The sequence below is a fragment of the Coregonus clupeaformis genome, chromosome 7 (genome assembly GCF_020615455.1).
Source record: "Coregonus clupeaformis isolate EN_2021a chromosome 7, ASM2061545v1, whole genome shotgun sequence".
Taxonomy (NCBI): Eukaryota; Metazoa; Chordata; class Actinopteri; order Salmoniformes; family Salmonidae; genus Coregonus; species Coregonus clupeaformis.
Window position 1 is genome coordinate 34516294 of NC_059198.1, and position 63697 is coordinate 34579990.

Genomic DNA, 63697 nt, shown 5'->3' on the forward strand with positions numbered 1-63697 from the left:
ATAGGTTAAATATACAAATAAAATAAAATCAATTAAAAACAATAGCACATCAACATAAAAACACATCAAGTTATTCAGGTGCTCTGTAACATCCACCATAAATGCAAGGTCCTGCATCCATTCTGCGGAATGAAATTCTAACACTGGTTTGCCCTTTTCTTCCATGAACTGTTCAATTTCTTCTCGTAAATCAAAGAAACGCCTCAGCACAGCACCTCGGCTTAACCATCTTACCTCAGTGTGGTATGGCAGGCCATAGATGTGGTCTTTCTCTCTGAGAAGGCTGTCAAACTGACGGTGATTCAGGCTTCTGGATCGGATGAAATTAACAGTTTGGATGACCACCTTCATGACGTTATCCATCTTTAATGACTTGCAACACAAAGCCTCCTGGTGCAAAATACAGTGAAAAGTCAAAAAATCACGTCCTCCATTTGCAGATTGCACTTTCTCTCTGAACTTTGTCACAACGCCTGCTTTTTTTCCCGATCATTGAGGGCGCACCATCTGTAGCCAGGCTGACAGCGCGGGACCAGTCCACTCCGACCCTGTCCAGCGCGCCGACGAGTGCGGTAAAAATATCAGCTGCTGTCGTTGTATCTGTCATCGGCACCAACTCCACGAACTCCTCGGTGACGGTCAATGTGTCATCAACTCCGCGGATGAATATGGCCAGTTGTGCAACATCTGTAATGTCCGTGCTTTCATCAATTGCAACCGAAAACGCAATAAATGACTTTACTTTTTGCTTCAACTGGCTGTCCAAATCCACTGAAAGATCGGAAATCCTGTCTGCAACTGTGTTTCTTGTCAGGCTGATATTTGCAAAAAGCCTGCCGCTTTTCAGGGCACACAATCTCCGCTGCCTTCATCATGCATGTTTTTACAAATTCACCCTCACTAAATGGTTTTGAAGCCACTGCGATTTCATTAGCAATGAGGTAGCTAGCTTTCACTGCAGCATCACTGATGTCTCGGCTGTGAGTAAACACAGACTGCTGTTTCTTCAGACCCGCCAACAGTTCATTCACCTTCTCTCATCTCCGCTGTCCTTGAAAGTTGTCATATTTGTCGGCATGAAGACTCACATAGTGGCGACAAAGGTTATATTCTTTCAGCACTGCAACATGCTCTGAACGCACCAAACATACAGCTTTCCCATTCAATTCCGTGAATAAATAGGATGACCATTTTTCTTGGAACACTCTGCACTCTGCGTCCACTTTTCTCTTTTTTGACAGAGACATATTGGGGCAATGAGGGTGCCAAAGCACATAATGTTAAAAGTAGAAGCCGTAATAAATATCGCGGGCAAAACAAAGTAGCTCATTGGCTGCACGTGCTTGACCTACTTGCTCTGCCCCGGTATAAACAGTTTTCTTGCTTAACACAATTGCTATTGCGCCATCCAGTGGACGCAATTGGAACAGCAGTTTATTTTATAGAAAAATTGCAGCGCATTTTTATACTTTACAAATTATTATTATTTTTTATTTTTTATTTTTTCAAAATCATCTCGCGGGCCGGATTAAACCCGTTTGCGGGCCTGATCCGGCCCGTGGGCCGGACGTTTGACACCCCTGCTCTAGCCATTTTGTTTGCCTCCCTGTTGTGCTGTCGATCTGTCTCTGCATCATCTCTGCTGTCAAGTCAAATCAAATCAAATGTTATTAGTCACATGCGCCGAATACAACAGGTGTAGACCTTACAGTGAAATGCTTACTTACAAGCCCTTAACCAACAATGCAGTTTTAAGAAAGAATACCAACAAAAAAAATCACACAAAAATGCAATATAAAATAATACGAAATAAAAGTAACAAATAATTAAAGAGCACAGTAAAAATAACAATAGCGAGACTATATACAGGGGGTACCGGTACTGAGTCAATGTGCGGAGCACCGGTTAGTCGAGGTAATTGGGGTAATATGTACATGTAGGTAGAGTTATTAAAGTGACTATGCATAGATAATAAACAGAGCGTAGCAGCAGCACTCTGCTTCTTCTTGTTCTCTGTATGTCTGTCTGCTTAAGCCTTATACGTTATAAAAGCCAAGCTAACAACTTAAGCTATATTGCAAATTCCCCTGTTAATTACTATCACAGGGCTCTACATTTTCCCCTGGCTCCACACTAACATTTCCCCCTGGTTTCACTGGTGCCACTAACTTTTACAGTTGGGTCGCACCAAATCATGAGTAATCATCTTAGAAAGTAATTTTGGATTGACAATTAGACTATAGTTCTTATTTTACTGTCAAAATAGGACCAGAATTTCCAGATATATGAATATATCTGAATTACATACATCTTTACATGCATCTAATATCATAGGCTAATTAATTTGGGGAAGAGGATGTGGAAAACTCAAAACACATTAACTACATCGTTAACTTTAACTACACAAAAAAATATATAAATGCAACATGCAACAATTTCAAACATTTTACTGAGTTACAGTTCATATAAGGAAATCAGTCAATTGAAATAATTGCATTAGGCCATAATCTATGGATTTCACATGTCTGGGAATACAGATATGCATCTGTTGGTCACAGATACCTTAAATTATGTAGAGGCGTGGATCAGAAAACCAGTCAGTATCTGGTGTGACCACCATTTGCCTCATGCAGCGCGATGCACGTTGCACGCTCCCTCAAAAGTTGAGACATCTGTGGCATTGTGTTGTTTGACAAAACTGCACATTTTAGAGTGGCCTTTTATTGTCCCCAGCACAAGGTGCACCTGTGTAATGATCCTACTGTTTATTCTGCGATATGCCACACCTGTCAGGTGGATGGATTATCTTGGCAAAGGAGCAATGTTCACTAACAAGGACGTAAACAGATTTGTGCACAAAATTCTAGAGAAATAAGCTTTTTGTGCATATGGAACACTCTGGGATCTTTTATTTCAGCTCATGGGACCAATACTTTACATTGTGCGTTCATATTTTTGTGCAGTGCCTTGCAAAAGTATTCATCCCCTGTTGGCGTTTTTCATATTTTGTTGCATTACAACCTGTCATTTAAATTGATTTTTATTTGGATTTCATGTAATGGACATACACAAAATAGTTCAAATTGGTGAAGTTTAAAAACATTCTAAAAAATAAATAACTGAAAAGTTGTGTGTGCATATGTATTCACCCCCTTTGCTATGAAGCCCCTAAATAAGATCTGGTGCAACCAATTACCTTCAGAAGTAACATAATTAGTTAAATAAAGTCCACCTGTCTGCAATCTAAGTGTCACATGATCTCAGTATATATACACCTGTTCTGAAAGGCCCCAGAATGTGCAACACCACTAAGCAAGGGGCACCACCAAGCAAGCGGCACCATGAAGACCAAGGAGCTCTCCAAACAGGTCAGGGACAAAGTTGTGGAGAAGTACAGATCAGGGTTGGGTTATAAAAAAATATCAGAAACTTTGAACATCCCACTGAGCACCATTAAATCCATTATTTAAAAATGGAAAGAATATGGCACCACTACAAACCTGCCAAGAGAGGGCCGCCCACCAAAACTCACGGACCAGGCAAGGAGGGCATTAATCAGATAGGCAACAAAGAGACCAAAGATAACCCTGAAGGAGGTGCAAAGCTCCACAGCGCACCACTTTAAGCCATACACTCCACAGAGCTGGGCTTTACGGAAGAGTGGCCAGAAAAAAGCCATTGCTTTAAGAAAGAAATATGCAAACACGTTTGGTGTTCGCCAAAAGGCATGTGGGAGACTCCCCAAACATATGAAAGAAGGTTCTCTGGTCAGATGAGACAAAAATTGAGCTTTTTGGCCATCAAGGAAAACGCTGTTTGGCGCAAACCCAACACCTCTCATCACCCCGAGAACACCACCCCCACAGTGCAGCATGGTGGTGGCAGCAGCATGCTTTGGGGATGTTTTTCATCGGCAGGGACTGGGAAACTGGTCAGAATTGAAGGAATGATGGTTGGCGCTAAATACAGGGAAATTCTTGAGGGAAACCTGTTTCAGTCTTCGGGAGATTTGAGACTGGGATGGTTCACCTTCCAGCAGGACAATGACCCTAAGCATACTGCTAAAGCAACACTCAAATGGTTTAAGGGGAAACATTTTAAATGTCTTGGAATGGCCTAGTCAAAGCCCAGACCTCAATCCAATTGAGAATATGTGGTATGACTTAAAGATTGCTGTACACCAGCAGAACCCATCCAACTTGAAGGAGCTGGAGCAGTTTTGCCTTGAAGAATGGGCAAATATCCCAGTGGCTAGATGTGCCAAGCTTATAGAGACATAACACCATGAGACTTGCAGCTGTAATTGCTACAAAAGGTGGCTCTACAAAGTATTGGGGTGGGGGGGGGGGGTGAATAGTTATGCACGCTCAGGTTTTCTGTTTTATTTTCTTATTTCTTGTTTGTTTCACAAAAAAATATATTTTGCATCTTCAAAGTGTTGTGTAAATCAAATGATACAAACCCCCCAAAAATCAATTTTAATTCCAGGTTGTAAGGCAACAAAATAGGAAAAATGCCAAGGCGGGTGAATATTTTCGCAAGCCACAGTATAATACCCACTGCTAGTAGCCATTTCCTGGGTGACAGTAAATGTAAAGCCGTTGTAGGCTACTACTCATGAGACCTACAGTATACTGTAGGCCTATGCCCTCACAATGGCTGGTACCCATTTTGTGTGCACATCGCTCCATATCTCAAAGCCATGTCGAATATCTTGGCTGTAAAATAGTTGCTATTGAGCTGAATATTGAGAATTCGACAGGGACAAGGGTCTGAAGCTTCCAAAGCTGTGTTTTTCCTGCAATTGCATTCTGAAATGTTATATAATGAGAACGCATTTCTCTCTTGAGTGCATGGGGGAGAGGAGAGTGGCTCGCTCATCACAGCAGCAGGCCCCAGCGAGGGGCACAGGCACAAGGCAGACACTTTCATTACAGGAATCATGAGGATCATGCACTTCACTGTTTGATCAAATCATGGTTTTAGCTGCCAAAAAAATAGGACGTTCTGAGGTGACAATGTAGAATGTGCTCTTTCTACGTTTATAGGCACCGTTTCTGTTTTTCTTATGAGCCATGATCTTGGCTGTCTAGCTGATGAAAGAGTGGGAGTCAGAGCAGGTCTATTTGCTGATGCTGCGTTTGACTTTGAATGTGAGTTTGCGTGACCTCAGCTCAGCCTATCAGAAAACTAGGCCAGCCCATCTTGGTAGGGGAGACGGCCGTTGCCCACTGATCAACTAAAGGATCATTATAGATTGGTATAACCAGAGAAATTGAGAAAATAAAAATTAACAGGCCCATGGGCCACCGGCTATGTCATCTTTTTCATTGTTTTATTTTTGTGTGTGTCAATTTTGACCAGCCCAACCAACAAAGAAATTGTCCAGCCCATCTGGCATTTGCCAGAATTGCCAGATGGCCAATCTGCCCCTGAATTGGGCTAAGGAACATAAATTGGGTATTGAACAGTGCCTGTTCTGCAAACAATACAGCTGATGAAGGCGCGGCAGAGCGTGGTATACGTATAGACAGGTTTATGGACAGCAAGAAAGAACAGCTGAGTGCAGAGCACTGTGGTATAATAACATATGCAGAGGGAAGATGTGTGCTGAGGTGGGGTTGGGAGGCGCGAGCCTGAAGGCAAGAGGAAATTGTGACTGTGCTTCAATCTGAAAGTGCGGCAAGTGAAGTGTGTGACAATGAATGGAAAATAATGTAATCAAAGAATGGAACCAAACGAGCAAAAGTTGTAGTAGAAGACAAGGACCGGTCCAATAATGCATTTCTTATTGGACTGCGTTTTTTGGACAAGGAGATTCATTTGTGAAATCCATTTGTAATATAGAGAACTGTGAAGAAAGCAGTGGGAAAGGTGGATTCAATCAAGATGTTGTTGAAGAACAGAAGAAGCGTGCACTGGATCTGGGAAAAGAGTCCACGTCAGAAGTAACATGTATTGGTCTTCGGAGCAGGGCGCCTGCAACGGGAGTTATAGCTGGAGTATCGTTGGATATAGATGACGAGTACATTAGTTAGAAAATCCCAGGAGTTGTTAGTGCACACGTCGCCTGACCCATATGGTAAATGGAAGGAAGGCCTGTCGATACTATTGTTGTTTGAGGAGACTCTACCTGAATATGTGAAGCTTGGATATGTGAGGTATGCGGTGAGAGCATTTGTATCCAAACCATTACAGTGTGGGAATTGTAAAGGATATGGTCATGTGTGAAATGTTTGCAGACGGGAGAAGTATAGTATTGAAGAATATGTTAATGGTAAAATGTTGCAACTATGGTGGGGATCATACTCCGGACTTCCTTGAGTGCCCTGTTATGGTGAAGGAGGTCGAGGTGTCAAGGATCAGGGTTGTGCAGCAGATCTCCTATGTGGAGGCGGTGAAGAGAGTCGATGGGGCAAGAGGCAACAGTGTTGAAGATATGGCGGTGGATGCATTGTAACCAGTTGCTAGTGTTTTAAGTCAATCGAGTGATCTGGATACACTCGTGAAGAAAGTGGACTTTGTGGCATTTATAGCCACAGTGATTAATTGTACAGCACAAGTGTCCAAGAAGCTGGACATCATATCTGCAGCCGATAGGTTTTTGGGGCTCAAAGACCACGGCAGAAGCACTGCAAGGACAATTGTCGCTTATTAGGGACCTGATTAGAATTCGTTTTTTTTTTTTTTACAGAGAAGCAGGTTCATTTTGTTTTAGTTAATTTCTTTTTTGATCATTTGTATGATATTTTATTTATTTTTGCCCACATTATTTTTTTTTTTGGGATCCTTATTATTCACCCACACAGTAGGTGGCGGAATGCACATCACATTGTTGCGAACGCCATTATACCATAGAAGAAGAAAATATGCACGCTGAGGAAGTAGCAACGTGTATGCCCCGCCCACCTGAGGATCTCTCTTTTTCAGCCATCTGATAGGAAATCCTGTATGTGTTTAAGGGGTGCAAAATTCAGTTGTCACTTAAATCTCGCTGGATTGATTGCTTTCATTTTACTCCTGCGACTCTTTTATACTCTTACTTGTGCCTGTCGTTTTTCCCCCCTTAACTTTATGACCGTGGAAATGTTTGTAATGACCTGTCAAACACACCCCGGTAATGGCTGAAATGGGCTGAATGGAATACATTGGGCTCATTTGAGTGGTAAGGCAAAAGCAACTGACAGTAGACAAAAGTTAAGAATTGAAGTCGGGGAAGGTGCGTCTGTGACAGCCGAAAGATGGACACTTTGTGGTTTTACAACAGCTAATCTCAGTGCAACATGGCAGTGTTGGCATTGTTTATAAAGGTTTTACTTTATAATGTCAAAATAAACATTTCCCCAACCCCCATATCACTCGCAAACTGAAACTATATACAGTACCAGTCAAACGTTCGGACACACCTACTCATTCAAGGGTTTTTCTTTATTTGTTACTATTTTCTACATTGTAGAATAATTTTGAAGACATCAAAACTATGAAATAACACATATGGAATCATGTAGTAACCTAAAAAGTGTTAAACAAATCAAAATATATTTTATATTTGAGATTCTTCAAATAGCCACCCTTTGCCTTGATGACAGCTTTGCACACTCTTGGCATTCTCTCAACCAGCTTCACCTGGAATGCTTTTCCAACAGTCTTGAAGGAGTTCCCACATATGCTGAGCACTTGTTGGCTGCTTTTCCTTCACTCTGCAGTCCAACTCTTCCCAAACCATCTCAATTGGGTTGTGGTTGGGTGATTGTGGAGGCCAGGTCATCTGATGCAGCACTCCATCGCTCTCGTTCTTGGCCAAATATCCCTTGCACAGCCTGGAGGTGTGTTGGGTCATTGCCCTGTTGAAAAACAAATGATAGTCCCACTAAGCGCAAACCAGAAGTGATGGCGTATCGCTGCAGAATGCTGTGGTAGCCATGCTGGTTAAGTGTGCCTTGAATTCTAAATAAATCACAGACAGCGTCACCAGCAAAGGACCCCCACACCATAACACCACCTCCTCCCTGCTTTACGGTGGGAACTACACATACAGAGTTAATCCGTTTACCCACACTGCATCTCATAAAGACATGGCGGTTGGAACCAAAAATCTCAAATGTGGACTTTGGACCAAAATACACATTTCCACCGGTCTAATGTCCATTGCTCGTGTTTCTTGACCCAAGCAGGTCTCTTCTTATTATTGGTGTCCTTTAGTAGTGGTTTCTTTGCAGCAATTCGACCATGAAGGGCTGATTCACACAGTCCCCTCTGAACAGTTGATGTTGCGATGTGTCTGTGACTTGAACTCTGTGTAGCATTTATTTGGGCTGCAATTTCTGAGGCTGGTAACTCTAATGAACTTATCCTCTGCAGCAGAGGTAAATCTGGGTCTTCCATTGCTGTGGCAGTCCTCATGAGAGCCAGTTTCATCATAGCGCTTGATGGTTTTTGCGACTGCACTTGAATAAACTTTCAAAGTTCTTGAACTGTTCCGTATTGACTGACCTTCATGTTTTAAAGTAATGATGGACTGTCATTTCTCTTTGCTTATTTGAGCTGTTCTTGCCATAATATGGACTTGGTCTTTTACCAAAATAGGGCTATCTTCTATCAAACACATTAAGAAGGAAAGAAAATCCACAAATTAACTTTAAAAAAAAGGCACACCTGTTAATTGAAATGCATTCCAGGTGACTACCTCATGAAGCTGGTTGAGAGAATGCCAAGCGTGTGCAAAGCTGCCTTCAAGGCAAAGGGTGGATATTTGAATAATCTCAAATAGAAAATATATTTTGATTTGTTGAACACTTTTTTGGTTACTACATGATTCCATGTGTTATTTCATAGTTTTGATGTCTTCACTATTATTCTACAATGTAGAAAATAGTAAAATAAAGAAAAACCCTTGAATGAGTAGATGTGTCCAAACTTTTGGCTGGTACTCTATATGCTGGGAAAAGTGGAGTCTGACAGAGTGACCAGGAGTGGTCTTATTTTGATTAATTGTATTTCTGAAGAACAGAGGAAGATTGCAGTGAGCCTCAAAAGAATCCGAACAACGGAAGTTTTGTGTTTTGAACTTCGGAGTAGAGCACACGTCAAAGGAGTCATCTCAGGGGTGACGACGGATGTTCAGGTTGAATACCTGAAGAAAATTCCTGGTGTGGTTGGTGCCCGGCGTCTGACCCGCTGGGTGAATGGAGAAAAAGAAGAAAGTCTGTCGGTCCTGTTTTTTTTGTTGAAAAAGAGCAAATACCTATGCATGTGAAGCTTGGTTATGTAAAATACGCTGTAAGAGATTTCATCCCCAAACCATTGCTTTGTAAGAATTGTAAAGGATTTGGCCATGTTTCAAGTGTGTGCAGACCGACAGAATATATTGAAGAACGGTGTGTAGAAGGACGATGGTGTTGCAGTTGTGGTGGGAATCATGTTCCCGAGTTCCTGGAGTGCCCTGTAAGGGTGAAGGAGATGTTTAGTTAAATTTGGGGTGATCCTGTTTACATCCCGCACAGTAGGTGGCGGGATGCACATTAAGTTGTGCGATCGCCAATATACCATTGAAGAAGATTAAGAAGTCCCGGTCGGTGGAACGAATATGGCCGCTGAAAACGAGTGAGTTTGTTGATGAGAGCGTGTAGGTGGAGAAAATGTTTCAAATGCCTGTACAATACGTTAATTCATATTCAATACGATTTCATTGAAAATGTATATTCGAATGATATGTACTTTGTAGATTGTGGTTAGCTATGTGTCGCTTGCTTGTGACGATACTTGGCTAGCTCCAGCAGCTAGCTTACTAGCTACACCAAGTTACCCAACAAGACAGCTGAGTGCAGGGGATGATGCAAGCCAGCTGTTTGTTCAACATTGTACATACAGTGCTAGTTAGATGACATCCATTTAGGAAAATACACAAAGCTTATATCTGCTTGAACCAGAATCTGGCCTTAAAGGAGGCGTTGAACATGGCGAGGAGAATCGCGATGTTCAACGTGTCCCGTAAGGTCCGATAATGAATAAGTGCTGGTTCGTTCCATGTCATTTCAGCAAGCCATGACACATTTACATTTTACATTTTAAATCATTTAGCAGACGCTCTTGTCCAGAGCTACTTACAGTTAGTGAGTGCATACATTTTTTCATACTGGCCCCCGTGGGAATCGAACCCACAACCCTGGCGTTGCAAACGCCATGCTCTACCAACTGAGCTACACCCACCATCTCAGATTGTTCTGAAATCATTTCTGTAGTTAGAAAACGATAAGATTAGCATTCCTGCCACATTATTTTGTTGAACAGTAATATGATCTCTGCGAAATTAATAAGCTAATTGATTGCACCCAAATTGGCAAATGTTTAATTTATAGAATTCTTAATATCCAAAAAATATAGTACCTAACATCTGATTTTGACCAATTTTTTTTCTAACAATGAGTAAGGCATGAGGAATCCAAAGAAATTGTCAAAAGCCAGCCATGGACCACTCACACCAAACCCATCGCAACAACGAGTGACAAGTAGTATGGAGCTGCGGCTCTGAGCAGTGGCGGCTGGTGAAAAATATTCTCGGTGGGGCTGTGCCATACTTTTTTTTCCTGTAACCATCGCGATATATTTTAACACAAACTGCAGGACAGCAGTGCTCAGTGAAACATTCAGTAATTATTTAATGCCAATATTAAAAAGTTGAGGCATTCTTACACAAAAACATATTACACAAACCCAAGCCTTTCATTTGCATTTAAAGTGAACTTTTCACCATTGGTAGTAAACAGGCAACGCAACAGGCATGCTGTCAGAACAGAGTGGAAAGTGGACAATAACATGAAATTATTATAAAGTTTATAGGAAATCTTACACTGTATGAAAGGATGTATAATATAGAAATGGATATCAAGTGGATGAACTCAAACCTTTGACTGGAAGAATAGCATACAGTATTTTATGATCATACTAAATGTGACTAATTGTTAATGTGCTCCAGAACTGCAACAATTAATTGATACAAAACAACATATATACAGTAATATTAGCAAAGACACTATTAAGACTTTCTAGAGTACCATATATAACTGGATTTTTTATGCTAAGGTCAACTATATACAAAGAAACATGCGGCCAGAGCTGCTCTGTGTGTGTGTGTCTGTCATCTTATTTGTACAGGAATTTTGCCCGTCTGTCCTTCTGAGTGGCAAACCTCTCAATGACCCTTTGATTAAAGTCAGGAATGTCCCTGACAAGTTTCTTCTCCATGGAGAGCATGGCCAGAGCGTTCAGGCGATCCTGTGTCATGCTGTTTCTCAGGAAGGTCTTGATCCTTTTCAGTGTAGAGAAGCACCTTTCTGACTCAGCAGTTGTCATGGGTGTGGTGATGAGGATCTTGAGGAGGCTGGCAGTCTCTGTGAAAGTGCTCTGAAGGTTGTTCTCCATGAAGAACTGGTACAGGGGCACTGCACCACTACAAGCCTTGAACTCACTGTTCTCATAGATGAGGGACAGTTTGGTTTTGAGCTTGGCCTTGTTCAACATGGGGTACGCCTCCACGGTTGTTTCAAGCGCTGTATCGGGGAACTTCACACTGTGTTGTGGGAACAACTCTCCGTGCAATAGTGTTGCGCTGATGAGGTGCTGGGTGAAGGAGAACCTCTCTTTGGCATGACTCAGGATGGTATCACATACCTGTAAAAGATACATCATCAGCTTTAATTTGCAATTAAGCTATTTTGATGCAAGTGATCCTGACTGACACATGCCTATGTCCAACTCAAGTATATGATTACCAAGGTGCTGATTGTTCAGGGTTTTGGCTACATACTACCAGGCCTGAAAAAAGTTCTAGGTGGGAAACACTGACAATTACATCACAACTTACCTCTATAGCCAACCTCTGTTGTTCTCCTGGTCCCAGCATCCTCCGTCGCTTGATGGGCTGTTGCTGCTCGTCAGATGCGCTGTCCCCACACAAAGAGGGAATTGAGGCCCTGGGTCCAAAAAAATAAAGTTTAATTTGATAACTTGCAATCAGACTTCTTAACTCACTGTAATTCCCCCTCAACACACAACCAGTGACTTATATATATATATATAACAGACAGACAGACAGACAGACAGACAGACAGACAGTGTGTATATACACACAAACTATGTCTAGTAACTGCTTTTAACCTGTGATGTACATAATTAACTGATGTTATTACGTTTTAAAGCCTTTTTCTATTACATTTGTGAGAGGGATGCAACATAATTTTGTTCTGCTGTTCACTTAGCAATAAAGTTAATATTCAATAACAACTAGGCCTCTTCTAGAAATTGACCTGGTGGACACCTGAATAATTATTACAAACTGTGTAGTACTTTCCTGCATTATTATCAACGTCTGATTGTGTCTTCTCTTTCCTTTTAAAATACTAAAACAAATATAATTGTGACGGCTCTATGATAATCACTCACACAAGCACCAACTGGCAGTGGGTGGAACGTCAGTCGTCTCGTCAGCTTGAATGGCGATAAAATCAGCACTCTTTACTTCCTCCAGGATGTAATCCTTAAGCATTGACAGCATACAGTCCAACAGCTCGTTCTGTATCGTCTTTGACGTGCCCTTTAAAAACGGTAGCTGTCTTCAGGTGCTCCTCCAGCACACTGTCGAGGGAGGCAACAAAATCCACTAAGCCCCGGAAAATGCCGGGGTTGTCTGAGGAGTCAGTCTCCTCGTGCCCACGCAAGGCCAACTCAAAAGCCCCACAGAACTTCACACAATCGATAATTTTGGATAGAATGTGCCTGTTTTTATCCACCTCCTCATTGTGTTTCCTCACCGCAATCCTGTGGCCGTCATCCAGCTGCGTAGCAATGTTCACCCTTCCTAATACAGCTAGCTTTACAGAGTTGTCCATGTGTGCCCTGGTGTTCTCATGTTTCTTTACCTTCTCTGACAGGTGCTTCATATCCCTCACTCCGGTACCTGTCCATGCTGAATCTGACCCCGTCGTGTTTTAAAAAGCAAGCACGGAAAGCAAAATAAAGCATTAGCATCAGTGCACCCAGCTAGCCAAGCCTTCCTGGTGTACCAGCTACGGGAGAAGCCGCGCATATACTGCTTCCCTTTCTCGCTAGCCTGCTGTCTGATTGAGAGGTCAGGTTGATCTGGGCCCAGCTCTTTCACCCGAACTTTCTCTGACAAAGTTCTCTCTCAAACGGATCTTGGAGGAGAGATTTCACCGAGTTAGGGTTGGGTCTTGGAGGAGTAACGTTTTTGCGTCGCCATTGTTGTCTAGTAAAAATGGCGTCACTGGACCCCGGTCCTTATTTTATCAGGGGGCGAGCTTGGGGGGGCGGTAAAATAATCGCCCTCCTTGGATTCGATTTAAGATCGCTTATTGACTACATTTTATGTCATACATTCATATCTTAAATTAGCAATTGGCTTAACTGCTACGTAGACCCGCCTCCTCGGGGCACTTTCTGTATCGCCCAGAGCTGACGAGGCGTTTGACAGGCAGAGGAAAGGTTGCGAATATGATTTTCTATCATATCTTACACATATTACTGTGTGCATTCCATATTTCAAACACACAAATATTGACATACTGATGTTTTTATTATTATTATTATTATTATTTTTTATTTTTTATTTTTTAAAATAATTTTATTTAAGGGGCGGCGCCCTAGCGCCCTCTATCGGCCAGCCGCCACTGGCTCTGAGTATTGTTTCTTCGTCCCCTCTAATGTATTCTCATTGAATTTGGTGACGTTTTTCCCCCCCCTGTTCAGAGAAGAGTCATTGAAGTTGTTAGGTTTATGTCCTATTCTTCACATTTTATTTTGTTACAAAGTAGGATTCAAATGGATTTAATTGTCAGTTTTTGTCAGCAATCTATGCAAAAATTCTAACATTTAAAAAAAGATGAATGGACAATAAAACATACCTTGATTAGATAGGTATTCACCCCCCTGAGTCAATGTTAGAAACAACTTTGGCGCTCTGTGGTCCGACTCATCCCAAACCATCTCAATTTGGTTTGTGGGGGCCAGGTCATCTGATGCAGCACTCCATCACTCTCCTTGGTCAAATAGCCCTTACACAGACTGGAGGTGTATTGGGTCATTGTCCTGTTGAAAAACAAATGATAGTCCCACCAAGCCCAAACCAGATGGGATGGCATATCGCTGCAGAATGCTGTGGTAGCCATGCTGGTTAAGTGTGCCTTGAATTCTAAATAAATCACAGACAGTGTCACCAGCAAAGCACCACCACACCATAACACCACCTCCTCCATGCTTTAAGGTGGGAACTACACATGCGGAGATCATCCGTTCACGCACACCGCGTCTCACAGACACGGCGGTTGGAACCCAAAATCTCAAATTTGGGCTCCAGACCAAAATACAAATTTCCACCCGTCTAATGTCCATTGCTTGTGTTTCTTGGCACAAGCAGGTCTCTTCTTCTTATTGGTGTCCTTCAGTAGTGGTTTCTTTGCAGCAATTCGACCATGGCCTGATTCACACAGTCCCCTCTGAACAGTTGATGTTGAGATGTGTCTGTGACTTGAACTCTGAAGCATTTATTTGGGCTGCAATTTCTGAGGCTGGTAACTAATGAACTTATCCTCTGCAGCAGAGGTAACTCTGGGTCTTCCATTGCTGTGGCGGTCCTCATGAGAGCCAGTTTCATCATAGCGCTTGATGGTTTTTGCGACTGCACTTGAAGAAACTTTCAAAGTTATTGAAATTGTCCGTGTTGACTGACCTTCATGTCTCAAAGTAACGATAGACTGTCGTTTCTCTTTGCTTACTTGAGTTGTTCTTGCCATAATATGGACTTGGTCTTTTACCAAATAGGGCTATCCCCCCTACCTTGTCACAACACAACTGATTGGCTCAAACACATTAAGAAGGACATAAATTCCACAAATTAACTTTTAAGAAAGCACACCTGTTAATTGAAATGCATTCCAGGTGACTACCTCATGAAGCTGGTTGAGAGAATGCCAAGGGTGTGCAAAGCTGTCATCAAGGCAAAGGGTGGCTATTTGAAGAATCTCAAATATAAAAAAAAATTGATTTGTTAAACACTTTTTTTGGTTACTACATGATTCCATATGTGTTATTTCATAGTTTTGATGTCTTCACTATTATTCTACAATGTAAAAAATAGTCAAGATAAATAAAAACCCTTGAAAGAGTAGGTGTGTCTACTTTTGACTGGTAGTGTATATCTACAGAAATAAGACAGATCCTGCTTCTGTTGCCTGTTTGAATGTTTGGTTGAGCACCAAGCCTGACTCAACAATTTCACAAATTAGGCTGTTCTTAATCTTTGCTATGCTGTAATAAAGGCTTGACACTTTTTTTCGTTAGACCAGCCTCTCTGGTGGTATTTGTAATTTATTTAATGTACACTGTTCCAAATAGTCCGAAATTATATTTAGAATAATAATAACCCTCCTTTTTCCTTGATCTGCTTATTGGTATTATTATTATCGTCATTATAATAATAAGTAATATAATTAGTAGGCTTAGTATAACAACCTTGTATAACCACCATCGAGCTGTAGGCCTAAGGGCGCATCCTGTTTAGTCTTAATACTGTAACTTACTTAGGCCTATATTTCAATACTTACGTAGGCTACTGTATCAATCAATTATTTATTAGTTCATGTCATCACACAGCATACGAGTCATTCATGATGTGAAATGCAATCAAGAATTGAATAATTAGCGTAAATAGGCCTAAACCGTTCTATTTCGGAAATTGCATTCACAAATGAATGCGACGGTTTTTAGTCTTTGCTGTAATAAAGGCTTTACAAAAAAACATTACAACAGACTCTGGTACGCTTATAATTTATTTAGTGTTTACATTGTTCCAAACGGTCAGATTTTTTGTTGTTGTAATCTAACAGCACCTGTTTGGCACACATAGGCCTAATATGCACGCAGTGCTTGCGCCATTCAACATTTTTCTTCATCTCCAGTATTTTCCACAACTAGTCAAATTTATTCCACACATCTTACTTCCCCTTTACCTCCTGCGCAACCAGTAAACATTCCCCCGTTTCGAGTTTATTTGTCACGTTCTCTGCATCCATTTTGCTGTCACGTGTTAAGGTGTTCAGAGTTTGTTATAACCAATTTATTGATGTGATTATGATATGCTATAGGTCAGGCCCTATTGGTCATGTGTATGCGACACATACGTGTCACGTAAAGACAGCAAGGGTTGAGGGAATAAGGAATGTTTTTCCTAAACAAATGAGGGATTTTGGTAACAACTTTTCAGTCAGAATTGGCTGTAATTATGTTGCAGCTTCAGCAACACTGACAGCGCTATACACACTGATGTTCTGTGGTGGTCGCTGCAGCAGGGAGGAGAGGGAGTCAACGGGTGCTTTTAAAAAAAACACAGCACAGCAAGTCTGAGCCAGGCGGCACAATCAAATCAATTGCGGTCGGTCTCCCTCTAGTCATTTGTGTCTAATTATTTCATCAAACAGTTCGCTTAAAGCATCAGACAAGCTCAGTGCATATAGTTGATTTGATTAAAACACATAGGCTGTGTCTATATATGGAAAAAGACACGTTAAAATTTAAACCAATCAATTGGTCGAAAAAACAGGCTACTCTTAGTCGACCAATATTTTTATTTGTCGGGGACAGCCCTAGTGGAGTCACTGCAATGTTCTTGATCCATCCTCAGTTTTCTCCCATCACATCCATTGAACTCTAGCTGTTTTAAAATCACTAATGGCTTCATGGTGACATCCCTAAGCAGTTTCCTTCCTGTCCTGCAGCTCAGTTCAGAAGGATGACTGCATCTTTGATGTGTCTGGGTGGTTTAATACATCATCCACAGCATAATTATTAACTTGACCATGCTTAAAGATGTGTTTGTCAGATTTGTTATTGTTACCCATCTACCAAACTGCCCTTCTTTATGAGGCTTTCGAAAAGCTCCCTGGTCTTTAGTTGAATCTGTGCTTGAAATGCAATACTTGACAGAGGGACCTTACAGATGTACAGTCGTGGTCAAAAGTTTTGAATGACACAAGTATTGGTCTTCACAAAGTTTGCTGCTTCAGTGTTTTTAGATATTCTTGTCAGATTTTATGGTATACTGAAGTATAATTACAAGCATTCCATAAGTGTCAAAGGCTTTTATTGACAATTACTTTAAGTTTATGCAAAGAGTCAATATTTGCAGTGTTGCCCCTTCTTTTTCAAGACCTCTGCAATCCGCCCTGGCATGCTGTCAATTAACTTCTGGGCCACATCCTGACTGATGGCAGCCCATTCTTGCATAATCAATGCTTGGAGTTTGTCAGAATTTGTGGGTTTTTGTTTGTCCACCCACCTCTTGAGGATTGACCACAAGTTCTCAATGGGATTAAGGTCTGGGGAGTTTCCTGGCCATGGACCCAAAATGTCGATGCTTTGTTCCCCGAGCCACTTAGTTATCACTTTTGCCTTATGGCAAGGTGCTCCATCATGCTGGAAAAGCCATTGGCCGTCACCAAACTGTTCTTGGATGGTTGGGAGAAGTTGCTCTCGGAGGATGTGTTGGTACCATTCTTTATTCATGGCTGTGTTCTTAGGCAAAATTGTGAGTGAGCCCACTCCCTTGGCTGAGAAGCAACCCCACACATGAATGGTCTCAGGATGCTTTACTGTTGGCATGACACAGTAGCGCTCACCTTGTCTTCTCCGGACAAGCTTTTTTCCGGATGCCCCAAACAATCAGAAAGGGGATTCATCCGAGAAAATGACTTTACCCCAGTCCTCAGCAGTCCAATCCCTGTACCTTTTGCAGAATATCAGTCTGTCCCTGATGTTTTTCCTGGAGAGAAGTGGCTTCCTCGCTGCCCTTCTTGACACCAGGCCATCCTCCAAAAGTATTCGCCTCACTGTGCGTGCAGATGCACTCACACCTGCCTGCTGCCATTCCTGAGCAAGCTGCACCGGTGGTGCCCCGATCCTGCAGCTGAATCAACTTTAGGAGACGGTCCTGGTGCTTGCTGGACTTTCTTGGGCGCCCTGAAGCCTTCTTCACAACAATTGAACCTCTCTCCTTGAAGTTCTTGATGATCCGATAAATGGTTGATTTATGTGCAATCTTACAAGCAACAATATCCTTGCCTGTGAAGCCCTTTTTGTGCAAAGCAATGATGACGGCACGTGTTTCCCTGCAGGTAACCATGGTTAACAGAGGAAGAACAATGATTTCAAGCACCACCCTCCTTTTAAAGCTTCCAGTCTGTTATTCTAACTCAATCAGCATGAGAGTGATCTCCAGCCTTGTCCTCGTCAACACTTTCATCTGTGTTAACGAGAGAATCACTGACATGATGTCAGCTGGTCCTTTTGTGGCAGGGCTGAAATGCAGTGGAAATGTTTTTTGGGATTAAGTTCATTTTTATGGCAAAGAGGGACTTTGCAATTAATTGCAATTCATCTGATCACTCTTCATAACATTCAGGAGTATATGCAAATTGCCATCATAAAAACTGAGGCAGCAGACTTTGTGAAAATGTTATATTTGTGTCATTCTCAACTTTTGACCACGACTGTATGTATGGGGGACAGAGGAAGTGGTAGTCATTCAAAAATCATGTCAACCCCTATTATTTCACACACATTGAGTCCATATAACTTATGTGATTTGTTAAGCCAAATTTTACTTCTGAACTAATTTAGGCTTGCATACACAAATGGGGTGAATACTGATGCAACGACTTTATTTGAGTTATTACATTTGTATTAATTTGTGTAGATCAATGACAAAAATGTACAATAAATCTATTTCAATCACACTTTGTAACGCAACAATGTGAGAAAAGTTCAAGGGGGTGTAGACTTTCTATAGGCACTGTACCTATTATCATTTTCACGCTTCATATCCAAATCATATATAGTACACAATACATTTTTAGATACTTAAGGATGATTTGGACATGAAGCGTGAAAATTCTAATATATGCACCATTGACTTGCATTGGATTTGTCACAAATGCTAAAGAGTTAGTGGACAACAAAACCAAAGCATGGGGGGTTCTTAAAAAACACCTGGAACCACACCATCTAGTGGTCAGAACCTGGTAATATCAGGATGTAGGATGGGACATAAACCTAACAACTTTAATTACTAATTTCTCTGAACAGGGGGGTAAAATGAGATCCTCAAGCACATCAATGAAACTGGACATTGAAGAAATCCTTCACAAATCAGAGGCAATTTGTAGGCAGATCAGAAGTTGTAAGGATTTGCCTCATTTAATAATTGAGATCCTGGGATTCAACACAGAAAGCGAACTTCCTAGATTAGAAGGGCGGGTGTTTGGGACTCCTCTTGATTCTCCTCAGTCCCCCAGACCCACACAGAGACAGGAGGTCTTCTCTAATGGTCACAATGGACATTACAGAGAACCCCCTCATAACGGCTGCAAAGTCACTTTCATATCATAATGAACAATATCATTCACACAAACAGTGACTTTGCAATGTCCACATACCAGAAAGAGTATTTTGGATTCAGTTATTGGATAAGTTGATAACTGAAGCCAGCATATCAAGGCCCTATAAGAAGAGAAAGTAATGTAAAAAGGATTTAATATTATTCAAATTTTATTATTTTTGTAATTTCTTTACCATATTGTATTTCATTGAAATAGTAAGTTGAATGCACCAATTTGTAAGTTGCTCTGGATAAGAGCGTCTGCTAAATGACTTAAATGTAAATGTAAAAACCATCACCAAATTCAATGGGAATACATTACTTAGGATGAAGAAACAGTACTTAGAACCGCAGCACCATACTACTTGTCAGACATAGAGAACGAATGCTATATACTCGTTGTTGGAGTGGGATTGGCATGGGGGTCCTGCCATTTCTTTGGATTCCTCATGTCTAACTCATTGTTGGAAAAAAGTTTTGTCCAAATCAGGTGTTCGGTACTATATTTATCTAATATTATATGAATCCTATCAATTAAAATAGCCAATTTGGGTGCAATCAATTACTTTAGTTTCTCAGAGATCAAATTATATCTAGACAAAATAATGTTGCAGGAATGCTAATATTATCTGTTTCTAACAGAAACCGTTTCAGAACAATCTGAGATGGTGGGTGTCAAGCCTCTTTCTTGTGCTTTTTGAGGTTGAACAACCCTGCTGTCATTGATAGCTAGTTTGATAATTTGCCACACATGATTAACTGAGCTATGCAGGTTCTACATTTTTACATTTGGTTTAGCTAGCTAATGATGCTGCTCTGCAGTAAGTTAATAAGTTACAGTTCAAGCCATTTCTGCTGTAACATCAGATTGTTGCATCATTCATTGACATTGGCTACATCTCCTCTCTACAGTGTGCTGTCTGAGATTGAGGTTCTCCAGTCCATCTATCTGGAAGAGCTGCAGATTAACAGGAGAGATGATGGGTGAGCCACTCAGTTTGATGATAGCCCAGGCCCCAGAGCACCACTAAGACCTCACTTCTATGGCAACAGGATTTTGCTGACTCATGAATCTATATGAATACCAGCTGTAGCCTGGTTGCAGATCTGTTTGGGCTGGTGTGGCATAGCAACAAATGACAGTTTAAGCACATACAGTACAGATCTGTGACCAGACTAGAATACTATAGGCACACAAACACCACACACAGACACACACACCCACCATTGTATCAGAGGTGGAGTGTACTAGTTAGCTATGTTTTATGTAGCATCAGGAGGATGGGCCAGATAGAGGGAGATTACAGGTCTGTTGCATCATACTCAGCTGATTGTTGCGTTCCCTCCTCTGTATTCAACATCCTGTCCTCCCAACTGCTCTCTGAAGAGATCTATCAGCGTTCACACTTAAAACAACATCTCTTTCTGCTCTCTTTTCTATCCCCGGTTGTTTTACTATAATGCATGACTGATTAGCCTGCCCTGGCCAATAGATAAGAGTAGATGAATAGCTGATAGACTTCGGGCTTTGAAGTGTGTGCGTGTGTTTAATTGACATTCTCTGTTGCTCTCTCTTATAGGGGATGGGAGGTGAGTCTGGTTCTATACCCCTCCACGGGGGAAGATTCTCTCTCTCAGTTTGTGCGACTCACCCTAACTTTGACTCTCGACTTGCAGGTATGCTCATATTCCCTTCTTCCTTGTCCTTTGCAATCTATTTGATTGGAAAAATAATTCCCCATCCCCTGGCTTAGAGCATGCATTTAGGTTACTTGTGTAAAAAAATATATAGTTTTGTGTACCCCACTAGATATACTGGCCTTCCCTGCTCCTGGAGAGCTACCTACAGGGTGTGTACACGTTTGTGTATTGGTGCAGGGATGTAACAAAAGCCTGCTTACCCAGTAGCTCTCCAGGACCGGAGTTGAGGGGTCCCTGTGTGAGTCTTGAGCTAACCCTCCATGTAGCAACAACACTTCCTGTCATATTGTTTCTCTCTGACTCATGTGAAAGTTTTTCCTCATGCTTTCATAATTTCCTGTCCTTAGAACCCTGCCCTGTCCCTTTCATTCTCAGGACATGCAACTTCCAAATGTTATACATTGATCTGTCTCTTTCTCTTCCTAAGTATCCCTCCTCTCCTCCCTCCATTTCCATCCACAACCCTCGGGGTCTTTCTGATGACAAGCTGTGCAGGTAACTAGAGTAAATATGTTGTCCTCCATCTTAGGTTCATTGTATTCTTATCCACTGCTCTGATGAAGGGTAGTTTCATTTTGTATGTGTCCCCTGTTGCTTGTATTGCTCAAAGATGTCTCTCTCCCTCAGTGTGCAGAAATGTCTGCAGACAGAGGCAGAGTCCTGCCTGGGTTCCCCTGTGTTGTACCAGCTCATTGAGGCCAGTTCTCTCTCTCTTTCTCTCCCTTTATTTCCCCCTCCCTCTCTCCCTGTCCCTCATTTTCTCTTTCTCTCATTCTCTCTGTTCTTAATTGAAATATTTTAGTATTTAAGAACTGTATTTGTGATATTATAATTAGAACTGTGAATCGAGGATGCCCTTTGTCCTGATTTTTTAAATTTAGAAATGTATAAATAGAGATGAATATCAAGTACCTGACTCGGTCCCTCTTTTCTTTTCTCTGTCTCTCTCAGAAAGCCAAAGATATCCTGACGGAGAGCAATATTCCCCATGGGAACTGCGTCATCTGCCTTTACGGGTTTAAGGTGGGCTGTGTAATTAGTATTACCATTAGTCCACACAAGATGAAAGTTTAAACTAGTCTTCCTGTTTGAAACTCTCTGTAGCCCATGTTTACACCAATCCAATGCTTTTGAAAACCATGAGGGGGAGTGAGCAAGTGGACCCAAAATGGGACCGCAGCATTGTGTGATGTAAACCTTGTCCTCCCCTATGTCTTTCTGGTCTGTCCCAGGATGGGGAGGCGTTCACCAAGACCAGATGCTACCACTACTTCCACTCCCACTGCCTAGGCCGCTACATCACCCACTCTGAGACTGAGCTCCAAGAGAGGGAGAAGGAGCTGGAGCAGGACAAGACACGGAGAGGATAGACGATGAGGTGAGATCAAGTATCCATATGCAGCGGCGGAATTGAGGGGGAGCGCCTGGGAGTTCCTGAAGTGAAACATACTTTTTTGGGGGGAGTCAATGTTTTTTGTTTTGTTATATTCCTGGAGATTTTACAGTGATGATTCACTTTGTGGTCATTTTGACTGGCGGTTCTTTCTTTCTCCCTCCCCCTGTAGGAGCTAACGGTTGTGTGTCCCATGTGTAGAGAACCTCTGATTTACAATGTTGACCAGCTCCTGTCTAATCCCGCCCCTAGCTTTCCAAAGGTAAAGACACAATTGCACACACTGACAACATACTGTACTCTTGTAGCTGTTCTTTTTTCTCTACAGCACTGTACTATATATTTTTTTCATGGCTTGCAATTTTATCTACACCACTTACTTGAGGGACACAAAACCCCTTAAATTGTAGTGGCTACTATTGCAAATAAATCCATGCAATTGTGCTGACCTCTACTTCACTCAGCTGGAGGGAGTGGTGATAGGGGTGGCGTTCCGGCAGAAGTGGGCTGAGCTCCAGAACCTTTTGGAGCGTCAGAAAGCAAAAGGCGGGATTATCAACACAGAGGCGGAGTCTAACCGCTTCCTCATACATATTAATGAGGTAAGGAAGCAAGGTGGGGCTTAGAAACAAATATTTGCTGAAGTGTGTGTGTGTGCGCACTTTCCTTATAATGTATCTTAATTAAACAACGTTGCGACTTGTTTTTCACAGCCGCCTCCCGACTCCGACAACGTCAGCGCTGACGGGGACGCCTCTCCCAGCCAATCACTGCCCTCCCTTCCCCCTGCCTCCACCAATCAGATCACAGCACCACAGCTGCAGCACGCTGGCCACTCGCATCGCAGGGGAGGGCCAGGTCACCAGTGCCGGCACCAGGGGCCGCAGGGCCACTTCAGGGGACCCAGGAGGGGAGGGAGAGGCAGGCCCCACACCCACCCAGGGAGACCTGTCCCCCCCACCGACCATCTGGACAAACTCTCTCTGTCCTCAGAGAAACATGACAAATTCCACAGCGCTCCTCCTGCCAACTCTCACGACGCAACAATCAAAGCCAGACTTCAGGAGAACTCTAGCCACCCGGAACTGGGACAAGCACAGTTAAGCCAATTGGAGAAGGAAGAAGGGGAGGGACGTACGGAGCTAGGCCAACAAGAGGCTCCAGTTCCTAAAGACGGTCAGCCAATAAGCAAATCAAGCCTGGACACTTCTAAAACGGACATCCCACCTAGCAACGGCATGGAAATGGAGGCTGGGCGAGGCCATAGGGAGAGGGGAAGGAGGGGCCCTCGCCGTTCAGCGCAACAGCCTGACCAATGGCAGGAGAGGCATTTCAGAGGAACGGACCAATGGGATGCTCGGGGGGGCGGGTACCATCGCTACTGGAACGGGCGAGGTCAGCAAAGCAGGGGAGGTGCCAACTGCCCCCGTAGCAGAGAAGGTGGGGCTCACATGGCTGGTGGGAGGGGCTTCCATCAGAGAGTGGTAGAGGGAGAGGTGGGGAGAGAGGGTGCTGCTCTATGACAAAGGGACAAAGGAGGAACTAAGAACAACTATGTCTGCACTTCCATTTACATTCTCGACACACCTAAAATAAAACTGCACTGTCTGGCACCTAAGTGAACCGGTGTGTCCTGCCTTCTTTCCTATTGCCGTTTGAATTGTTGTCAGTGGGCAGTTGTTTAGTTTATGCTGAAGCATTCTTTTTGCTGCATAAGATACTAACAAATGACAGGCCACATTTGTCTGAGGGAACATACAGTACATTTATTATTGACAGAAACACCTCAACAACATATTTTCCCCCATCCTCTTCCTTTTTTCCTCCTTCTTTCCGTCCACCTCTTATTTCTGCATACCTCCCCTCCCCCTGGGCGTCCAGCCTCACCCCCAGCCCAGCATCAGTAGGCTAGTCATTAGTAGTAGTAGGCCGGGCGAGAGAGCCCCCCTGCTGGAAGTCTGGCCATTGCTAATGCGGCCCAGTGGGGACACTGACACCCCGGGGGATGCGTAGACGTGGCGCCCGTTGAGGCGCTGCACTGGCCGGTAGATGTCTCTGTACTTCAGGGTTTTAGGAAACAGCTCCACCTGAGAGTGGGACAGGAGTATGAAAGGATTAGCTTAGGCACTGTACATTATTTATGAGGGATACCTGGAGAAAATCACACCTCTGAAATAAAAATGGATGGCCCTCCCTTTAGTAAAATAATATATTTTTACCTGACCCTCCCTGAACACTTGAAAAAAAGTGATCCTCCCCTATACCCCAAATAATAATTAAATGTGCACTATGCAGAAATCACTCTGGCATTTCCTGGTTGCAAAAATTCTAATAGTTCGCCTAATTTCAGTGACAAAAGCAATGTAGAGAATCATAGGACCATCTAAACCCCTGTGAAATATACTTTTGGTCATGTAGTGTATGTGGACACCTGCATGTCGAACATCTCATTCCAAAATCATGGGCATTAATATAGAGTTGGTCCCCTATTTGCTGCTTTAACTGCCTCCACTCTTCTAGGAAGGCTTTCTACTAGATGTTGGAACATTGATGAAGGGACTTGCTTCCATTCAGCCACGAGTATTACTGAGGTCGGGCACTGATGTTGGGCAATTAGGCCTGGCTCACAGTTGACATTCCAATTCATCCCAAAGGTATTCGATGGGGTTGAGGTCAGTCAAGTTCTTCCACACAGATCTCGACAAACCATTTCTGTATGGACCTCGCTTTGTGCAAGGGGGCATTGTCATGCTGAAACAGGAAAGGGCCTTCCCCAAACTGTTGCCACAAAGTTGGAAGCACAGAATTGTCTAGAATGTCATTGTATGCTGTAGTGTTAACATTTCCCTTCACTGGAACTAAGGGGCCTAGGCCAAACCATGAAAAACAGCCCCAGACCATTATTCCTCCTCCACCAAACTTTACAGTTGGCACTATGCATTGGGACAGGTAGCGTTGTCCTGGCATCCACCAAACCCAGATTTGTCCGTCGGACTGCCAAATGGTGAAGTGTGATTCATCACTCCAGAGAACTGCTCCAGAATTCAATTGTGGCGAGCTTTACACCACTCCAGCCGACACTTGGCATTGCGCATGGTGATCTTAGGCTTGTGTGCAGGCGGCTACTCGGCCATGGAAACCCATTTCATGAAGCTCCCGACGAACAGTTATTGTGCTGACGTTACTTCCAGAGGCAGTTTGGAACTCGGTAGTGAGTGTTGCAACCGAGGACAGACGATTTTTACGTGATACGCGCTTCAGCACTCGGTGGTCCCGTTCTATGAGCTTGTGTGGCCTACCACTTAGCGGCTGAGCCGTTGTTGCTCCTAGATGTTTACACTTCACAATAACAGCACTTACAGTTGACCAGGGCAGCTCTAGCAGGGCAGACATTTTATGAACTGACTTGATGGAAAGGTGGCATCCTATGACGGTGCCACGTCACTGAGCTCTTCAGTAAGGCCATTCTACTGCTAATGTTTGTCTATGAAGGTTGCATGGCTGTGTGCTTGATTTTATACACGTCAGCAACGGGTGTGGCTGAAATAGCTGAATCCACTCATTTAAATGGGTGTTTGAAGCTGGTGTACAAAACCTAATGTAAAAGACGCAAAAATGAAACTTAAGATCAGGAAGCATAGAAATAGCGAACAGAACACATCTACCGCTTCTTAGACTTGCTTTCATTGAGAATGACAGATCTATAACTCACATTTCTATGTGAATTTGGTCAGTCGCCCAAAAGGTAAATATTGCAGCATTAAAACAAAGTGGATAGCAGAGAACATGTTTACCCTCACTCCTAGCACAGACCAGAGCCTTAGATATGCAGTTTTAGAAACTGTTCTTCGTTTTGTAAGCATTACATGGGAAAGTAGCCAGAAGGTTGTGGATTTGCAGACCACTGCAGACAAGGGTGAAAAGATCTCCATTATAATAAAAGCACTGCATGAATCCAGTATATCTTATTTGCGGTCTGAGAAAAAATTGCCTTTTATAAATGCATTTCATGCAGTTCTACGTCATTTTACATGACTGGAGACGAGCAGAATCTTTTTAAATTCCACAACAGAGCATGACAACGAATGAGTGCATGCTGCAGCACCTGAGATGTTTTGATTTCTATACAGGCTAATATTTAAAAAAAAATAGGATAGTCCAAGTTTGGAACAGTGCTAAAGTTATCTATCAACAGTAAAAATGTAGCGCAACAGAACCAGTTACAACTGAAGTATCTGATCATCAATGAATTTGAGAAAATTACAATTGTGTTTTAACACAACAGCCGCATATCATCAGGTAGGCCTATATGCACTTGTAACTTTCTGTTCATTTGGGAAACTATCATTTTTCTAATAATTGTATTCCATGATATTGTTACAAAATAATTTGTGTTGACTGATTAGGGCATGGGAATATAAGAGTAACTGCTAGGCTAATTTAACAAACTAGGCATGCATAGCTCACCGCATTATCAGATCCGGCGCCAGGATAAAATGACTTTGTTTGAGGGAGTTCTTGCATCAGAATTATATTGAATTCTGCTTATATCACGCTATACCACAAACATAAAGTTCAAATACAGAGACAGACCACAGTGCTTTTGAAGTGACAGGTTGGTGTGAAATCTGTAGCCTATCTCCACTGTGCTGTATCAGTGTAAAATAGGGGCCTTCTAGCAGTCCTAAGGACAAAGATTCAGCAGGAGGCAGACAGTGTTGGATTTATTTACACAGCGCTGGTGTTCAAACGAAAAAGCCTCTCATCAGGCAAAACCTGTCTTAACCAATAAAGCACAGGTGGGGTCTACCAGGCTCAGATACAGCTTCCCCTTGAGTTACCCAAAAGTGAACTAACTAGAACATCCCCAAACCAGCACTTAAATACATTTGCCCCCACCTATTCTTGGCGCGCAGGCCAGGTATATCTATGCACGCTAAAGTGTGCGCGTTCACGCAAAATTAAACACATGCTCTCCAACCGAAGACAATTAAGAAATTGACAGTAAACTGGTAAATGCAATTAAATAAACCAAAAGTTATTTATCACAAGTGTTGCGCAGTTTGCAAGCACTCTAAACAACGTTTCCACTCAGGAGAATGAGAATGCTATGAATGTATATTATATTTAATGAATTATCAACAATTCCATAACCAAACATGTTAAATTAATGGGGGAATATTTTGGGATTAACAGTAACTTCACTGATGAATATATATTTCACGGGGCATTGATAAACATTGACACAATGAAACAAATAGTGTGCACGAATTGGCGGGAGTCGTGCCTATAGCACGTCTTCGCCACACACCCCTCCCCTTATCCTGGTTTTGAACTTTTTAATTATGCACGAAACACGTTCCTCACACATAAGCAGTAACCTCAAACATTTTCAGGACGTAGCAATGTTCATTTCCCCTTCAACTGAAATTCTTATAGTTCAGTATTTCTAACCACCCACCTTGAACGCACACACTACCCAAACTAATGGACATGTGACAGCAAGGCAGAATGGCACATTCCAAACGAGCACTGGGTACATGATACATATTGACCAATAAGGGTATGTCCATTTGGTGAATGTAGATTGGCCGAGCAAATAAAGGAACATCATAGCAGTTGCCCCGAGGCAGATTAACACTTTATAATAATAATAATATGCCATTTAGCAGACGCTTTTATCCAAAGCGACTTACAGTCATGCGTGCATACATATTTTTTTTGTGTGTATGGGTGGTCCCGGGGATCGAACCCACTACCTTGGCGTTACAAGCGCCGTGCTCTACCACCAGCTACAGAGGACTTTGCCCCTCAACGCTGTCCATTAACCTTTTGGCGATGAGGGGCCACAAACTTCCCTGCATGGGCCTTTGTTGAAGCAGGTAAGGGAGTATTCTCTCCCGAACTATGCACAATGGACACTGGGGTTGTCTCCAGACCCCCCCCAGCAGTGACACAACTTCCCTGCCACACACAGGAACATTTTGTGGTGGAGTCATTTTCTCTCCAAGCCTGGGGAAAGGGTCAGAGCACACCCTCTCCTCTTCAGGCTCCAGCTAGGTCATAATCAATTCAGTGTCAGTCAATGTCGGGATGAAAACCTCACACACCTCATCATAGGGCAGACACTCCTGCAGAGCGCCCCCCATAGGAACAGCAGAGGAGCAGGAAGGAGACAGTTCGGCCTCCAACACGTTGTCCTCACCAGGGCCCGACTGGTGAACTTGACCCCGCCCTTATAAATCTAAATAAACTATTACAGGTGGAGGAGTTTCATGTTATTCACTTAGCCTACCACAGAGATGAGAAGTGTTTTTTCCTGCTTTTTATGGAAACCCAAAGGAGTCATACCTAACTGCCCAGTGACTTTCCATAGCCCCCCTACACACACCACGGGGCGCTCCGTCCATTGTGCTGACAAAAGCGCAGCGGAGATACAGATTTATTTTGCGGCACCTGTAACTCAATAATTTTAACTTTTTTGCTATTTTTATATAGCAACATAAAACTAAAACTGAGGGGGCACAAGTTTGAACTGAGGGGGCTAAGCCCCCTTTAGCCCCCTCGTGGAGCCGGGTAGGCTCATGATCATCAAACCAAAGACTTGCCAAACTCGTGTTTATAAAAGTGAATGACTGTGTGATGGAAATGTTCTTGTGTGTATGAACGTATGTTTAGCACAATGCTGCTTTTCTAATAACCAACTTGGTTGGGTTCATGCGAGTGACTGATTGATTGTACAAAGGAGGAATCCACACTATCACTGATAAGCAATTTGGCAGTACGCCCAGAACATCGCTCTGGGAACTAGAAGGAGTGATGATACAATATCTCAGTTTCAAGGTAAGAAGTCTATGGTATCAGTCAATCTCATGCAGGAACCAACCATGCTTATATGACTTGTTTGTGTAGCAGTATAAAGGGACTGAAAAGGGAATGGCCCTTTTCAGAGTTTCATCAGGCTTGTATTGAGTTTGTGAACCTCTCCGGTCGTGATAATAAAGATTGCTTCATTTACTTTGAATTTGAGTCCTTAGTGGTAAATTTCCACGACAACTGTATAGCCTAATAAGGCATTTTTCGTTTCATTATTATTTAATTCTAAGTAACAATTTTTTTACATTTCATTTTATACAGCCTAAATGCCTTATAGGCGTGTTGTTGAAATGCTGAACGCTCCTGCCAGCCTGTAGCTGTCACAAATACATCACAATTTATTTCTTAAAAAACAAAAAACAAATGGCAGGCTATAAAATGGCAGGCTATATATAATTAATCTATAATTAATTTCCTTCTACCTGACTTGCTCCTGCCTGATTTAGAGTTCGTACAGTGTTTAATAGCCTGTTGAAATGTTGAATGTAAAGTGATAGTCACAGAATCACACAATACTGAACTTCCCAAGCAAAGTACATTTTTTTGTCTCCTTGGCTATAGAAGTTTGTAGCGCAGCCTCTGAATATCATAGACACAAACCAAAGCTATCCCATATGTATCAGAGTCATGTCTTTCCTCTGCATTTTACAGCTTGTTTCTAGCATAAAGCATTGTGGACTAAAGCGTTGTTATAGATCACTTAATAATCAGGTCCATTTAATTAAAAACAAATCTTCACCTAACAAGGGGTAGGGCCTTTGATTTTAGCCATTTATCCTCATATACATACCCCCTCAATTCGAGCCCTGGTTTTAACTTAACACACAGAGCCCTTCACTGACACTGAGCTATTTAAGGAGTGCATGGTAACTGAAGGAATTGGCTGACAAAATCTATAGATAGTAGACTATAATTTAATCTGTCAAACAGGTAGGCATACCTCTTATTTCTTGAATAGGAAGAAATAGGCTCCAACACAAAGCCCTCTTGTTGCTAGTAGCCTAAAGTCAAATTAAAATGAAGACTGTTTAAATGAATTAGGCCTTCTCGAATTAGCCTACTTTCAGCACCAATGCGCTGTCCATCTCCGCAGCTGCCGCTTCATAGTAATGTAAGTTATGTAATTACTCGAATTGGCTTATTGTGAGGTCAATAACTCTGATAAATAGCTTCATTATGGGCAATGAAACATAGTGTTTTTATTAAAATAAATTATAGCATTAGCATGCGTACCCCCGGTCGTCCTTCTCATCATCGCGCTCCCTCTCTCAAACTGAACAGGACATCAGTAGGCCTAGTCCGCACGCAGATATTTAATTGTTTGGACAAATACTGTTTATTGCGGAAGAAGCCTTTGACTTGCTTCCTGAAGTGCCACCGTATACAGCACAGCCATTGGTTAGGCAGCACAAATGAATTTACATCAGCAAGAGCAGAGCAAGGCAGGCCAGGGCTCATTATTGGGGTAGCCTAGTTTTATATACACCATCCTGTTACAGGAGGGGGTCGCAGTTCCATAGCGACCCACTAGGTGTCATCCTCCGACAACCTTAGGCACCTCCTCACTCACAGTCTGGACTAATCATCATCCTATTGGTGTCGCCTGTGTCTACCTGTTCACCTATGTATTTATGCCCTCACTTCCCTGTGTTCCCTTGCTCAGTTTTCTCTGTTAGTTTCTCTATGTCAAGCAGTACTACTCAGTGTCTGATCAGAGACCTATGAACAGGTACTTGAGAAGTGTTCTCCCTGTTTCGTTTTTTGTTTCAGTCTTAGGGAGTATTTTGTATTTTGGCTGTCAGACGGTTTTTGGAGACTTATTTGCTCCGCCTTTTTTTTATCGTGATAAGTCCGTTATTTTGTATTCTGGCTTCGGGACCACCATTAAAGATCCTTGTTTCACCAGCTCTGCCTACTGCCTACTGTATATCCTGCAACGCACCTGGGTCACACCTCACACCAACCCTTCCACCATCCCAGTACATTTTCTTAGAAATATAACTTTGCCCTGTGCTTATCCGAGCATGCTCTTCGTATAGCCTAGGCCAGCGTTTCCCAAACTTGGTCCTGGGGACCCCAAGGGGTGCACGTTTTGGTTTTTGCCCTAGCACTACACAGCTGATTCAAATAATGAACTCTTCATCAAGTTTTGATTATTTGAATCAGTTGTGTAGTGCTAGGGCATTAACCAAAACATGCACCCCTTGAGGTCCACAGGCCTGAGTTTGGGAAACGCTGGCCTAGGCCTATAGCCTATAGTATAGGCTATGGATCACTTGATTGAGACCACACTAGGCGCACTTGATATTGCGCATCCAGCAGAGAATCAGGGATGAGGGGCAGCATCGGGCACACATCGAGATATAATAAGTAACTAATTCTAAAACACTGAGCAATATGACATTTAATCTATTACAAATTACATGACACTCCCCTGGACTAAATAAACAAATACTAAACACTCCCTCTGACTAAAATCGAAAAAGTACGACCCTCCCCCATTTTCCTCTGGGTAACTATTGTGTACATTTCGACCGCTCCCTTAGGGTTCTTCAATGACTCAGGAAAATATAATTTAGCTGCACACTCATCTTTCATTTGACATATATTTTACTCAGGAGAACGCTTGTTGGAGTGTAATCCAACCTAATGCATCAGTGTGGCAATCACACTCAACCAGTCGTCAAGTCAGCCCACCACCACTCACTCACCCTCAGCGGGGTTGTAAGAAACCGGAAGCATACGATTTTCAGGAAGGAGAGGTGAAGACTCAAACCGGATACTTCCTGTTTCTTCCAGCTCCGCTCAGGCTTTTCTTTAAACCTGCTATGTTAGGTTACCACTCACTAGATCTCTCCGTATTTTGATTGGCTCTTCAAACACGGTCCATACCACCGCTTCATCGCAGGTGGGGGTGGTCAGAGAACCCTGGTAGCGGTAGAACTTGGTGAGGTCCACACTTCCTAGCAGATCACTGATGGATAGTGGCTGCACTATGTCAACTGATGAACCTGAGACATAAGGAGAGGGGCTGTAGTATGAAAAATACTAGTAACATCACCATCAAGAGGAGAAGGCTCTCCCATTGTTAGTGCCCTAAAAGCAATGGAGGTTTCACTTTGCTCTTGCTCTCGCTGTCTCTATCTCTGCAAATTCAAATTAGCTACATTGTCATAAAAAGACCGAACATAAGTACTTTAAAGCTTGCTGGCACCACTGCTCCTCACCCCTCTCTGTTATATTTTGCAGATATGATGTCAAAGTCCTCCAGGATTCCACATGCCATGGGTCGCCTGTCACCTGGAATCCATGGAAAGTGTTGATGATAGCATGGATAACAAGCAATGAAGGCTGGTGGGAGGAGCTATAGGAGGACGGGCTCATTGTAATGGCTGGAATACATCAAACACATCAAACACATGGTAACAACGTGTTTGACTCTGTTCCATTGATTTCATTCCAGCCATTACAATGATCCCATCCTGATAACAAGGTATTCTGCCATAACTCCTATTAATAAGTCAAGAATCATAACTCTGTCATATTACTGTCATCATCAGTGTAGAACTGTTGTGACATAGAGACGTACATCTATGAAGAATCCAAACACTGCTATCCTCTCCGGGTCAGTCTTGGCATGCTCCATCGTCAAGCCTTCCTTCAGTGTGACAAGATGGATCTGAAACCCAACACAGGAGAAAGCTAAATTAGCCATGGATGGAGATAGGTATTTGGACTTGTGGTTTTACTTAATTCTCCATACTGGCCAATGATTATAACGGCGATCCAACCATTAATTCAAACATTGTTGTGCCCCTGGCCTGAGAGGATGGAAGTTCAATACGTAGCTAGATGTAGAAGGATAATGTTAACTAGCTAACGTTGCACATTAATGGAAGTTAGGCTAGAAATCAGAACCATGGGCAGCCACATCATATTTAGCTTACGTCGATTGGACTAAATTGGTTTTGGTATCTTTTAGTTGTCACTGTATTACACTAAGCAGAGGAGATTTGATGATGTTGAAATGTTGAAGTTGAAATGGTGCTGGAATAGTGGAGGCAGCTTCTGTTTTCTTTGCGACTTGCAGTAACTCTCTGTGGTTCGAATCCAGGCTCTGTCGTAGCCGGCCGCGACCGGGAGACCCATGGGGCGGCGCACAATTGGCCAAGCGTCGTCCAGGGTAGGGGAGGGAATGGCTGGCAGGGATGTAGCTCAGTTGGTAGAGCATGGCGTTTGCAACGCCAGGGTTGTGGGTTCGTTTCCCACGGGGGGGCAGTATGAAAACAAAAAATTAATAATGTATGCACTCACTAACTGTAAGTCGCTCTGGATAAGAGCGTCTGCTAAATGACTAAAATGTAAATGTAAAATACATGCAATATGCTTTGTGGACTTCACTGGACAGAGGTTACTATCTGGTTTTGTGATAAAACAAAGGTGTGGTTGAATTTATTCTGCCACTGTCTTCTTATTGTCTCGGCTTTTAGGCCTATATATCACGGTCGCAAGGCATATGAATTAACAGGTTATACAGCAAACAACGCAATTATCACAACACATAGGTTGTAATATGGCTTTTTTAGGGGAGAGCTTGGCTTCCCCAGTGATTTTACCCACGCACCGCTACTGCACACTCACCCGCTCTCTCCTAGTACAGTATCTCACCTCCATGGGGTATCTGACTGAATCCACTGTGTGCTCAGAGCCTGGGTGGCACAGTGAGTCGCCTCCCCAGTGGAAATGCATCATGCCGGCCATGTAGGCATGAGAGAGCCCCCCTCCTCTCACCTCCATCAGGCCCTCCTCTAACACACAGCTCACTGGGAGGACGAAAATAAGTTGTGGTATTACCGTAATATAAGTTAATATGGTATTGTGTATTCTCTAACAACTGTTAATGAGAAAGTGATACCTGTGTCCTGAGCTACTGAGATTACTTTAAAGAAGGCTAGACAACACATGTCCTACAGACACACTATAAGGACAGGACCAAGGAGATTCAACACAATAGTACCTGTGTGTCCATTGTTGGTGAGGAACTTGATGCTGTGTGGATTAGTGATGTCACTGAAGGTGAGGTTGCGGAGACTGTGGTCAAAGGTCAGCTGGATAGTATCAATGTTGATCGGCGACTGTCTGGCCCCCCCACACTGAGAGTTGGGAAGGGAGGGCCAGAAAGAGGGGCTGTCCTCTAAAGGAGAGAAAAAGAAAGCCTCTGTCAGTTGAAATGTTTGCTAGTCTGGTGTTTGTGTGGGACAGCACAGCTATGAGATGACTGAAGAGTAATGGACTGAGGTGAAGTCAGAACTAGTGAAGTCTTACCACAACCATTGTGGCACCAGGGCTGGTCTGAAAGAAACACATTTGAAAATACATATAATTCATATAAAATATATTAATATTTATGAAACTTTTTTTAAAAGTTGTTTTTAAAGGCTACGCACCTGCTATGGCTAGTGAACAGAGAAAGAGCATAATACACACAGATGTCTGAAAAGCAAATATAAATAAAATGTAGCATAAAGATGCATGAAACTATCTTTGTTATCTCTACAATTAGATTTCTGTCAACATGTAGCCATATCAAGATCCCTAAGTGTATGACTTTAAAAATGATTGCTTACCCACTTGTACACCATCGTTTCATAAGTTGAATTAATAACCACATTAATAGTGAAAATACATGTTTTTATAGGCCTAGCTACAGTAGCCTGCATTGCCCAACCGCCAAAACGAGTTTTCCCGCCCAACGACTTTTCAAGGCTATGTGGAACGTTATAAACCGGGCGTAGTGCTGGGGGAGCACGAGCCTCACCTTTTTCAATTTGAGAATACATGGAAAATGTATTCTGATCAATTCTAAATAAATGTTTTATCTAAATTCACCATGTCTGCCTTGATGTTGATAAAACTTCACCGACTCCCTCTTGCGCAGTGGAACCTAAAACGATATGTGACAACTTGGTTACGGCGACGTTCTGCAGAGGACACCCAAACCAGAGTGGCCACGGCAAAGCCCAAGAGCATGACCCTCTCTGGAAGTTGCTGTAGCCCTGCATGGGATATTTAGCCTACAGTATATTGGCTATTGGTTGAGACGCAGGGCCCGTTAGCTTGGTATGTCAGGATGGAAAATTGGAAATTGGGCCAAGTTGGAGGTAATAATGCATTTAGGTTATAGTTTATTGAGATGCATAAATACACCACACGAAAAGCTTGATTTTATGGCTGTTTTAAAACGAATTTCCTGCAGTTCTATGTAGGCTAGTAATGATTTATGTTCACTACTTGGTCAATTGATTTGATGATCAAATCTATGCAAATAAATTATATGAATTGATAGTATTATTATTATTATTACAAATGGGAGATTATCACTTCTCACAATGGTGCTCGTTTAGTAAAGTTAGATCAAAGCTGAATCAATGTCTCGCCACATCACATAACATTCATCAGTATTTTACATAACAGAACCTAATATAATAGCATAGCATAGTAGGCCTATAACGTTAATGTTCAACACTACTGTTACGCCAAAAACACCTACTTTCTAATATGATTTTAAGATGGTTAGCTGAAGCTGAATAGTCCCAAAAAAATGTTTTAGCATGCGCCAAAACTCAACAGAGCCACTAGGCAGGATATATGCTTTGACTGAAACAAAATACAAGAAAGGCTAATAGTTTGATAACACCATCTGCTCTAATTCCCTCACGAAACAGTAATTCAAGAAGATCAAAATGCATAGGTATTCCCATGAAACTGATTGAGATCAATTAAATGATTGGCATGCAGATGCAGTTTCACCGGTAAAACGTGAATAGGCCTAATTATCATTCACGATTGACAGTGATGATGGCCTATTTTGTAATGAGGTATGCCTAACTTGGTGTTTGAGGGTATTAAAAATAGAACATGTTCTTGAGACAATATGTGTGGGCATTGGCAGACGTTGCAATTGGAGTATGCACTTGATGCATATTCTATAACAAGGCTCTCCAACCCTGTTCCTGGAGAGCTAACATCCTGTAGGTTTTCATTTCAACCCTAATCTAGCGCACATGATTCTAATAATTTACATTTATACATTACATTTGAGTCATTTAGCAGACGCTCTTATCCAGAGCGACTTACAGCTTGTTTATTAAATGAATCAGGTTAGTTACAACTGGGGTTGGAGTAAAAGCCTGCAGGAGGGTAGCGCGCCAGGAACAGGGTTGGAGAGCTCTGTAACATGCTGACCACACCGCAAGCGACGCGTGCGCGAGCGTTGCAAAATAAATGTACACATACATGTTATTCAATCATTGCACCCACACTGCTCGCGCACGTCAACGAGCGTCTGCGTCGCCAGGCGCTAAAATAGAACTCGGTTCTATATGTGACGCTAAACGCGCTGCAAGTCCTGCCTCTCCCATCTCCTCATTGGGTTTTAGGAGCATCTATCCAAGTGGGCGATTGAAAGATACACTCCAGTCCAGTTGGTGGTGGTAATGCACCGTTTAAAGTTCGTTGCCAAATGCAATATAAATTCCAAAGAAGAAGAAGAAGCCTGAACGAGGAGAGATTACTAGAAAAACAAACTTTTACCGTTTTATCTGTGGATTAATTGTCGGTGTAGAGGACCTTGTGCAGTTCAGGTAAAATAACAACCCAGTGTTTATATCCCAGTACAAATTAGCTAGCTAAATTGCCATAAATGTTTAATAGTTTTCGACCTGTCCCCAAATTAATATAATTGTTTCAGAGTTTATTTTGATATTTCAACCTGCGTGTCCTGATCGCGTCTGGTGTGGGGGGACAAAATCAATTTATTTTATTTTTATAATTTATTTTCTGTCTACAAACTTTGACTGAGGAAATTATGACGTCAGTTACATAATCTTTTGCGCTCCCTCACCTAAAAAAATAGCACTGCACAACTGGTTATAACGGTTTTCCCGAGAACGTTTCCCTCCTACACAAATAAAACATGTTTGTTTGATTGATTGAATGGTGGACTGATTGATTGAATGAATGAAATTGTTTGGCAAATTTGCCAGCACAGTGCACTTTTCCTCAATCTAAGCACTGATGTACGGCGAATGGGGGTAGATAATCTGATCCTAGATCTGTTAGAAGAGCAACTTGTTTAGATGAGTCGAGAACGCCCCCCTCTGCGCTGCGCTAACTCATATCGTCCCGGGCACGCAGTGTTTTGAAATAAGACAAGATGTCTGCCGGAACAGTGCTAACGACGAACGAGCGTCATATTCGAGATAATAACTACAACAACAATCTTCCAGAGGACCGAATGGACGTTGAAATCGACCCAGGACACAACGTAACGGACCGGGAAGACTTGGACACCGGAATACAAGCCCCTTGTTCATCTAACGGCAGTGGCGGGGAGGAGGACGAGTCGGAGGCCATTGATCGAGAAAGAGAAGCCAGGGGCTCGATTCCTCAGCGCAACGGGGAAGGAGTGTTGTCGGGCAGGGAGCAAGAGGTGTCAGTCGAAATCGGAGAGACGTATTTATGTCAGCGAGCCGACAAGACATGGCGTAAGTATTTGTTTATAAGCCAATAATAGTTAGCTACGTTTGAAAAGGCTGTGAGGCAGCGGCAGAACACTATTGTATTTATCAGTCCCGACTGGTTCTCCATCTTCAGACTGATAGAGATAACTTAGTCACGAAATGTTTAACTGTGCAGGTATTTTATCGACGTGTTGTTGGTGATCTCAAGTTCAAGTTTTTTTTATTGAACATTAGATTTGTGAAATTGTGGTTTTGTTTATTGTTTACATTCAAGGCCATCAAGCTATATGAGCTGTAAACTATAACTAGCTAGCTAGCTAGCTAACTAGATAGATGTGTTTTTTTTTTACAGAGATGGCTACAGTTAATTCAGTAAAACTAAAGCTCATTCTTTCAGATTCTGCTGAAGTTATCCAGTCCAGGCTGAACGAACAGGAGGGCAGAGAGGAGTTCTACGTACACTATGTTGGATGTGAGTGGGACACACACACACACACACAGTACTTCCATGCTCCTCTATCTTTTCATACACCTCTCCTTCTACTTTCCTCTACCTCCCTTTATCATTTCTTCCTTCTCCTCCTCCATCCCTCTCTCTCTACCTCTCCCCTGGCCCTGTAGTTAACAGACGTCTGGATGAGTGGGTGGGCAAGGCTCGCCTGGCACTGACCAAGACGGCGAAGGACGCAGTGACAAAAATCGCTGAGGGGGGAGGAGGGGGCGAGCTGGGGGAGCAGCCCGAGAGGAAGATCACCCGCAACCAGAAACGCAAACATGATGAGATCAACCATGTGCAGAAGGTAGGCTAGTGCAGGAGGTTCTAGTGGTGAACACAGCAGCCTGAGCCTCTGGACTACATACCCCCACGGCGGGGGATAAAATCCCCTTTGTCAATTTCTAAACTGTTCTTCTGTCAGTCAGATGAGTTAGATTCAGGTATTAAATGGGCTCCTCTCACCCTCCAGACGTACGCAGAGATGGACCCCACCACAGCTGCCCTGGAGAAGGAGCATGAGGCGGTAAGCGTGTGTAGTTCTAATGTTATACACCTTTTGATATATGTAGTACTAAAACAATACAATTCCTAGAGGGGGGAAAAGTATAAATGTGTCCTTGCCTCGCTCCCTCTCACCCAGATCACTAAAGTGAAGTACGTGGACAAGATCCAGATTGGTAACTTTGAGATTGACGCCTGGTACTTCTCCCCATTCCCAGAGGACTATGGCAAGCAGCCCAAGCTGTGGATCTGCGAGTATTGCCTCAAGTACATGAAGTACGAGAAGACCTTCAGATACCACCTGGTCAGTGACTGTCAGCTTCAACAGTTTAAAAGTACTGTTAGCTTCAGCATTGCTGTTGGCTTTCATTACCATCTAGCATTGGAGACTAGCACTTCTATTTTACCAATATGTAGTTGAAAAGCTTTGAACCACGTACTCATGTTTCATCCTTCTCCACCTCTACCTCTCTCTACCTTTCCTCACTCTATCTGTTGCTCCAGTCCCAATGTCAGTGGAGGCAGCCTCCTGGGAAAGAGATCTACAGGCGGAGCAACATCTCTGTGTATGAAGTGGACGGACGCGACCACAAGGTAAGAACACAGGAGGCAGGACCAGACCACAGAGAATGATCCCAAACTGTGGCCTGAAAGCAACTGGGAACAAGAACAACCTAGACCTCTCAACTTAGGTCTTGGGGGTACCCCTGGTTTGCATATGTTTGTTCCACCCCAGCACTAACACACCTGACTCTACTTCATTGAGCATCTGCAAAATGTATTAAAATGAACAAACCCACTGATGGTAATACTTACCCTTGTCTCTTTCTGTAGATCTACTGTCAGAACCTGTGTCTACTGGCCAAGCTCTTCCTGGACCACAAGACCCTGTACTTTGATGTGGAGCCTTTTGTCTTTTACATCCTGACTGAAGTCAACAGGCAGGGAGCACACATAGTGGGATACTTCTCCAAAGTAAGCACTGGTCCCAGTACTGGGATGGGGTTATATGGGAGCACACATAGTGGGATACTTCTCCAAAGTAAGTACTGGTCCCAGTACTGGGATGGGGTTATATGGAAGCACACATAGTGGGATACTTCTCCAAAGTAAGCACTGGTCCCAGTACTGGGATGGGGTTATATGGGAGCACACATAGTGGGATACTTCTCCAAAGTAAGCACTGGTCCCAGTACTGGGATGGGGTTATATGGGAGCACACACAGTGGGATACTTCTCCAAAGTAAGCACTGGTCCCAGTACTGGGATGGGGTTATATGGGAGCACACACAGTGGGATACTTCTCCAAAGTAAGCACTGGTCCCAGTACTGGGATGGGGTTATATGGGAGCACACATAGTGGGATACTTCTCCAAAGTAAGCACTGGTCCCAGTACTGGGATGGGGTTATATGGGAGCACACACAGTGGGATACTTCTCCAAAGTAAGCACTGGTCCCAGTACTGGGATGGGGTTATATGGGAGCACACACAGTGGGATACTTCTCCAAAGTAAGCACTGGTCCCAGTACTGGGATGGGGTTATATGGGAGCACACACAGTGGGATACTTCTCCAAAGTAAGCACTGGTCCCAGTACTGGGATGGGGTTATATGGGAGCACACACAGTGGGATACTTCTCCAAAGTAAGCACTGGTCCCAGTACTGGGATGGGGTTATATGGGAGCACACACAGTGGGATACTTCTCCAAAGTAAGCACTGGTCCCAGTACTGGGATGGGGTTATATGGGAGCACACACAGTGGGATACTTCTCCAAAGTAAGTACTGGTCCCTGTACAGGGATGGGGATATCTGTGGCTGCTTGTCCAAAGTAAAAACGGACATCTGTTATGTAGCTGTTTTTTAGGGGAGATTAGTAACAGATTTCATTAATGATTGTCATTCAAATATCTCATGTCTTGAGGAAAGTCCCAAATCTGAAGGAAATTGTTAATTGTTTTAGGTGAACAGGTAACTGGTATAGTATTGGCCTATAAAAGCTGAGCCTGTTTTGTGTGATCCACAGGAGAAAGAGTCACCAGATGGGAATAACGTGGCGTGTATCCTCACACTCCCGCCCTACCAGCGCAGAGGATACGGAAAGTTCCTCATAGCCTTCAGTGAGTGGGATATATACACACACACACACTAGAGCTGGGCAATATGGACAAAAATCCATATTACGATAAATTGACTGAATTATAAGGTTAACGATAAATTGTACGATAAGTTAATACAATTATTAAGCACCAGTTATTTTATTTACCCTTTAAACTACTACTGCTACTTTGAATGTTAGCAATTGTCCCGTTAGCAATAGCTCATATTAGTAGGCTTAGGCCTATTCCATTTCAAACTTCACATTTCTCTAGTAAAGGCTACTTATCGTTATTATCAATATCAGTAAAATGTTGTTGATAAATGGTCGGTTTGGTTGGTGATGATAATTTTTGGTTTATCATCCCAGCTATAACACACACTATCACGTGCCCTCTCTCTCCCTCTAGGTTATGAGCTGTCTAAATTGGAGAGTACGGTGGGTTCTCCAGAAAAGCCCCTGTCAGACCTGGGCAAGCTGAGCTACAGGAGCTACTGGTCCTGGGTGCTGCTTGAGATCCTCAGGGACTTCAGGGGCACGCTCTCCATCAAGGACCTAAGGTAAACGCACACACACAAGTAACCTCTTTCACCTCACCATAAATACAATGCATTCGGAAAGTATTCAGACCCCTTGACTTTTTCCACATTTTGTTACGTTACAGCCTTATTCTAAAATGGATTAATAGTTTTTCCCCCCTCATCAATCTACACACAATACCCATAATGATAAAGCAAAAACAAGCTTGTAGAAACTTTAGCAAAAAAATAATAATTGTATCCCACGCTCAGTACTTTGTTGAAGCACCATTGGCAGCGATTACAGCCTCAAATCTTCTTGGGTGTGACGCTACAAGCTTGGCACACCTGTATTTGGGGAGTTTCTCCCATTCTTCTCTGCAGATCCTCTCAAGCTCTGTCAGGTTGGATGGAGAACGTCGCTGAACAGCTATTTTTAGGTCTCTCCAGAGAGGTTCGATCGGGTTCAAGTCCGGGTTCTGGCTGGGCCACTCAAGGACATTCAGAGACTTGTCCTGAAGCCACTCCTGCGTTGTCTTGGCTGTGTGCTTAGGGTCGTTGTCCTGTTGGAAGGTGAACCTTCGCCCCAGTCTGAGGTCCTGAGCACTCTGGAGCATGTTTTCATCAAGGGTCTCTCTGTACTTTGCTCCGTTCATCTTTCCCTCGATCCTGACTGGTCTCCCAGTCCCTGCCGCTGAAAAACATCCCCACAGCATGATGCTGCCACCACCATGCTTCACCGTAGGGATGGTGCCAGGGTTCCTCCAGACATGATGGTCGTCCTTCTGGAAGGTTCTCCCATCTCCACAGAGCAACTCTGACAGAGTGACCATCAGGTTCTTGGTCACCTCCCTGACCAAGGCCCTTCTCCCTTGATTGCTCAGTTTGGCCGGGCGGCCAGCTCTAGGAAGAGTCTTGGTGGTTCCAAACTTCTTCCATTTAAGAATGATGGAGGCCACTGTGTTCTTGGGGACCTTCAATGCTGCAGACATTTTTTGGTACCCTTCACCAGATCTGTGCCTCGACACAATCCTGTCTCGGAGCTCTACAGACAATTCCTTCGACCTCATGGCTTGGTTTTTGCTCTGACATGCACTGTCAACTGTGGGACCTTATATAGACAGGTGTGTGCCTTTCCAAATCATGTCCAATCAATAGAATTGATCACAGGTGGACTCCAATCAAGGTGTAGAAACATCTCAAGGATGATCAATGGAAACAGGATGCACCTGAGCTCAATTTCGAGTCTCATCGCAAAGGGTCTGAACACTTATGTAAATAAGGTATTTCTGTTTTGTATTTTTAATAACTTTGTAAAATTGTCTTAACCTGTTTTCGTTTTGTCATTATGGGGTATTGTGTAGATTTATTTAATCAATTTTAGAATAAGGTTGTAACGTAACGATGTGGGGAAGGGGTCTGAATACTTTCCGAATGCACTGTACATCCTCATGAATGTGAATATCCATCCACTTGCACATACACATCATAGGTACACCTGCATTCACTTGTACATATGCCAAGTACTTCCACATCATACCTGTACACATATGACCACACACACACACACACACACACACACACACACCCTGCTCACACACACTCAGCCCCAGATTCTCATTGCCCTTCCCCCTCCACAGTCAGATGACCAGTATCACCCAGGGTGACATCATCAGTACGCTGCAGTCCCTCAACATGGTGAAATACTGGAAGGGCCAGCACGTCATCTGTGTCACGCCCAAACTGGTTGAGGAACACCTCAAGAGTGCCCAGTACAAGAAGCCGCCAATCACAGGTAGACACGTTACCTTTTCACGTCTCATAGGCTCTGTCCTAAATGGCACCTTATTCCCTATATAGTGCACTACTGACCAGAGCCCGAATGGGCCCCCCCAGGGTGGCAGGTAGCCTAGCGGTTAAGAACGTTGGGCCAGTAATTGAAAGGTCGCTGGTTCGAATGCATAGTCACTTTACCCCAACCTACATTACATTTAACATTTTAGTCATTTAGCAGACGCTCTTATCCAAAGCGACAGTTAGTGAGTGCATACATTTTCATACTAACGAATTTGACATGATTGTTCTTTAAGTCCCCACCAACCATTTAAGTAGGAATATTGTTTCATTATCCACTTTTGGATGTTGGAGTCTTGGCGGGAAGACTTCTTTGTTAACAAAGGGGTCCTTTCTCCCAATACTTCATGTACAAATTACCTCGACTAACCTTGACTCGGTACCGGTACCCCCTGTATATAGCCTTGTTATTGTTATTTTTTACTTTAGTTTATTTAGTAAATATTTTCTTAACTCTTTCTAGATCTGCATTGTTAGTTAGGCTTGTAAGTAACTCATTTCACAGTAAGGTCTACACCTGTTGTATTCGGGCGCATGTGACAAATACAATTTTATTTGAATCCCTGAGCCGACAGGGTGAACAATCTGTTGATGTGCCCTTGAGCAAAGCACATAACCCTAATTGCTTCAGGGTCGCAGTCAATAATGGCTGATCCCTGGCTCTGACCCCACTCTCCGAGGGTGTCTCAGGGATATGCAAAAAAACAAATGTCCAATTCACAAGCGTATAATACACACTTGTACATGTGTGAAATAGAACAAATGTGTGAAATATAATAAATCTAAGCACCCACCTAATTATTATTATTCCCTATATAGTGCACTATATAGGGAATAGGGTGCCATTTGAGACAAACCCCCAGTCCTCTCCTTAGTGAGTACTTTTCTGAAAGGACTTGATAAGTGAAAGCAAGGAGGAAAACACATATTTTAAAGACTTGTGGGTCCCACCACAGCCACATCTCTCCTTCTTTCTCCCAGTCCTACTCTCTCCTGTTTCTCACTGTTCTCTTTGACTTGGCACAGCTGAAGGGCAGGTGTGTGTTGTGTGCATTAATGTGTATAAAGTAGTGCTGAGCTAATTGACAGATGACGGTTCAATTATTTGAATTTCATTTCGTTCGTTTTTTGTCTGTGAGGTCAATGCGCAGTTTCTCTAGAGATGATAAATCAGATCAAGCCCGAACTGTGCGATGTAGTAGGGAATTGTAGTTTCCAACAGGCCAATATTCTTCATAGTTTAGCGTGGTAATTGTGGTAATTAACTACAATGACCATAATTCATTGCGTGCCTACTTGTCCGGTCTATGTGGGGCAGACACGGAGAGGGAGGGAAGAGACAGACAGTTTTTTTTTCTCCATTTCCACTTCATATTAGCTAGGCTACTTTTCATTTAAGTTTCAATTCGCTAGTCCGTCGAGCCCTCTCCTGCTAGAATGAACGATATGCATCTTCTAGCGATCTGTTCTAGCGATGACAGGGAAATGCAAAAGAGAGGAAGCGAGAGGTTTCACTCTCGCCAAAATAAGCATGATGCTCGTGAATTTGCACGACCCATGTAATGTAAGTGGTAACTATGAGTTGAAATCCACGACTTAGCCTAACTATTGTTTTCTGACACAGTCATTTATTTTATTTCGCGTGTTTCACATAGCCAGCCACGCGGAGTCGTGGCGCATAGTAGATTATTTATTTTGCGTTGCTTGACAACTGAAGAGCAAGTGTTGACTAGTTTATAAAAGGTGTCGAACTGACTGAATAAAGGTGATCTCCTATGTCCTTTGGCCATAAATCATGCGACATGGTTATACAGTTGAAGTCAAAAGTTTACATACACTTAGGTTGGAGTCATTAAAACTCGTTTTTCAACCACTCCACAAATTTCTTGTTAACAAACTATAGTTTTGGCAAGTCGGTTAGAACATCTACTTTGTGCATGACACAAGTAATTTTTCCAACAATTGTTTACAGACAGATTATTTCACTTATAATTCACTGTATCACAATTCCAGTGGGTCAGAAGTTTACATACACTAAGTTGACTGTGCCTTTAAACAGCTTGGAAAATTCCAGAAAATGATGTCATGGCTTTAGAAGCTTCTGATAGGCTAATTGACATCATTTGAGTCAATTGGAGGTGTACATGTGGATGTATTTAAAGGCCTACCTTCACACTCAGTGCCTCTTTGCTTGACATCATGGGAAAATCAAAAGAAATCAGAATTGTAGACCTCCACAAGTCTGGTTCATCCTTGGGAGTAATTTCCAAACGCCTGAAGGTACCACGTTCATCTGTACAAACAATAGTATGCAAGTATAAACACCATGGGACCACGCAGCCGTCATACCGCTCAGGAAGGAGATGCGTTCTGTCTCCTAGAGATGAACATACTTTGGTGCGAAAAGTGCAAATCAAACCCAAAACAACAGCAAATGACCTTGTGAAGATGCTGGAGGAAACATGTACAAAAGTATCTATATCCACAGTAAAACGAGTCCTATATCGACATAACCTGAAAGGCCGCTCAGCTAGGAAGAAGCCACTGCTCCAAAACCGCCATATAAAAGCCAGACTACGGTTTGTAACTGCACATGGGGACAAAGATCGTACTTTTTGGAGAAATGTCCTCTGGCCTGATGAAACAAAAATAGAACTGTTTGGCCATAATGACCATCGTTATGTTTGGATGAAAAGGGGGATGGCTTGCAAGCCGAAGCACACCATCCCAACCGTGAAGCACGGGGGTGGCAGCATCATGCTGTGGGGGTGCTTTGCTGCAGGAGGGACTGGTGCACTTCACAAAATAGATGGCATCATGAGGAAGGAAAATTATGTGGATATATTGAAGCAACATCTCAAGACATCAGTCAGGAAGTTAAAGCTTGGTCGCAAATTATTCTTCCAAATGGACAATGACCCCAAGCATACTTCCAAAGTTGTGGCAAAATGGCTTAAGGACAACAAAGTCAAGGTATTGGAGTGGCCATCACAAAGCCCTGACCTCAATCCTATAGAACATTTGTGGGCAGAACTGAAAAAGCGTGTGCGAGCAAGGAGGCCTACAAACCTGACTCAGTTACACCAGCTCTGTCAGGAGGAATGGGCCAAAATTCACCCAACTTATTGTGGGAAGCTTGTGGAAGGCTACCCGAAACATTTAACCCAAGTTAAACAATTTAAAGGCAATGCTACCAAATACTAATTGAGTGTATGTAAACTTCTGACCCACTGGGAATGTGATGAAAAAAATAAAAGCAGAAAATAAATCATTCTCTCTACTATTATTCTGACATTTCACATTCTTAAAATAAAGTGGTGATCCTAACTGACCTAAGACAGGACATTTTTACTAGGATGTAATGTCAGGAATTGTGAGAAACTGAGTTTAAATGTATTTGGCTAAGGTGTATGTAAACTTCCGACTTCAACTGTATGTCCATGGTATCACATCGGGACAAATAAACCAAAGGGTTTCCTTTCCTAGGATGTCGGGGCTTGCCAGACAGTGACGCTAAAGAGAGTGACTCTCGTCTCGTCAGTCACTGTAGCCTATCGAATTGGTGAGAAAGCCGTTTATTTGGCTCCCTAATTTGCATAGGCTACTGGTAGGCTTCTTGGCAATTATCTGCACATACATTATGAAAACATTTGATGAAGATGGTGAATCATCACTGTAGGAACAATAGGTAGTGGAGAGCCTAATTCTGGCCAAAATATGGAATCCAGGCATTAAAAAAGAATTCAACAATATTAAAACATGTATTGCCTTAATAGAGAATCAACTAAATGTATTAATTAATTGCCCAAGTTTATCATAAAACATGAACAGAATGCATCAGTGATTCGTATTTCTTGCAACTTTCTGAAGAAGCAACGAAAATTCCCCTGTATGTGCGGTGTGCGCATCTAACACTTTGTGTAGCTGTTAGCGATGATGCTAATAAAGTCTTCTAGTAGATGGAAAGGCTTTCCCAAAAACTAATTAAATGGTAACTAGAAAGTAGCCTATACTTACCTGGCAGAATGATATCATGATGATTTTCATCAATCCAGTGGGTATTTGTTTCTACCATCACGTGCGCTACAAAAACACAGCTAAACAACAGCCTCTTGCTAGGTGCACACTTGAATTAAAGGGTAACTACACTCAGAAATACAAATGGATCAGATTTTTTCCCAGACCTTAGAAGTGGTCTCCTGATGTGGTTTAAGCTTTGTAACATCCAATTTAGTTGTTTTTCTATTAACAAAGTGTGACTTTAAGAGCGAAAACCACTCAGGGAACCCGAGTGGCGCAGCGGTCTAAGGCACTGTATCGCAGTGTTAGAGGCGTCACTTCAGACCCGGGTTCGATCCCGGGCTGTATCACAACCGGCCGTGATCGGGAGTCCGATAGGGCGACACAATTGGCCCAGCGTCGTCCAGGTTAGAGGAGGGTTTGACCGGGGTAGGCCGTCATTGTAAATAAGAATTTGTTCTTAACTGACTTGCCTAGTTAAATAAAAAATTAATAAAAATCTGTGGCAAAACTCAAATCTGGAAAAACAAACTTTTTATTTTTCAAGATAATGTGGGCTATTTACTTCATTTTTCTGTTTTAATAAAATACATAATTTGAAGAACAAACATCATTGTGGCAATTCATACAGTAAAACTGTAGATAACACTTTAATCTCGAGATGACAGGTAAAATGTTAAAGGCTAAATGTTCTCTTACTTAGAAAATAGTCCTGATCATATAGGCCAAAACCTAGGCAATATCCAAAACAACTAATCTGGGAGGGAAACTCAAAGTTTTCAGTAATTTCGCTGTGTATTTCAGATGTAATCAAGGCATTAGAATGTACCGTAGGCCACCAAAATAGAGTTCCTTCTGCAAAAAAAATCTTACCCAGGGGGGCAAGCCCCCACAGACCCCCCGCCTGGGAGGCTGTCTGGCTACTCTATGTACTTGTGGAAAACACTGGACAGAAGAATGCGCGATTGAGAGGGATAGAGAGCAGTTGCTTCAAGGTATCTCTACCTGAAAATACATGATCTAAGTGATTGATAGTTGGTATTCAGCAGTCATAAAAGTATGCCTTATTTACTTTGAAGAACTACTAAAATAGTGATTTTGTCAGACAGCATAGGTAGCAGCTCTATAGAGATGGGATGATGAATTGGAATGAAATTCTAAAGTCATAAAACAAATGTAATATACACAACTGAAATATTTTAAAGTAAAGTAATGAGAATAAATTATGTACAGTGTATTCGGAAAGTATTCAGACCCCTTGACGTTTTCCCCATTTTGTTACATTACAGCCTTATTCTAAAATGGATTAAATTGTTTTTCCCCCCTCATCAATCAACACACAATACCCCATAATGACGAAGCGAAAACAGGGTTTTAGAAATGTTTGCAAATTTATAAAAAACAAATACATTTACATTTTTATTTACATAAGTATTCAGACCGTTTGCTATGAGACTTGAAATTGAGCTCAGGTGCATTCTGTTTCCATTGATCATCCTAGAGATGTTTCTACAACTTGATTTGAGTCCACTTGTGGTAAATTCAATTGATTGGACATGATTTGGAAAGGCACACACCTGTCTATATAAAGTCCCACAGTTGACAGTGCATGTCAGAGCAAAAACCAAGCCATGAGGTCGAAGGAATTGTTCGTAGAACTCAGAGATAGGATTGTGCCGAGGCACAGATCTGGTGAAGGGTACCAAAACATTTCTGCAGCATTGAAGGTCCCCAATAACACAGTGGCCTACATCATTCTTAAATAGAAGAAGTTTGGAACCACCAAGACTCTTCCTAGAGCTGGCCGCACGGCCAAACTAAGCAATCAGGGGAGAAGGGCCTTGGTCAGGGAGGTGACCAAGAACCTGATGGTCACTCTGACAGAGCTCCACAGTTCCTCTCGAGGGAAAGATGAACGGCGCAAAGTAAAGAGATCCTTGATGAAAACATGCTCCAGAGCGCTCAGGACTTCAGACTGGGGCAAAGGTTCACCTTCCAACAAGACAACGACCCTAAGCACACAGCCAAGACAACGCAGGAGTGGGTTGGGGACAAATATCTGAATGTCCTTGAGTGGCCCAGCCAGAGCCCGGACTTGAACCCGATCGAACATCTCTGGAGAGACCTGCCAACCTGACAGAGCTTGAGAGGATCTGCAGAGAAGAATGGGAGAAACTCCCCAAATACATGTGTGCCACGCTTGTAGCGTCATACCCAAGAAGACTCGAGGCTGTAATCACTGCCCAAGGTGCTTCAACAAAGTACTGAGTAAAGGGTCTGAATAATTATGTAAATATGATATTTCCATTTTATTTTATATATATTTGCTAACATTTCTAAAAACCTGTTTTTGCTTTGTAATTATGGGGTATTGTGTGTGGATTGATGAGGGGGTAAAAAAACTATTTGATCCATTTTAGAATAAGGCTGTAAAGGTAACAACATTTGGAAAAAGTGAAGGGGTCTGAACACGTTCCGAATGCACTGCATGTGATAAGCAGTAATGGGCCGTCACTACCATCATGGGACTTTTTATTAATTGTTTTATTCTGTGTTACAACATTCAACCCACATAATGCATAGTGCAATTAATGTAAAAAATAATTGTGCCGAAACCGAACTGACCTCAAAGCCGTAATCGCTCAGCACTAGTATACAGTATGCTATTGTCTCGTGAGGATAATGTCATAGTAACACTCTGTGTGTGTGTGTGTGAAGGGGCTCATCCATGTGCGTCACATGTATGTTCTCCTGTGTGTGTGTGTGTGTGTGTGTAAGCCTGACCAGAGTGTTTCTGTCTCCTCAGTTGACACGGTGTGTCTGAAGTGGGCCCCGCCCAAACATAAGCAAGCCAAGTTCTCCAAGAAGTGAGGGGAGGAGCTAGTGACATCATGCCAGACAACCCAACCAACCCACACACCCATGGTATTAATTCTCCAATTCCCTCCTTCCCTCCACTTGTTCTCTTTGTCCCCAGTTTAATCTATTTGTTGTAAAGAGAAACCAACATGTACATTACTAGTGTCTTTCAGTCTTTTCCGTTTTTTTAATAAACAAGAATAGTGATATTCACTTGGGTGGTCTTTTCTCTTTCATTTAACTTGATTTGATTGACATGATTTCTAATCAACTCAATAGCAGTGTTTCTCCTAGATATATTTTCCCCTTGGTGGGGTGCAAAGGCACCTGAAGCAACTACTATGAAGACTGAGTGAAGACTACTCCTATACGCTTTGAAAATACCGGTAATAACAATCAGGGATGCAATTTTAAAAAAAATGTCTGAATTGTTAAATAACAATGGTATTATATGGCACACAGTTGTTACTCAATTGTGTGAAGTGATATATGACATGAAGTGAGAGAAAGCAGTTGGTATTAGATTTCACATGGAGGCGTTAGGTATTTTCTCAACACATTCCTGTGAGACACTTGTCTTAACGACTTTAGCTATATCGTCATGGTGATAATAAGAAGTTAAAGGAATTGAATGGGAAGGCAGGGGTGGACAACACTCCTCCTAGAGTGTTAGGTTTGCAGACTTTTGCTCTACCCCTGCTCTAACATACCTGAATACCGGTACACTTACTTTGCCTGGCTACTCGTCCACATCGCTCCGGCCAACTAACGATTCTCCTCCACAATGAGTCTGGATTTGCCCCCTCGACAATTTCTAGAATGCGAACACATTCTGGCCGTTCTGATTGGTCCCAGAAACCAATGGGTTGGGCCAAAGCCGGCCTGCATGATGATGTTATCAACTTTGATACTCTGATTGGTTAGATTTGTTAGACAATCCAATAGCTGATTAATTTGTTTTGTACAACGCCCCTCATTTTGAAGTCACAGTTTCAGATTGACTGAATGTATGTAGCGATCTATAGAGCAGCAGAATTAAAAGTCAGGGTGAGTCAAAGTCAGGCCCTCAAAATTGTCAAAGACTCCAGTCACCCTAGTCATAGACTGTTCTCTCTGCTACCGCACGGCAAGCGGTACCGGAGTGCCAAGTCTAGGTCCAAAAGACTTCTCAACAGCTTCTACCCCCAAGCCATAAGACTCCTGAACAGCTAATCATGGCTACCCGGACTATTTGCACTGCCCCCCCACCCCATACTTTTTACGCTGCTGCTACTCTGTTAAGTATTTATGCATAGTCACTTTAACTCTACCCACATGTACATATTACCTCAACTACCTCAACTAGCCGGTGCCCCCGCACATTGACTATGCAACGGTACCCCCCTGTATATATAGCCTCCCTACTGTCACTTTATTCTATTGTATATATAGCCTCCCTACTGTCACTTTATTTTTACTTCTGCTCTTTTTTTCTCAACACTTTTTTGTTGTTGTTTTATTCTTACTTTTTTTGTTTAAAATAAATGCACTGTTGGTTAAGGGCTGTAAGTAAGCATTTCACTGTAATGTCTGCACCTGTTGTATTCGGCGCATGTGACCAATAAAATTTGATTTGATTTGATTTGAGTCGTCAGACAAACACTTACTAGTCAGCTGAGCTGCACTGTTTCAGGACGATCTGAAAGGATAATTCGGGATTTTGGTAAGAAGGCCCTTTATCAACTTTCCCAAAGTCAGATGAACTCGTGTATACCATTTTTATGTCTCTGTGTCCAGTATGAAGGTAGCTAAGAGGCAGTTTTGCGAGCCAATGCTAACTACATTGCTATCAAAGTATTCATCCCCCTTGATTTATTCCACATTTTGTTGTTACAGGCCAAATAAAAAAGTATTAAAATCATTTTTATTTTACCCATTTACACACTACCCTTTTTAATGACAAAGTGAAAACATGATTTTTTTATCCAGAAATATCAAATTTACATACATTACCGTTAAAAAATGTGGGGTCACTTATACATTTCCTTGTTTTCGAAAGAAAAGCAATTTTTTTGTCCATTTAAAATAACATCAAATTGATCAGAAATACAGTGTAGACATTGTTCATGTTGTAAATGGCTATTGTAGCTGAAAACGGCTGATTTCTACATAGGCGTACAGAGGCCCATTATCAGCAACCATCAGTCCTGTGTTCCAATGGCACATTGTGTTTGCTAATCCAAGTTTATCATTTTAAAAGGCTAATTGATCATTAGAAAACCCTTTTGCAATTATGTTAGCACAGCTGAAAACTCTTTTGCTGGTTAAAGAAGCAATAAAACTGGCCTTCTTGAGACTAGTTGAGTATCTGGAGCATCAGCAATTGTGGGTTCGATTACAGGCTCAAAATGGCCAGAAACAAATAACTTTCTTCTGAAGCTCGTCAGTCTATTCTTGTTCTGAGAAATGAAGGCTATTCCATGCGAGAAATTGCCAAGAAACTGAAGATCTCGTACAACGCTGTGTACTACTCCCTTCACAGAACAGCGCAAACTGGCTCAAACCAGAATAGAAAGAGGAGTGGGAGGCCCCGGTGCACAACTGAGCAAGAGGACGAATACATTAGTGTCTAGTTTGAGAAACAGGCGCCTCACAGGTCCTCAACTGGCAGCTTCATTAAATAGTACCAGCAAAACACCAGTCTCTCAATGTCAACAGTGAAGAGGCGACTCCGGGATGCTGACCTTCTAGGCAGAGTTGCAAAGAAAAAGCCATATCTCAGACTGCCCATCTTAATCTTTTCTTTTTATTGGCCAGTCTGAGAAATTACTTTTTCTTTGCAACTCTGTCTAGAACAGGGGTGTCAAACTCATTTTAGCTCAGGGGCCACATGGAGGAAAATCTATTCCCAAGTGGGCCGGACCGGAAAAATCATGGTATATATAACTTAAAAACAACAACTTCAGATTGTTTTCTTTGTTTTAATACGATCAACATACAACATAAAGCTGGAGCCTGAGGACAGTGTGTCCAAAATAGTACAAGCACAACATCACTATTAATCATAAAAACACGTCAAGTTTATTTGAAAATTCTAAAGAAAAAGAACACACAAACACACAATGCCTCAGTGATTAACAGAACTGTTTCACAGATCACAGAACTATATCAGGGTGTCATTTCTCAGGCAGAAATGTAGATAAAAATAATGAAATCCTGTTCCCCAAACAAGTGCAAGAACCACAGAGTCAAGAATAGGTTAAATATACAAATAAAATAAAATCAATTAAAAACAATAGCACATCAACATAAAAACATATAAACATACATCTGAAAGCGTTGCTCAAACTCCCGTAACAGTCCCGTTATTTTATCTTTGAACCGCTTCATGTCTGCCACATGTTGGGTCGCGCACACATTTTTCAGACAGGGGAAGTGAGCTGCATCACCACCGGCAAGTTGCGTCTCCCACAATGACAGCTTCAACTTGAAAGAACGTATGCTGTCATAATACTGCGTGACAACTTTGTTGCGCCCTTGCAGCTGTTTGTTCAAGTTATTCAGGTGCTCTGTAACATCCACCATAAATGCAAGGTCCGGCATCCAATCTGCGGAATGAAATTCTAACACTGGTTTGCCCTTTTCTTCCATGAACTGTTCAATTTCTTCTCGTAAATCAAAGAAACGCCTCAGCACAGCACCTCGGCTTAACCATCTTACCTCAGTGTGGTATGGCAGGCCATAGATGTGGTCTTTCTCTCTGAGAAGGCTGTCAAACTGACGGTGATTCAGGCTTCTGGATCGGATGAAATTAACAGTTTGGATGACCACCTTCATGACGTTATCCATCTTTAATGACTTGCAACACAAAGCCTCCTGGTGCAAAATACAGTGAAAAGTCAAAAAATCACGTCCTCCATTTGCAGATTGCACTTTCTCTCTGAACTTTGTCACAACGCCTGCTTTTTTCCCGATCATTGAGGGCGCACCATCTGTAGCCAGGCTGACAGCGCGGGACCAGTCCACTCCGACCCTGTCCAGCGCGCCGACGAGTGCGGTAAAAATATCAGCTGCTGTCGTATCTGTCATCGGCACCAACTCCACGAACTCCTCGGTGACGGTCAATGTGTCATCAACTCCGCGGATGAAAAAATGGCCAGTTGTGCAACATCTGTAATGTCCGTGCTTTCATCAATTGCAACCGAAAACGCAATAAATGACTACTTTTTGCTTCAACTGGCTGTCCAAATCCACTGAAAGATCGGAAATCCTGTCTGCAACTGTGTTTCTTGTCAGGCTGATATTTGCAAAAGCCTGCCGCTTTTCAGGGCACACAATCTCCGCTGCCTTCATCATGCATGTTTTTACAAATTCACCCTCACTAAATGGTTTTGAAGCCACTGCGATTTCATTAGCAATGAGGTAGCTAGCTTTCACTGCAGCGTCACTGATGTCTCGGCTGTGAGTAAACACAGACTTCTGTTTCTTCAGACCCGCCAACAGTTCATTCACCTTCTCTCATCTCCACTGTCCTTGAAAGTTGTCATATTTGTCGGCATGAAGACTCACATAGTGGCGACGAAGGTTATATTCTTTCAGCACTGCAATATGCTCTGAACACACCAAACATACAGCTTTCCCATTCAATTCCATGATTAAATAGGATGACCATTTTTCTTGGAACACTCTGCACTCTGCGTCCACTTTTCTCTTTTTTGACAGAGACATATTGGGGCAATGAGGGTGCCAAAGCACATAATGTTAAAAGTAGAAGCCGTAATAAATATCGCGGGCAAAACAAAGTAGCTCATTGGCTGCACGTGCTTGACCTACTTGCTCTGCCCCGGTATAAACAGTTTGCTTGCTTAACACAATTGCTATTGCGCCATCCAGTGGACGCAATTGGAACAGCAGTTTATTTTATTGAAAAATAGCATTTATACTTTACATTTTTTTTTTTTTTTATCATCTCGCGGGCCGGATTAAACCCGTTTGCGGGCCTGATCCGGCCCGCGGGCCGTACTTTTGACACCCCTGGTCTAGAAGGTCAGCATGGACAAAACATTTGCTTTTCTTTTGAAAACAAGGACATTTCTAAGTCACCCCAAACTTTTGAACGGGTAGTGTAAGTATTCACACTCCTGAGTCAATACATGTTAGAATCATCATTGGGAATAATTACAGCTGTGAGTCTTTCTGGGTAAGTCTCTAAGAGCTTTGCACACCTGGATTGTACAATTATTGTTTTATTCTTCAAGTTCTGTCATGTTGGCTGTTGCTAGCCATTTTCAAGTCTTGCCATAGATATTCACGCTGATTTAAGTCAACTGTAACTAGACCACTCAGGAACATTCAATGTCGTCTTGGTAAGCAACTCCAGTGTATATTTGGTATTGTGTTTTTAGGTTATTGTCCTGCTGAAAGGTGAATTTGTCTCCCAGTGTATGTTGGAAAGCAGACTGAACCAGGTTTTCCTCTACGATTTTTACTGTGCTTAGCTCTATTCCGTTTCTTTTTATCCCTAAAAAAAACTCCCTAGTCCTTGACGATGACAAGCATACCAATAACATGATGCAGTCACCACCATGCTTGAAAATATGAAGAGTGGTACTAAGTGATGTGTTGTGTTGGATTTGCCCCAAACAAGGTTTTGTATTCCTGAGTGGTGCAGTGGTCTAAGGCACTGCATCGCAGTGCTAACTGTGCCACTAGAGATCCTGGTTAGAATCCAGGCTCTGTCGCAGCCGGCCGCGACCGGGAGACTCATGGGCGGCGCACAATTGGCCCAGCGTCGTCCAGGGTAGGGGAGGGAATGGCCGGCAGGGATGTAGCTCAGTTGATAGAGCATGGCGTTTGCAACGCCAGGGTTGTGGGTTCGATAATAATATATGTATTCACTAACTGTAAGTCGCTCTGGATAAGAGCGTCTGCTAAATGACTAAAATGTAATGTAAAATGTAATGTATTCAGGACACAAAGTTAATTTCTTTGCCACATTCTTTGCAGTTTTACTTTAGTGCCTTATTGCAAACAGGATGCATGTTTTGGAATATTTTATATTCTGTACAGGCTTCCTTCTTTTCACTCTGTCATATAGGTTAGTATTGTGGAGTAACTACAATGTTGTTGATCCATCCTCAGTTTTCTGCAATCACAGCCATTAAACTCTAACTGTTTTAAAGTCCCCATTGGTCTCGTGAAATCCCTGAGAGGTTTCCTTCCTCTCCGGCAACTTAAGTTAGGAAGGACACCTGTATCTTTTGTAGTGACTGGGTGTATTGATACACCATTCAAAGTGTAATTAATAACTTCACCATGCCTAGACCCACTCCAATTTGCATACCGCCCCAATAGATCCACAGACGATGCAATCGACTGCACACTGTCCTATCCCATCTGGACAGGAGGAATACCTATGTAAGAATGCTGTTCATTGACTATAGCTCAGCATTCAACACCATAGTACCCTCCAAGCTCATCATTAAGCTTGAGGCCCTGGGTCTGAACCCCGCCCTGTGCAACTGGGTCCTGGACTTCCTGACGGGCTGCCCCCAGCTGGTGTGAGGACTTTGCTCATCCTCACACTGGGGCCCCACAAGGGTGCGTGCTCAGCCCCCTCCTGTACTCCCTGTTCACCCATGACTGCGTGGCCAAGCATGCCTCCAACTCAATCATCAAGTTTGCAGACGACACAACAGTCGTAGGCTTGATTACCAACAATGATGAGACCGCCTACAGGGAGGTGGTGAGGGCTCTGGGAGTGTGGTGCCAGGAAAATAACCTCTCACTCAACATTTAACAAAACAAAGGAGATGATTGTGGACTTCAGGAAACAGCAGAGAGTGCACCCCCCTATCCTCATCGACGGGACCGCATTGGAGAAGGTGGAAAGCTTCAAGTTCCTTGGCGTACACATCACCGACAAACTGAAATGGGCCACCCACGCAGACAGTGTGGTGAAGAAGGCGCAACAGAGCCTCTTCAACCTCAGAAGGCTGAAGAAATTTGGCTTAGCACCTAAAACCCTCACAAACTTTTACAGATGCACAATTGAGAGCATCCTGTCGGGCTGTATCACCGCCTGGTACGGCAACTGCACCGCCCACAACCGCAGGGCTCTCCAGAGGGTGGTGCGGTCTGCCGAACGCATTACTGGGGGCAAACTACCCGCCCTCCAAGACACATACAGCACCCGATGTCACAGGAAGGCCAAAAAGATAATCAAGGACATCAACCACCCGAGCCACTGCCTGTTCACCCCGCTATCATCCAGAAGGTGAGGTCAGTACAGGTGCATCAAAGCTGGGACCGAGAGAATGGTAAAACAGCTTCTATCTCAAGGCCATCAGACTGTTAAATAGCCACCACTAGCACATTAGAGGCTGCTGCTGCCTGTTGAAATCACTGGCCACTTTAAGAAATGGAACACTAGTCACTTTAATAATGTTTACATATCTTGCACTACTCATCTCAAATGTATATACTGCATTCTATTCTATAATATTCTACTGTATCTTAGTCCATGCCGCTCTGTCATTGCTTGTCCATATATGTATATGGGGCTGTAGTGGAACAGGTTGAGAGCTTCAAGTTCCTTGGTGTCCACATCACCAACGAACTATCATGGTCCAAACACACCAAGACAGTCGTGAAGAGGGCACGACAAAGCCTATTCCCCCTCAGGAGACTAAAAAGATTTGGCATGGGTCCTCAGATCCTCAAAAAATTATACAGCTGCACCATCGAGAGCATCCTGACTGGTTGCATCACCGCCTGGTATGGCAACTGCTTGGCCTCTGACCGCAAGGCACTTCAGAGGGTAGTGCGTACGGCCCAGTACATCACTGGGGCAAAGCTTCCTGCCATCCAGGACCTCTATACCAGGCGGTGTCAGAGGAAGGCCCTCAAAATTGTCAAAGACTCCAGCCACCCTAGTCATAGACTGTTCTCTCTGCTACCGCACGGCAAGCGGTACCGGAGTGCCAAGTCTAGGTCCAAAAGACTTCTCAACAGCTTCTACCCCCAAGCCATAAGACTCCTGAACAGCTAATCATGGCTACCCGGACTATTTGCACTGCCCCCCCACCCCATCCTTTTTACGCTGCTGCTACTCTAAGTATTTATGCATAGTCACTTTAACTCTACCCACATGTACATATTACCTCAACTACCTCAACTAGCCGGTGCCCCCGCACATTGACTCTGCAACGGTACCCCCCTGTATATATAGCCTCCCTACTGTCACTTTATTTTACTTCTGCTCTTTTTTTCTCAACACTTTTTTTGTTGTTGTTTTATTCTTACTTTTTTTGTTTAAAATAAATGCACTGTTGGTTAAGGGCTGTAAGTAAGCATTTCACTGTAATGTCTGCACCTGTTGTATTCGGCGCATGTGACCAATAAAATTTGATTTGATTTGATATATTCTTAAATACCATTCCTTACTAGATCTGTGTGTATTGGGTATATGTTGTGAAATTGTTAGATATTACTTGTTAGATATTACTGCACTGTCGGAGCTAGAAGCACAAGCATTTCGCTACACCCGCTATAACATCTGCTAAACACGTGTATGTGACAAATAAAAATTGATTTGATGCTTCACATATTCAGTGTCAGTTTTTTATTTTTATTTTTATTTTTTACCCATCTACCAATAGGTGCCCTTCTTTGCGAGGCATTGGAAAACCTCTCTGGTCTTTGTGGTTGAATCTGTTTGAAATTCACTGCTCAACTGAGGGACCTTAGAATTATCTTTATGTGTGGGGTACAGAGATGAGGTAGTCATTCAAAAATAATGTTAAAAGTTAGTTGCAATGACCAAGTTTGAAATCCAGCATTGATTGGCTCAATGATGTCTGCTTCCAACTGCGACTGGAGATCTTTTGTGATATCATCACGCAGTGCAAAGGGGATGCACCACAGGGGCTGCATGACTGGGTTCACTAGGGGCCTGTGAGTAAAGGCTGCAAGGCAGCCCAGTCCATCAAACAGAGCTGGCCAGTTCTGTTGCCATGTGCAGGTAACCTGGTGTATAGCTGATCCACTGTCATCTCTGTGTGAACCCCAAGCCTGTGAAGAGGTCGAGGCCCAGGAGGTTGGCACCCCGCTTCGCAACGTGAAATGTGAATGATGGTAGGTGCTTGGTGCAGTATTGCACTTGGTCCTGGAGGGTGCCTACAATGTCTATCTTGGAGCTACCGTAGTGGAGGGTTGTTGGAGTGGTAGGTGAGGGAAGAACTTGTTGTAGGTGGCCAGGTTGAGTAATGACACTGCAGCGCCTGTATCCAGTAGCAAAGGCAAATATGACCTCACCCAGCTGCACAGTGCATGTTTTGAATGACACATGGTTGGTGGACAGTTCAAATGTCAGTGCGTTCATGTTGAGAGTGAGAGGAGAATGAGGGCCTGACTGGAGCTAGTAAGGAGATGTCATGGCAATGTTGGCTAGCTAAAGTCAGAAACACATCACGGGGTTTAACGGTCGTCTTGCGCCGAACTGCGCATGTGCAGGCCGTCAAATCCAAGGCAAATCAAGTTGTTTTTGACGAAAATGAAAACGTGTCAGTTTGTCACTTTCACAAGGTTGGAGTAATAATTTTGAGAAAATTAACAACTAAGGAGGAATGTTTCACTTCTCTCATTGACTTCTCTAACCTCAAACCCCGGCCTGCTCTGCTTTGCAAGAAGTCTCGCAATGTTGCGCCTCTGGGTTTACAAACTCTGTGGTAGAGCATTCAAATCAAATCAAATGTTATTGGTCAAATACACGTGTTTAGCAGATGTTATTGCGGGTGTAGCGAAATGCTTGTGCATCTAGCTCCGACAGTGCTGTAATATCTAACAAGTAATATATAACAATTTCACAACATATACCCAACACACACACATCTAAATAAGGAATTAATTATGAATATATACATATATGGACGAGCGATGTCAGAGCGGCATGGACTAAGATACAGTAGAATAGTATAGAATACAGTATATACATATGAGATGAGTAATGCAAGATATGTAAACATTATTCAAGTGGCTAGTGTTCCATTTCTTAAAGTGGCCAGTGATTTCTAGTCTATGTCTATAGGCAGCAGCCTCTAATGTGCTAGTGATGGCTGTTTAACAGTCTGATGGCCTTGAGATAGAAGCTGTTTTTCAGACTCTCGGTCCCAGCTTTGATGCACCTGTACAGACCTCGCTTTCTGGATGATAGCGGGGTGAACAGGCAGCCGCTTCAACCTGGAGTGCTATTTTAAAAGCTCCATCAAGTTGTAAATTGTCCGATTCCAAAAGCAGTTTCTACCTTGTCTTTTCGCATAATGTCACTTCTATCAGCTGGTCCCTGATGATCTCGTCCTGAAGTGCCCCGTAGTTACAAGAGCTAGCCAAATTCCTCAGATTAGCCAAGTAGTTTTGAATTGACTCACTCTTTTCCGTAGCGGGTAGAGTCGGAGGAGCACTCGGTGTTTCCGGGTGAAGTGGTTCCGTAGGAGGCTGACTGCAGCGGTGAATGTAGGAGCCGATCCAAGCACTCTGAAAATCCTCTGTCCCTCCGTACGGAGGCAGTCACAGAGCAGTGCTGTCCTCCGCTTGTCGGAGATTGTAGAAAAAGTCCTTAGCTTCGAGATAAGTGTTAACTTTGAAGCCAGTTATTCCACGGGACTGGTGGTTCGCCAGGCACAGCAAGGAATGGTGCCGGTGGACATCAATTTAATTCAGTCATCTTCGTTGCCAATGTCATATCTAGCTTAGCTGTAGAAGAATGCACGTCTGCACGGTTTCACATTTGTACATCACTCTGACGTTTAATGACGTGCCACTCATTCTGACAACATATTCATACGTAAAGCAGCACACTGTCATAAACCATAACAACCGCACAGTACGATGTAAAGTACATTACTAGGGCATTCTCGATTCCCAACTGAGCTAAACCTTTTTGGAAATGGCAAGTTCACTTTCTCATCCATAAACGCATTTCAAGTGCAAGTGCGCTGTTCAGCAGCTCACATCAGCAGGATGGAGGGCATTTTCATTAGGAAGGACGTCTACTGTCCACAGTACGGTGTAGCTCAGTTGGTAGAGCATGGCGCTTGCAACGTCAGGGTTGTGGGTTCGATTCCTACGGGGGAGCACTATGAAAAGAAAAAAAAATGTATGGACTCACGAACTGTAAGTCGTTCTGGATAAGAGCGTCTGCTAAATGACTAAAATGTAAATGTACTTTGGATCGCTAAAATAATGATTATTATCACACTTCCTCAATTCAAATATTATGGGGACACCTATGCGTTTGGCAGCCAAGCAAAGTTGTCAGTGTAGCCTTTATCATCTAGACATGAAGTTGAAATATCATCAGCCTAGAATTAAAAAGAAAAACAGGCTTCCATGAAGACTCAATTGAATGAAGAAACAAAGTAATTACAGGGGGCAGTTTGGAAAAACGAATCCTGTGCAAATCATCCTCTGGAATAATGCAATTTATCAATTAATTGGCACAAAATCATCCCCTTAATATTTTAACGTTGAAATAGGCACTGGGAAAGTTTATTATATGACAAACCAGATCATTCATCTGTAGGCTACGTGCATAGAACAAAGCCCTATTTTACTTGGGGAGGTTGGGTAATGTAATTATGTGCACGATCACTACATGCATAATTTGAGTCCGGTCCGAATCGATATCCCTGTGTTTTGAGGGATATAACAGAGTTTAAATAAAATCAAATCACATTTTATTTGTCACATACAAGTGTTTAGCAGATGGTATTGCGGGTGTAGCGAAATGCTTGTGCTTCTAGCTCCAACAGTGCAGTAATCTCTTAAAAGTAATATCAAACAATTTCACAACATATACCCAATACACACAGATCTAGTAAGGAATGGAATTTAAGAATATATACATATATGGAAAAGCAATGACAGCGAGGCATGGACTAAGATACAGTATAATATTATAGAATAGAATACAGTATATACATATGAGATGAGTAGTGCAAGATATGTAAACATTATTAAAGTGACTAGTGTTCCATTTCTTAAAGTGGCCAGTGATTTCAATAGGCAGCAGCAGCCTCTAATGTGCTAGTGATGGTTATTTAACAGTCTGATGGCCTTGAGATAGAAGCTGTTTTTCATTCTCTCGGTCCCAGCTATGATGCACCTGTACTGACCTCGCCTTCTGGATGATAGTGGGGTGAACAGGCAGTGGCTCGGGTGTTTGATGTCCTTTATGATCTTTTTGGCCTTCCTGTGACATCGGGTGCTGTAGGTGTCTTGGAGGGCGGGTAGTTTGCCCCCGGTAATGCGTTCGGCAGACCGCACCACCCTCTGGAGAGCCATGCGGTTGCGGGCGGTGCAGTTGCCGTTCCAGGCGGTGATACAGCCCGACAGGATGCTCTCAATTGTGCATCTGTAAAAGTTTGTGAGGGTTTTAGGTGCCAAGTCAAATTTCTTCAGCCTCCTGAGGTTGAAGAGGCTCTGTTGCGCTTTCTTCACCACACTGTCTGCGTGGGTGGACCATTTCAGTTTGTCAGTGATGTGTATGCCAAGGAACTTGAAGCTTTCCACCTTCTCCACTGCGGTCCCATCGATGTGGATAGGGGGGTGCACCCTCTGCTGTTTCCTGAAGTCAACGATCATCTCACAGGTGCTGCACTCAGTTTGGATAAGAACATGAGAACAAATTGATGCTTAAAGCTACAATATGTAACTGTTTGGGCGACCAGACCAAATTCTCATAGACATTTCGCTATTGCATCTTTTACTTTTGGTTTTGTACACCAACTTCAAACAGCTGAAAATACAATATTTTGGGTTATGGAAAATATATTTCACAGGACCTGGGTCCACGTTACCCACTGCAAAAAGGTAAGAACACATGCAAGCACCACTGAACACATGCAGAGTTAGAGAGAAGAACTGGACCAATAGGGTCTGGGGATCACCTCTGTTAACGAAGATCTCCTACCCTGACCTATCATCACTGTAGTGTGTTCTCAGGGTGTGAGTATGGGGTAGTACCAAGCAGAAAGACAGGTGAGGGTTGGCAGTTTTTGGGAATATGGATAACTTGAGTTGCATCATAGTCTCGGCAATGGTCTTGATATGTCAAGATCCACCACCAATTACGCTATGCCCTTACCATTGTTAAGAAGTAAAAGAGAAGAGAAGCGACCCGACATACTGACCGTCAAGGACGAGTGGCCTACAAAATGGGAGTCAGAGAAGGGCAGACTGTCAGATTCAAAATAAGGGTTAGGGACGTAGCCAATGGGTGGGGTACATGTCAATAAGCAATTTGGGATTATAAAATCCCATTATGTTCGTGTTCGGCCCCCACGGCGGATTGTTCCTAGACTCAAGTGTTTAAACACACTTGGGGACGGGGATATGAGACCGGGCGGGACTGATCATCCAGATGGGGGGTAAAGAG

General features: G+C 42.9%; 3 protein-coding genes across 3 annotated transcripts; 2 read left to right on the forward strand and 1 right to left on the reverse strand.

Moving 5' to 3' along the window:
• The first annotated feature begins 21609 nt into the window (after window positions 1–21609).
• Window positions 21610–24161, forward strand: LOC123491229 (E3 ubiquitin-protein ligase RNF25-like). The gene is given in 6 exon segments (XM_045221378.1): window positions 21610–21640; window positions 21773–22168; window positions 22378–22533; window positions 22711–22800; window positions 23003–23140; window positions 23252–24161. Coding segments are annotated over 5 exon segments (1320 nt in total). The 5' UTR covers window positions 21610–21640; window positions 21773–22042; the 3' UTR covers window positions 24062–24161.
• Window positions 24162–24218: 57 nt separating this feature from the next.
• LOC123491221 (putative carbonic anhydrase 3) lies at window positions 24219–35182 on the reverse strand. Its single transcript, XM_045221351.1, has 9 exons — window positions 35042–35182; window positions 34862–34907; window positions 34740–34766; window positions 34432–34608; window positions 34083–34237; window positions 33004–33093; window positions 32642–32714; window positions 32262–32425; window positions 24219–24625 (listed from the first exon to the last, which is right to left on the reverse strand). Exons 1-9 carry the CDS (start codon window positions 35132–35134, stop codon window positions 24422–24424), a joined length of 1029 nt encoding a protein of 342 aa, XP_045077286.1. The 5' UTR covers window positions 35135–35182; the 3' UTR covers window positions 24219–24421.
• Window positions 35183–37513: 2331 nt separating this feature from the next.
• On the forward strand, window positions 37514–50496 carry LOC123491219 (histone acetyltransferase KAT8-like). Its single transcript, XM_045221347.1, has 11 exons — window positions 37514–37960; window positions 38334–38408; window positions 38558–38736; window positions 38902–38955; window positions 39073–39237; window positions 39438–39527; window positions 39768–39908; window positions 40961–41054; window positions 41442–41592; window positions 43191–43345; window positions 50231–50496. The coding sequence occupies exons 1-11, from the start codon at window positions 37630–37632 to the stop codon at window positions 50293–50295; spliced, it is 1500 nt and encodes a 499-aa protein (XP_045077282.1). The 5' UTR covers window positions 37514–37629; the 3' UTR covers window positions 50296–50496.
• Window positions 50497–63697: the final 13201 nt, after the last annotated feature.

Bases quoted from the DNA above. Each gene is read 5' to 3' on its own strand.
- LOC123491221 (XM_045221351.1), bottom strand. From the start codon at position 35,134: ATGCAGGCTACTGTAGCTAGGCCTATAAAAACATGTATTTTCACTATT. The intron at 33,094-34,082 runs GTGAGATACTGT...GTTGGGTTTCAG, and splicing joins CAGTCAGATACCCCATGGAG to ATCCATCTTGTCACACTGAA. The intron at 32,426-32,641 runs GTGAGGAGCAGT...CTTATGTCTCAG, and splicing joins GCAAAATATAACAGAGAGGG to GTTCATCAGTTGACATAGTG.
- LOC123491219 (XM_045221347.1), top strand. From the start codon at position 37,630: ATGTCTGCCGGAACAGTGCTAACGACGAACGAGCGTCATATTCGAGAT. The intron at 39,528-39,767 runs GTAAGAACACAG...CTCTTTCTGTAG, and splicing joins TGGACGGACGCGACCACAAG to ATCTACTGTCAGAACCTGTG. The intron at 41,593-43,190 runs GTAAACGCACAC...CCCCCTCCACAG, and splicing joins CTCTCCATCAAGGACCTAAG to TCAGATGACCAGTATCACCC.